We start from the raw sequence: 60948 nt of genomic DNA, 5'->3' as shown, positions 1-60948 counted from the left end.
TGTCTAGGCCGAATGTCTGAATCCATTTGACGTACTAATGTTGGGATTCACAAGCGTGCAAACGTGCTTAGAAGCTGTAGTGTGGTCTGCTGCCTATGCCCTCACACAAGTCGCTAGGGATTATCCTGTTGCATCGCGGACTCTGCCGTCATCGCTGGAAAGGAGTGCTTGTTTCAGAAGTAATTGACCTAACGAGCCTGCTTTAAATTAAGTCCCCTCAGATTAAAGATGACATCACGCCAGTGGGCCCATGTCTTTAAATGACAGGTAAAAGAGCTTCCTGGTGCTGTGTGTAACCTGCAGAATTGCAAAGACAAAATTCCAAATTGTTGTCTGCATGTCAAAGAGAAGACAATTAATCCTGGATACACCGCAGATGTTGGCAGCACAGAATTAACGCAAAGGTTGGCAGTGACCCTGAGGGATTTGTTAGTTCAAAAGAGATCAAGTGCAGCACAGCGGAATTAATCAAGAGGATGCAAGCAGACAAGGTAGAACAGGTAGCGGTGCGGTGACCTCTTTCTAAATGGGCTATGTCCCGAGTCTTATTAAGGCTTAGCGCATGAGTCCTCATTGGTCAGTCTTCAAGTGACAAGCTGGCATAGTTTGAATGAAAAAAAAAAAAAAAGTTCTACAAATACTAGGAAGGGCATGCTACAGCTTCATTACTTGGATCACTTGGGAGAAATCTTGACAACTCCAGGGTGGACGTGTCTTTTGACAAAGCTTGAGGTAGGTTTCTTGAGTAGTTTTTGTCCTGTGTCCTTACTTTATGCAGAACAGTATGAAATACATTTTTGTGACAAAACTTTGATGGCTGAAGAACAGAGAGCACATCAAGTACACCGCTTTTGGTTTTTAAGAGTGTCTATCTATGGAAAAAGCATACCTGATAAAATTAGTTCTGCACAAAATGTTGAGGGCATTAAGAATTCAAACCAGATGTCCAACCAGATCTGCAAGGACTCAAGTAGACGCTTCAGAGAAATACGGACAAAGCTGACCTTGATTTTTTTTAACCCAAAGTAGAAATGTACCTAAGAATCAACCGCATCCTTAAATCTGACCTTTATAGCTGTCTTACTAAATTTGACCCTGATCTATGTCCACTAAGGGCTGACCCAGAAAAATCTTTCTCTCCAGTATGTGTCTTGGTATTGACATTAGTGGTAGACAACAGCAGTACAGGTCACTAGTCTTCATCATATTTCTCAATGTCTTTTTATGTCTCTGCATCATAGTCTGTCCTTCAAAATGGAACTCTTTCTGAGGCTTCTCTGTGCCATGTGCCTGCTTGGGACAGTCCTGAGCCACGACATGCCTTACGAGGAACAAATGGCCCAAATTCAAGCGTGCCCTCGAGAATGCCGCTGCCCTTCCAACTTCCCCCGTGCCGTCTACTGTGACAATAAAGGTCTGACGAGAATCCCCCCAATCCCCCCATTCACCTGGTACCTCTACCTGCAGAATAATCAAATTCAAGAGGTTACGGCCGACGCCCTTCGCAACGCTACCCAGCTGCGTTGGGTGAATCTGAGTCGCAACAAAATAACCAGCGAGGGAGTGGAAAAAGACACCCTGGACGCAATGACACACCTAGAACACCTCTACATGGATGACAATCTCTTATCCTGGGTGCCGTTTCCTCTTCCGGCCAGCCTGGAGCACTTAAGTCTTTCTCGCAATCGGATCTCCAAGATCCCTGACGGGGTCTTCTTTGGCTTGGATAAGCTGACCCTCTTAGACCTGCAGGGGAATAAGCTGATGGATGATGCCGTGACTGAGGTCAGCCTGAAGGGTCTTAACAACCTGGTGCAGATCAACCTTGCCAAGAACCAGTTGAGCAGTATGCCTCTTGGCCTTCCGCCCACCACCACTCAGCTCTTCCTTGATGGCAACAACATCGACAAAATCCCCACAGGCTACTTCAAAGGTTTGCCCAAGGTGGCTTTCCTGAGGCTAAACCACAACAAGCTTGGAAGTAGTGGTGTTCCTAACAACGTGTTCAACATCTCCAGCATCCTGGACCTGCAGCTGTCGCACAACCTGCTCACTGAGGTTCCCCTGATCCCCCCAGGCCTTGAACAGCTCTACCTGGACCACAACAACATTAAAAGTAGGTTTCTCATGAACACACTAGTATTAAGTGATGGAAAAAAATGAGTGATTGTAATTGTTTCCTGTTTCATTTCAGCCGTGAGTGGCTCCAACGTCTGCCCCATTGACATTGATACCGTGGATGCTAATGACAGCGTGCCACGACTGCGCTACCTCCGACTGGATGGCAACAATATCGAACCGCCGATCCCCAGGGATGTCATTCTCTGCTTCCGTCTCCTTAGGTCCATTGTCATCTAAATAAGCAAACATGTCTGAACGTCGGACATGTGTGGCAAGAGATAAGATTCCTTTTCTCATTTACATTTTCAGGGATTTTATTCAACTCAGTTTAATGGACTACTAGTTGTGCCTTCAATGTTCAAATCTGCTGATAATTTAGATGATAACATCAGAAGACCTTGAACTGAAACCCAAATCTTTTGACTTTTGTTTTCTATTGTTTGAAGTTGTTAGTTGTTGAGAAATAGCCATTTATTTTCTATTCATTGTTCCTTTTGGAATTCTGGTCTCTGTGTAAGATTTATTCTTCTGTTTTAATAAAATAATCTAACAACACAGGATGTCCTGTATTTCCCAGTTTCATTCCGACTGTCAGGTCAAGAGTTCTTGTTGCCCCTTGCGTTCTGATTCTAGATCAGATCTTTTTCCTCCAAGTACACTTGCGTTGTTTGCGGCTGAACTCAGATCAGCTTTGAGCACATCTGAGGTCGGCCTGAAAAAGGAGGGCCTTCCTTGAGAAGCGGGGGGACTTCCTCTCAGCTCTGTGCTAACAGGGGCTCTTCACAGAGGTCCCATTGTGTGCACAGGCCTCTGAATCGTACATGCAAGCACACACACACATACACAAAGATGAAACATCAAGTTTCAACTTCAGGATGTGAAATATTTTAGGCTGATTGAAATCCACGGAGCAAAATAAGGCCTACTCTTGTAAAGGATAAAAATCTACGGGGGGGGGGGGGTTCCTCTTGCTCTGCTGTCTTGTTCTTTGTGTTTGATGTCTGGGTGTGTATGTGTGTGTAGTGATGTACTCTTATTTGGGATGGTGTGGGTTGCCGTCCACCTCCCCTACCCCAAACTGAGTGACCAAAAGCAACCTGCTCCGGTCCAATCAGCCTCAGTGCCTACCTTCACACATAAGCGGCAGGGGCACTCAGGTCTGTCAGACCCTACACATGCAAACGCTACATACACACTTGTGACACCCGGACACGTTGGCACACACCCGGCCCCCCTTGCCACCCGTTCCCGCCCTCATCGAGACACCTCTGCACGACCCCTCCGCCATTGGCCGAGTTGCGGAGCCCTCAGCATCTCCATCGTGGCTGAAGGGAGCATTCAGGAGAGCGGGAGACACAGGTAAGCGTCCTTGCAAACGCTATCTTTACGATAAGGAGAGGGAGGGGGGCACAGGGGGTTCCTTATTGACTCATGGATTGAGTTTGGGGGCACTAAAGGTGACAGATTATTTTCCTTGATCATTTGGATGCTTTAGATGGTGGTTTTATGACCGTCGAGATGGATGTATAAGAATGCTTTTTACCCTGGGTACTGATTCCTTTGGAAAAAAAACAAGTTTACCATTGCTCAACTGTCTAAGCCATTTTGCATTTAGGCTGTTGGCTTGACTTTGGGAAAGCTATAGGTGGCATATTGTTACACTTGATAGGAATGCACTAAATGGTGCCTTCATAATAGATGTATAAAGGTTGCTTAAGGTTGCTCATTCCGTGTGGTTTGGGGATTTTGGTTTGGTGGAAAAAAATTACCATTGCTGCTTTTTCTTTCAAGCTAAGATATTTTAATTTTATTCTCATGATATTTACACTTATTATCATTGATGAATGTGATGCATTGTTACATACGTATATTGTTCATGCTTTTGGGCTTACCATTGCTCAGCTGTCTTTAAAGCCAAGCCTTGGTTGTACTTGATAAGAAAACTACAGGTGAACGATTGTTATGATTAATGACTGGGATGCATTGAGTGATGATTTTCTGACCTTTATGATGGCCGTGTAAAGATGTTTAATTATTCTTGTTGATGTTTCTTTGGGATCCTGATTTAATTTACCTTTGCTCAATGGTTTTTAAGGCTATGGCATAGTTCCACTTTAGCGAGTTTGGGTGGCATAATTGCTTTTCTTGATGATCGAATGGTAGTTTTATGGCTTTCACGATGAATCTATCAAGATGTTTTTGTTATTCTGGTTGAACTTTTTTTTTTTTTGCATCATAGGATCTTAGAAGGGCTTACCAGTCATTAAAGGGCTTTGGTTTTTAACACCTCCCTGATGGAAGTGGACTTGATTTGATTGTGGTTGGCTTTTTGGGAACCTGGGATACTGATTTGGGTCAAAAAGAATTTAGCCTAGCTACACCGATAGCTTTTTTGCAATCTGCAAACTTGCGATTAAGGGAAAATGGGAATGTCCAGTGTGGGGTCAAGGACACCTCTGTCTTCATTCTTATCGTGTAAAAAATTGTAGATTCTTACGTTTTTGTTCTGGATGTACAACACTTGAGGTATCTCTCTCTTGCTCTCTCTCTCTCTCTGCTTCTCTCTATTTATCTGAGACAGTGTGTATTTGTGAGTCTTTCCAAGTGTATGTGTGTGTGGTTGTGTGTGTGCGCGTGTTTCCTCACAGCCTTAAAAGCTGACTGCCATTCTGTCCACAAACCTCGGTGGAATTTGGAGTTTGAGTGCTGAGACAGGCAGTGACCAGGCCCTCATAAAGGCCCTCTGTGAAGGGCCAAGGGGTCGAGCAAGTCTTGAACCGGACCCCTCCTCCTTCTCGTCCCTCCTTTTTGCACTTTCTCCAGCTAACCCTGAGGGCCAACATCTTGTCCACGTCTCTCTCTCTCTCTCTCTTTCTTCTTCCTCTTTCTCCCCCGCTCTCCGTTTCTCTACCCCGGCCTGGAGGACTCCTGGATGTTTTTTTTTTTTTTACTCAAACGTGCTGAGACTTGGCTGCACCTGTCACACCAATAAATCCCTGTTCTAGAGTCTATGCAAGATAAATAATATATAGCCTCTTATCATATTCTAATCTTCTAATAATCCCAAATGTGTCACCTCAGATTGAACTGGGATACAAATGAGAATGAATTGAGGAATCCAAAATAAATAGAAGTAAAAAATTGTGCTCTTCGGTAGAATCTAAGCCAAACCTAATATTACCACAAAAGAATATACAGTTTTCCCCCTATGTAAGTGGTATTTGCTCCCTAAAATTTAATAAGCACTGACTTGGCTTACCTGTTTGACTAGTTCATGTAAAAGTTGGCCCTGCACACACACGAAACAGAAGCTCCTCGCACTGGGATAATTGGGTGGACCCTGACCCGTGAATTATAACACAGTAGTGGTGGTGGAACAAAAAATCCAAACAGGGTCTTTCAACGAGGTTATAGATAATCACAATAGATGTATCGAGATTTTGTGAACCACAAACAGGTAGCAATTTGCGGCACTAGTTTTTCCCCGCATGGTCAAAATGACTGAAGACATTTGGTTTCTTTTCTAACTGCATATACGTTTATGCGCTGCGTCCCAAAGGTGAATGATGAAGACGCTCGTACGATTGGTAGTGGGACTGCTCGTCCTCGAAGCGGTGGCGGCCAATCCCCGGTTCTCTCGGCAAGCCGACCTGGACTCATATGACGACGGCAACTACGATGTGGACGACGTTAACTCGGAAAACCAGGAGTATGACTATGAGGACGGGCCGACCATCGAGGATCCCGAGGTGAGTTAAAAAAAGAGGGCCCCGACGGTACCGTAAATTTGTTGGAATTGAGAATTCCTGTTTAACCAGCTGCAAAACGGTTTCTTCCGATGTCAACAAATCACATTAACAGTGCGATTGACTTTTTTTTGGAACAGGCCAGCAGGATAAAACTCATTCCAAAGACTGAATACTTCTCCAACTTGGAAGACTAACAATGACTCTATATGAAATAATTCAAGACCGCGATTGACAGTTGTTATATGAAACAATGACGGCTGCTTCTTCCAAATTTTCTGCAGTTTCTTTCCCCCCAAAACACGGAATTCCACAACTGGTTTAGCTCAACTCCAGACGTCTGATGTGGCGGGCCTGTGAAGCATGTGTTTCCATCTATCATGTGAATGTAGGCCGCAAAGTGACAAGGTTCAAGGCAAATGGGGAGTCGAAGAGGGGGCGACTTTAAACCCGTAGACTGACTACTATGTCAACAAGTTTAAACATGACTTTTAAGCCTAAGAACACCTAACATGTAACACGGTAACCCATGACTATGACACCATTGTAACCAATCAGAAACCCCCAAAAACTCATTGAAGGAAAAGGTGCAATGATGAATCAAGGAAAATTGACTCGTACGTATGCACTGATGGGGAAACGGATTCATCCTTGGTGATTATATTGGGAGAAAATAACCCAAAAAATCAGCTCTTGGTCCAAGCTAATCATATCGAAAAGCTAATTACATTTGGCCATGTATGGAAAAGTATACGAACACATAAAGGGATCTAGATTCGATTTTTTTTCGACAGATTTGGTCCATGTGCATTAATTGTCGAGGGAACAATGAAGCATGAGGATGAGCTCCATGGCTCTGGAATGCTGAGTCTTGACTTTCCACTTCCAAACCTTTGTGTGTGTGTGAGTTGCAATTTATCTTCTCTCGTCTTCTCATGTGGGAGTGAATGGTCATTGGGAATGAAACTAGAGTGAATCTCCAGCTTTTAATAACCAACTTGGAGGTTTCTTTCACTCTTTACCATGACATATTTGGACTCTATGCAGCTTTTGCACAGGGAAGGCCTGGAATATCAGCAAAAGAAGCACAGTGGTGGTCATATTGTGCCATATTGTCTTGAATTGTAATATGCACCAAATGCGTTGTTGTACTTTCTCGGAGAGAAAAATACACATTTTTGCGGGTTTCAAAAATTGCAGAGACAAACCCTGAGTATCAGTCTTGTGTTTGTCTTGTTGATATGCCCATGCAAACTTTATTTTGGAAACCTCAGCAACTTTGTCTGCTGTAGAAGCCACAAACATTCAGACTGAGCAGGACACTGCATATGCATGATATTAAGTATTTTTAAAAACTATTTCAGCTTCTCCCCGGCTGAATGCTTCCAGTGACTGTTAAACTATGAAATGGGGCAGCGACATACTGTTTGGCTTTGACTCCACGCTTACATTGAGCGTCAGTATTCCCATGCTGTTTTTTCTACACGTCTGCATGCCAGCTTTTCGCCTCTTCTTTCCCCACGGGTGAATATGTTTGTTTTGGGGAAAGGGTGGTGGGTGAAGGGTGGGGTGAGTCAGTGCTTTCAAAGGCCTGCCTTGTTGCATCCCGCACTGTCATCAGCCCAAATCTCTAAAACATTAGGACATCGCTTAATTACTCCCATGCATGACTTAGCTTCCGGAAAGATCTCCTCATGGTTCCAACATACAGTAGCTTCTCGCAGTTGAATTGTCATAGACTTACTATGACATAGTTTAAAATGCATTGCAAAATAAAGATTCATCCAGCTACCATGTGTGTCTTGGTTCCACATGGACCATTGAGTGGTCTTTTTAGTGGTGTGTTTAAGTGTCAGGTCTTACCTGTGCTGTGTGGTGTGTGGGAGTTCATTGCCACCAACTGGAGGAGGCTTGAATTGCAGCGTTGTGCTGCCTAATACTGTGAATTATCATGTGTTTACATAAAATTACATATCGATCTTATCTTTATCCTAATTTCATGGTCTTTTGTTCTTTTTGCAGATATTAGGTGCATGAAACCATCATTAGTGCTATGTAGGTTAATGAATATTTTGGTGGATTTTGAATTTAGGCAGCATAGGGAGATGCTGCCGAGACTCTAAACTCTCTGCTGCTATCTGGTGGTGGAGCCTGAGCCCACATGCAATTTTGATGAGCTACTTGGACATTATTTAGTGCTGATTCTGTAAGAGGAGAGGAGAGGAGAGGAGAGGAGAGGAGAGGAGAGGAGAGGAGAGGAGAGGAGAGGAGAGGAGAGGAGAGGAGAGGAGAGGAGAGGAGAGGAGAGGAGAGGAGAGGAGAGGAGAGGAGAGGAGAGGATGGTACCTCATAGCATAGACCGAACAAGCTCAGGATAGGACAGCATAGACCGAATAAGACAGCATAGGATAGGATGGGACATCATAGGATAGGATGGGACATCATAGAACATCATAGGGCAGGATAGGATAGGATAGGATAGGATAGGATAGGATAGGATAGGATAGGATAGGATAGGACAGGATAGGATAGGATAGGATAGGATAGGACAGGACAGGACAGGACAGGACAGGAATGGAATGGATATTGGCTGGCATTCTGGTCTCAGGGCTGTTGTCTTCTCCTCAGATAGAGATTGGCACCCTGGCTCCACCTGACTACAACTACCCAATGCCCGAGGCCTCGTTGGAGGAGCAGGAGGAGGAGGAGGAGGAGTTGCCAATAAAGCCCCAGCTCATCCCTCAGGGCTCAGGGGGGTCCGGTGTTCTCATGGGCCCAGACACACAGAAAGGTCTGAAACAGGTCAATCCTGTCATAAATAGGAAGTTATTTGAAATCGTAGGTTTTTGGAGGGTCTTGGAGTTGTGCAAGCAGCATTGCCCTTGATCAGTAACAACTAATCTGTTGTGGTTTTCTGCATCTTTTCTTTGTGCATGTGTTCCATTTAACTAGCTGTTAATGGTTAAATGTGTCATGTTTGTTGTGTCTCCATTAATAACTAATCTTGTCTCTAACAAGAGGTGGAGCTGCGTCTGACGGCCAATGACATCCTTCATGTCTCCGGGGATTTTGGGGGCTCAGTGGGGTCCGGTGCCTTGGGAGCCTCTGGGGTTTCTGGGTCAGGAGGCTCAGGAGACCCACTGGTCTCCGGTGCCTCCGGGGGTTCCGGCGATATTATCTTCATCTCTGGGGCTTCTGAGGAGATTCTCAGCAGCTCTGGAGGATCAGGGGAGTTCTTAGTGTCCGGGGATGTGGATTTCTTGATATCAGGGGATCTCTATGGATCTGGGGAGGTCTCCGGATCTGGAGACCTCCTGATGTCTGGGGAGATCCTAGGATCAGGGGATTTCCTAATATCCAGTCATCTTTCTGGGTCCGGGGATCTCTTGATATCTGGAGATCTATCAGGATCTGGAGATCTCTTGATATCTGGGGATACCATGGGATCCACAGCTTCTGGAGCCTCTGGGGACTTTGTCTCTGGAGATTCTGGAATTCTAATAGAATTGGGATCAAGCGGGTCTGGGCTTGAACTCCCTCTGGGCTCTGGAGGGTCTGGGGACCAAATTGGTTCTGGGTTCTCGGGAGATCTCCTGACCTCAGGTGCCTCTGGAGGCTCTGGGGTTTCTGGGGACACAGATGAGTCTGGGGAGTCAGGGATAACATTATTGCCTGGAGGTTAGTACTTTTGAAACTCGTCACTCCATTATTCGTAACCTTTGTCACCCTAACCTGCTGTTTAGTCTGAATTGTGAGAACGAATGGTTAACAAGTTGATTGAATGTCCATGCCACATCTCGTCATGTGTCTCCTTATCACTCCACCTTGGCTCAAACAAGAGGTGGAACTCCCTCTCATTCCTACAACTATCCCACAAGAGGCATCGGGTACTTCTGGAGATTTCTCAGGAGTTTCAGGAACCTCAGGGGACCTTGGAGTCTCTGGAGACATAGATGTCTCTGGAACTTCTGGTGTCTCTGCCTCTGGAGAACCCAAGGAGCCTGATATAATTCTGATTCCTGACATTGATAAAGGTCAGTATTTAATCTAGATTCAAGACATGTGCCAAAGGCTATTTTGATTTTTAAACCGTGGTGCCAGTGGAGTATGTCTGCTTACTAACACTCAAAAGTGATTTCCATTTAACTATTGTTAAATGCAATGAACACATTCTTGGTAACACCGCTAACTACTGCGGCAAACAGTTTCCCACTGATTGCCAGACTTGTGGTTCACGTCCATGCTCATCTAACCTGTTTCCTCAACGCCTAATCTTCTCTCTAACAAGAGGAGGGGCTGCTTCCGACACAAGAGACCCCTCAGGAGGGTACTGGTGGTGTAGAAACAACACTGGGCTCTGGGCTACCAGAGCCAAAGGAACCCGAAGAACCTGAGGTTGACACGAAAGGTGAGCAAGTAAAGAAGAATAGAAAAGGAAACCAAGTTCCACATGCATTCAACGTCAAACCATGGTCACAAAGTTAATCCAGAAGACGCAACACAGCTCTTACTATTATGTTCTTTTGCTCTTCCCCTGGTTCCTCTCGCTCCTTGTGTCCTTCAGGTATGCCCACTTGCTTGCTGTGCACATGCCTTGGTGGTTCAGTCTACTGTGATGACTTGAAACTGGATAGCGTACCACCTCTGCCCAAAGACACAACTCATTTCTATGCCCGCTACAACAGGATCACCAAGATCAACAAGTCTGACTTTGCCTCCATGAGTAGGTTTTACACCCACGGCTGGTGCAATCTGCTAATGCAAAGAGCTGACAGTGCGGGTCTCGCTGCATTCCAGACAAGCTGAAGAGGATCGACTTGACAGCCAATGCCATTTCGTCCATTGAAAGCAGGGCGTTTATGGGTCTGCCAGAGCTTGAGGAGCTGGTGATTCGAGAAAATCACATTTCACAGATGCCCGTCCTGCCGGAGACCATGACTCTGATTGATGCCAGCCACAATAACATTGAGTCCAAGGGTATTCCCAAGGAGGCTTTTAAGGTTTGTCGATCAGAATATGAAAATTATTAGTATCAACTTGTCCTCTGTAATTCAATCGTCAAACATGACTTGTGAAATCCAGGACATGACCGGCTTGCTCTACCTGTACCTGACGGATAACGAAATAGACTACATCCCTGTGCCTCTTCCAGATAGTCTGCGATCCCTACATCTACAGGCAAGTTCTGCTCAGGTTTTGAAAGCACCTGCTCTCTGGTTCTGCGGCTCAACCTTTCGATAGCCAACTTGGTAGAATGAAGTACCGTATTTTCCGCCCTAAAAGGCGCACCGGGTTATAAGGCGCACCTTCAATGAACGGCCCATTTTAAAACTTTGTCCATATATAAGGCGCACCGGATTATAAGGCGCATAAAATAGAAGCTATACTGCATCAAACTGAGGTTGACTAGGGTTGCGGTATGCATCCACTAGCCAATAACCAACGAGCCCTCTGTAAACAATCGCGTTTCTCAAACGATCTCCTATAAAATGATCAGAACTGACTAAAGTTCGATCTAACGCATTGGTACTACTTACCTATGTTTCCCTTCCATATCGATCCGTAGATTTACTCGAAACATTAACAGAGCAGCCTATTTTGACATGAAATAGCCTGGTACGTATAGCAGCTATCGCAATAGCATTAGCCATCCGCAAAGTCTCACGAGCCTCAGCTCGCAATCTCCCATGAGCCTCAGCAAAGTGTAAACAATCGCGTTTCTCAAACGATCTCCTATAAAATGATCGGAACTGACTAAAGTTCGATCTAATGCATTGGTACTACTTACCTATGTTTCCCTTCCATATCGATCCGTAGATTTACTCGAAACATCAACAGAGCAGCCTATTTTGACATGAAATAGCCTGGTACGTATAGCAGCTATCGCAATAGCATTAGCCATCCGCAAAGTCTCACGAGCCTCAGCTCGCAATCTCCCATGAGCCTCAGCAAAGTGTAAACAATCGCATTTCTCAAACGATCTCCTATAAAATGATCGGAACTGACTAAAGTTCGATCTAACGCATTGGTACTACTTACCTATGTTTCCCTTCCATATCGATCCGTAGATTTACTCGAAACATTAACAGAGCAGCCTATTTTGACATGAAATAGCCTCGCGGGTACAACAGCTATTCGGTGACGCCCCCTGACTACAGTTGCCGTAATGTTGGGAAGCGATGCGACCTTGTAATTTACTAGTCGTACTAAAACGTACTGAAACATTTTGGCAGAGCACTGTGTACAACCAGTATGGATCAACAAATTCATCAATTGATCCATATATAAGGCGCACTGGCCTATAAGGCGCACTGTCGGCTTTTGAGAAAATTTTAGGTTTTTAGGTGCGCCTTTTAGGGCGGAAAATACGGTACTGTAGTGAGAACAGTGGGAATTGTTGGGTTGAGGGTTCAAATCTGGTTTAAAGGAACATTCATTTTTGCTGAGTAGAAAACATGACCAGTCATACCAGTGAAAGTACTTAACCAATGAGATCTTAATCATATACGTACATAGGCCTAGTTTGCAAGCAGCTGTTAGTAGAACGGCGGACTAACGTAAATTATTTTAGGTCAGTGTTTAAAATCGGGTTTGAAATAAATAAATTGTGGTTTACTCACGTGACTCCCACGAAAGCAGTGTTGATTCAGTTCCCATTCGGTGACATGTAGATGGTTACTGAGTGTCCATCTGGCAGCCAGTCCATAATATAGTCAGTCAGATGAAAGTCAGATGGGGTAGGTTCCAACTCCATGAAACCCTGAACAGGATGAAGAATACAGAAAATGGATGGGATGATAACTTGGAATATTGCAAGGTCAACAAAAAATAATGATCACAATTTTTATGTGATGTGTTTTCACAAAATCAGGTGTATGTTGTGAAAATTAGTTTTGAGTTATTGACAAAAACTTTTGTTTGGTTAAAACTTCACATTTTGAGATTTCTCTACAAATAACCGCCTTACTGTCTCTATTTTCATTTCCCATCAGCCAAAAGGTTAAAATCTTTGTCCAGGTTTATGAAAATAAGTGATTAGTACTCAAGATGCCGCTAACTAAAGCCTCTCGTGCTTGATTACATCTGACAGTGTATGATAGCATCTCGGGAACCTGGCTTTAATAATTTCCACGCCTGTACCGTTATTTCCCAAATGATTTCCCAAGCAACCAATAAAAGTAGAAATCCACCCTAATGTGACGCCAGCACGAAATTGAACATGACACATGACAAAGTGCATTGCGTAACCAAGTGCTTATTTACAGCTGAGAACAGTATGATGGCACCTCTCGGTAACCCACCTTAACCAACTACACGAATGATTTAGAAAGAAATGACCAAAGCAGCCAACAAAAGTCAAAATACACCATAATGTGACCCCAGGACAAAATCAAATAGAAGACAGACCGACAGACAGTCGGTAGTTTTTGACCATGCCACATAGTTGAAGTGAATGCCGCCGTGATCCATTCTAAATGTTTGTAATCCAAATATGATTAATCATCAGTCCAGGGAATTTTTTTCCCTACTTTTAAAAGAACGCTTCACATAATGTTTTCATCGCTTTTCAGCGTCGTCGTCACTTATTTGGCGACCGTGTATAGTCTATTGGACAGTACGTTGGTGACCCCTGCTGTACAGTCTGTAAATTGTTGATGTGTTTGTATTACAATCCATCCATCCATCCATTTTTTTTCCCCCATCCATTTTTTAACCTATCCTCACGAGGGTCGCTGGCGTGCTGGAGCCTAACCCAGCTGACTTCGAGCAGTAGGCGGGGGACACTCGACGAGTGGTGTCAAACAAATTTTTTTCGCGGGCCGCATTGCAGTCATAGCTTCTTTCGGAGGGCCATTATGACTGTCTACCCAAATAAATTTATGAATACCTCATATTATTATACAGTAAAAGCTACAAAACAAACTGACCAATAACTCGTTTTCAAATCAGACGAGTAAAAACTGGTCAAATATTAAAAACCAAAACATTAAAAGTGAAGACAATTTGCAATTCTAGTAATGACACACGAATTTGATGCACAATTTGTCTTCGCGGGCCACGTAAAATGATGTGGCGGGCCGTATCTGGCCCCCGGGCCTTGAGTTTGAGGTTTAGATTTAAACTGGTTGCAGGGCACACAGAGAAAACATTCACATTCACAATCACACCGAAGGACAATTTAGAGTGCACAAATAACCCAATCATGCATGTCTTCGAAATACAGTGGAGCCTCGGTTATCGACCACAATCCGTTCCAGAAGGCTGTACAAGAAATGAATCGTTCGAATTCCGAATCATGTTTTCCCGTTACGAATAATGGGAAAACATTAATCCGTTCCAAGCAAAAAAAAAAAACGCCTTTTTAAAGCATTTTTTCATTTGCGCATTTTTGTCCGATCGCGCAACTGCAGCGCACCGCCGAACGCGCAACTGCAGCGCGTCGCCGACCGTGCAACTGCACCGCGCTGGTCGCATTATTGTGACAGAGCCGTCGCTGAAATTTAGAAAATATTTTTAAAGTCCGAATGGACTTTCCAAAAGTGGACCTCAGTGCGCAAGGAGCTTAATTTTGTCCGATCGCGCAACCGTAGCGCGCCGGGCGCTCACTGTCGCATTGCTTTAGGAGCGTCTTTGTGTTTTAGGATGGCTTTACTGCTCCCACGTGCTTCCTTTGGAGGCATGATTAGACTTGATGCAATCCTCAAAGTAATGAGAAGGTAATAACGAACGGAGTCAGTTGGCATGCGGGTCCTCTCGGCTCATCTCGCGAGGTTCGACAACCAAATTTCGTCCGACATCCGAAGCAAAGAAATCTCAATTTTTTTTACGAATATATTCTGGATGATCAAATAAATTGATGGAGGGTCTTTGTGCTACAATTCTGTCAAAGGTCTACACAGTGATCCCTCGCTACTTCGCGTTTCGTTTTTCGCGGCTTCACTACATCGCAGATTTTATTTCCGAGTTAAAAAAACATTTAAAAGTCAAAATAAAACTTCTAAATTGAGGGAACATGTGTCTAACCTTTAGGACAATGTAGTATTGCTCCAAATATTCGTTTACATTCCTTTAGAAGTCCGTTCTCGCGTGTTAGCACGATCGCGAATTAGCATCTTTCCGCTAACTCGTTAACCTGCCCAGTACTTCTTGTTGGTGACCGTACTTCGCGGATTTCACTTATCGCGGGTGGTTTTTGGAACCAATTATCAGCGATAAACGAGGGATTACTCGTTTGTCGCGCCATCCCAGCATAACACATATTTTTTCTAATCCTTCCACAGCGTAACAACATTCAGTCAATGCACGAGGACACCTTCTGCAACCTGCACGACTTCAATTACATTCGCAATGCGCTGGAGGACATCCGCCTTGACGGCAACCCCGTCAACCTCAGCCGAACTCCGCAGGCATACGTTTGCCTGCCCCGCATCCCGGTCGGCGACCTCATCTAAAATTCAAACACACCCAAACAAAGCGACCGCCGCCACGCGTCCCTGTAAATAACGACCCAACAAGTGCACGGGGGGCGTGCGGATGATACTCGTCTTTGGCGTCTTTCCACACGCCGATGGATACAGTATTTTGCGGAGAGGTACCACTCTGCGTGGATATCCACGATTCCATAAATGCGTGAGATGTGACTGACAATGCACATACACACCGATGTAGCACACCTTCAGAACGGGTGCACACATACACACTTAAATAAATAACATAAGCCAAACTGTTTCACAACTTGATTTAGGAGTTAAAGTCAACCCTCAACTGAATGTTTCTGTCTGATGTCTGCTCACAACTGGTCAAATTTTTTTTTTTTTGTCTAAAAGATGTTTGTTTTGTAAAAATGAAATATAAATGTTAAATAAATCCTTTGGAAATGTAAACTTATTGAAGGCCGGAGCTCAATGAAAGGTGAGATTTTGAGTACCTAATGCAATAAAAGACGCATTTTAAACACAAGCATTTGTTGTAAAGTCTGTATTGTAATATAAAAATATATGCAGCGAAGACTTTCCGGGGAAGGGGGGTGGGGGGGGTAGTGACTATGCACAACAGCTTATTCTAAAGACTTTTGCTCATGATTTGGGAGGAGGGTTGTGGATTAGCTAACAGCTAACTAACTGTTAGCTTCAATGCTAACAGCTCGGTATTATGTGCTCTGTATGGAATAACCACATGAGTGAATAAAGTTGTTTTGATGACCTCTTCCAAAACAAAAAGCTTTTTTTTCAATGTTTTTGATTGTTTCAAAAAAGTTGTTCCCACATCTAATTCAACAAGAAAGTTCAAGGTTTATTCCCTATCAAAAACTATCAATGAGTTTTTCAAACAAGTCCAGGAAACGTTCTGTCCTGTTCTTTGAGTCTGTGGTTGTCTCCTGTTCAGCAGAAGGTTCCAATGCGGCTTTCTGTCTCTCCAAAACCAGCCGCTCTCTGTTGATGGCATCTCGGTCCTTGGCCACAATTTCTTTTTCCCGCTCTAAAAGCAGCCTTTCCCGCTCCATCAGGGCTCTGTCCCGCTCGACGATGGCTATCTCCCGCTCCAGCAATGCCCTGTCCCGTTGCAGGGCCATGCGCTCGAGCTCCATGGATTGTTTTTCCCTCTCTGTGGCTTCGTCTAGCAGCATAAACTCCTGGCTGCCTTCCATCACATCCTCATCACCACCATCCTCCTCCTCTTCTGATTTATTCTCTCCGTTCAAAATCACCTCAATTTCCGGGACTACGTTTGTTACTTTCACCGGATAGATGCTAGGCGGGGTTCTCTTTCTCTTTTTACCTCTGGATGAGATACACAACTTGTCATCGGTGCAGATTCCTACAATGGGAGCGCTTCCTTCTAGTCTGCCTTCCATGGCGTCATCCATCACAGTGAAGAGAGGCCACATATAACAATGACTTTTGTCCTTAAGATCCTACGGAGAAACATTTATCTGTAAGCAAAATTGCATTGGATATTAATATAAATGTAAAGTTAAAAAATCTACCTTGTATCGTTGTTTTAGGTTTTCCCATTTTTTCTTGGCCTGACGGTGGTTCAGTTTGTGTTGCAAGCCCATATGTCTGAGGATGGCCATCCATGCCCTCGCGGCTGTATTTCTCTTTCCGGAGAAGAGATAACTATTTGACATCCTTAGCTTCACAAGCTCTTCTGCTTCCTTTAGGCTCCCTAAAAGAGAAAATAAATAATATAATAACGCAGTAGGTATTAACCCAGGGTACATAATAATGCACTTTTAGCCAGTCAGATTTACGAGAGGCAGTGAACGCAGCACAATACAAAACACGGAACTTGCCGCATAACAGCGGGAATTACGACAGCATTTGCAAAGTTGCAAATTAACCAACCCTTTATTTTATATGACTTATTGAGGTGAGCAGTTTAGAAAGCAAGTAGTAATTGCAAAGTCCACGCGTGCACGCGCAGGGCACTTCGTAGGTCGCCATTTTCACAACAGCACCCAGCCTTTTTTCTTTTCCTTTTTTGCTTTACAAATCGAACTTACAATTATAAACCGGCTCCACGGGGTTTACTGTATCACATGGCGTACTCGTGTACACGTGATCTAAGAACGCCATTTCAAGTCGAGTTAGAAGACTTCTTCAATCTAGTGCACTTCGTAGGGTAGACGTTTTCTTCGGAGCGATGGGGAGGCCACTTGCGTCACTTCCGCTTATGCCGCCAAAGCTGCGTCATTTCCCCCTTCAGTTTATTTAATTTTACAATTCCCCAACATTTCCTCTTTCTTAATATAACAATTGGGAACAAACCAAATAAATATATACAATCAGATATTCCAGTTCACTTACAAAATCATAAACAAAAATTACACGTTGACAAAGCATTTACGTAAATAAGACACATTATTGTTGGTAGAAATCGTTTTTGCCGTTATCTGCAAATTTTAGAAACTCTGCAAAAATTAATATCAATCAAAAATATCTTAAGATAAGGAGTAAAAAAAATGACGTCGTGATTTCCTATTTCTTTTTTGGATTTTAATTTACTGGCCAATTACGTCTCGTTGGTACTTATATATATATATATATATATATATATATATATATATATATATATATATATATGTTCTTGTTTTTATTTTTGTGTGTTGTTTACTTGTATGTATATTGTGTACTATGTCTTGTCACCGTGGGATAGTGGGAACGTTATTTCGATTTCATTGTGTGTCTTGGCATGTGAAGAAATTGACAATAAAGCAGACTTTGACTTTGATATATCAAAGTCAAAGTCTGCTTTATTGTCAATAAATAAATAAATAAATAAATAAATATATATATATATATTACTACACACACACACACATATATATATATATATATATATATATATATGTGTGTGTGTGTGTGTGTAGTAATATTACAATATTGTAATTGTTTAATGACTGGGAAGACGGGAAAAATCAAAAAAGTACTTGAGAAGGGTGTAACGTTATTTTGAGAGTTTAGTGTTTTTACACGATTGCTCAAACGCAGTATAATTGGTACATATGAAATAACCTTCCGACACTTACTTCCGGTTTGGGGACGGAAACGCAAAGCTGCTGTGTAATCGTACAATTTAGCCCGTTCAGCAGCTCTGTCTGATAGTTATAAACAATAAAAATCCTGACGAATAAAAATGCCGGACTATTTAGGAGATGACCAGAGGAAGACAAAGGAGGAGGATAAGGATGACTCCCCAATCAGAGGTATATTGTTAAAAAGCAACGGTCTTCATTTCAGACATTAGCTGCTTTGCTAAAGTTAGCTTCCATCGGTAACAGGGTTGTATTTGTATTGTGCAGAAAAAAATCAAACCAAACGTAGCTAAACGTGTAATTTCTGAAGAAATTGCGTGTAACTGCTAAATAAAAAAAATATAGTGAAATATGTAGCATGATGTGGAAGAGCTAACATTTTTTGGAATGTTGAAAATTGTTCCGAAAGTGAACGAATGAGCTGATAATTTGACTTCTCATTATCTTCAAAATTTCTCTTTTTGTACGTGTCAATACAAACCCAATGGCCATAATCCCAATTCAATGACGTTGTGTTCATGTTGTGTACAGCTTTGGATGAAGGAGACATTGCTCTTCTGAAAACTTACGTGAGTGTTCTCCCAGACGTGATAGAAGTAGTAGTCATTAAATATATTGTGTATTTTAATCCACATCCCCAAACTGTCTTGCATCACCAGGGTCAAAGCACGTACTCCAGACAGATAAAACAAGTGGAAGATGACATCCAACAGCTGCTTAAGAAAATCAATGAACTCACAGGTGAATTAAACATATTCCTTGAAAAGATGGTAAATTTAAAATATAAACTATAAGCTTTTATGTAAACAGATTAGTGATTGAAAAAAGAAAATTCAAATTTGCTTCATGAACCAGTTTTGTTAATTTTTTTTTTACTCCTGTTCAACATTGAGCTAAAAATACAGACTTGCAATTTCTTAAACCCCTTATTTAAACCAACAGTGCTGTCTAGAGGAGTACAAAGTTAAACTGGTTCATGAAGCAAATTTGAAACTTCATTTTCCCATCACAAGTTCATACTGTATCAATTGTTTTGTGGTTGTGACAGGTATTAAAGAATCAGACACGGGGCTGGCATCACCCGCTTTGTGGGATCTGGCTGCTGACAAGCAGACCCTTCAAAGTGAACAACCACTGCAAGTTGCAAGGTAAATGTAGTATCATGACTATTTGGTCTGGCTTTTCTAAATATTGTGAAAACCTTTCAAATCTACAAATCGTTTTCTGTAAAATTGATGTGGATTTAAAGCTCCACATAAGCAAGAACTTTGCTAGCTATGTATTTTGAACCCTTTTAATTTGATTTCAACAGATGCACAAAGATCATTAACGCAGACTCTGAGGACCCTAAATACATCATCAATGTCAAGCAGTTTGCCAAGTTTGTGGTGGACCTGAGTGATCAGGTGGCCCCGACTGACATAGAGGAAGGCATGAGAGTTGGGTAAGAAGAAAAAAGAAATCAATTCACCTTACTGATCAATTCAGATTTTAAACACTGACAACTTCATGTTTGTTGTCGCAGTGTTGACAGAAACAAGTATCAGATCCATATCCCTCTGCCACCTAAAATTGATCCGACTGTCACCATGATGCAGGTACAAACACGCCAGCCAAAATCTAATTAATTGGTTACCAATTTACACAAGTAACGTTACGTTGTCATGTAGGTGGAGGAAAAACCTGACGTTACCTACAGTGATGTCGGTGGCTGTAAGGAGCAGATTGAAAAGCTGAGGGAAGTCGTTGAGACCCCCTTGCTCCATGTGAGTTGTTTACTTAATGCTGATTTTAGCACAGCCACAAGAGGTCGCCATAAGTATCAGAACTTGCCCCATCATTATAAGTAAAATAATAACTATGGTAGCTAATAATTTGACATTAAAACTATTTGTGTTTTCGCTCACCAGCCCGAACGGTTCGTCAACTTGGGCATCGAGCCTCCGAAAGGTGTGCTTCTGTTCGGACCACCCGGCACCGGTAAGACCCTGTGCGCCCGTGCCGTGGCCAATCGGACAGACGCCTGCTTCATCAGAGTCATTGGTTCGGAACTGGTGCAGAAGTATGTGGGAGAGGTAAAAACATTCAGACTGAATCAAATAATGTGAAATGTTTTTTTTTTTTTCTTCAATAAAAACAGTAAATCTATTTTCTTTAGGGAGCCCGGATGGTGAGAGAACTTTTCGAGATGGCCAGGACCAAGAAAGCATGTCTTATCTTTTTTGATGAAATAGATGCTATTGGAGGTATGGTGTCATGGTCAAGTTCTAATGTTGGCCGTATTTATTTATTTTTCTTCATGAAATGTCATTTTTGAACCAAATAGGCGCACGTTTCGACGACGGTGCCGGCGGAGACAACGAGGTGCAGAGGACCATGCTGGAGCTCATCAACCAGCTGGACGGTTTCGACCCGCGCGGAAACATCAAAGTGCTGATGGCCACCAACAGGCCTGACACTTTGGATCCGGCCCTGATGAGACCGGGACGTCTGGATAGGAAGATTGAGTTCAGCTTGCCTGATCTAGAGGTGCAGCAAACACCCACATAAAAAATATAGTGGTGGGATCAGGATCAGTCAGGGCATAAAAATAAAAAAAGAAACTTTTTTTGGGGGTTTCAGGGTCGGACGCATATCTTCAAGATTCATGCTCGTTCCATGAGTGTGGAGAGAGACATTCGCTTTGAGCTGTTGGCTCGCCTCTGTCCCAACAGCACAGGTAAAACTACTCAAATGTAATTGAAACTAAAGAAAACGCACTGACGTTTGGATCTTCTCGCCAGGTGCCGAGATTCGCAGCGTGTGCACTGAAGCCGGTATGTTTGCAATCAGAGCTCGCAGGAAGATCGCCACTGAGAAGGACTTCCTGGAGGCCGTTAACAAGGTCATCAAGTCCTACGCCAAGTTCAGCGCCACGCCCAGATACATGACTTACAATTAGGTGTGTGTGTGTGTATATTTTGTTTTCGATGTCCTCTAGAAGGCAGAGTGGAAAAAAATCCTTTTTGTTGTCAGATGTTAAAAATAAAAGTTTATTCCACATGAGTCTCAAGATTTATTTTAAAAAACAATTCAACAGTAAGCATCTGTCATTTGGTAATGTCTCTGAAAATATTAAATTACTTTGTGTTTTTCAAAACAACTAATCTCCCTATCTAATGTGCAACTGAAGCTGTTTAACACTACACAGCACACACACACACACGCATATCCAGCACAAAGCAACATTGCTATAACTAGTAACAAAGTCTTTGAACAAATCCTGGGCATTTTAACAAGCCCTTGAGTGCTTCATGAACAAATCCTGGGCATTTTAACAAGCCCTTAAGTGCTTCAAAAGGATGCAAAAGATATTCTTCACATTCGTATCAGCATGTAGAATTCGGTTTCGGATTTTGACAGTGCAACACAGCATCATGAACGGTGGGGAACACCATGTTGGGGCTTATGATTCCAGAGAAGAACTGTAGCTGGTCCAGGTCAGTCAGCAGACTTCCTAGTTGAGTCACACAGAAAAATGTGTTGGATCAGAATTTAAGGACTTGGTGGAAGAGTAGCACACAGGTAAGCTTTTTACACATTCACTGCCATCGACAACTAAACTTGTCTATTACGTTTATTTTTGTTTTTTACGGGAATGGTCAGGCGAGCGTCTCAATTGCTTCTCCACTGTAGAGTTCAAATTTGGAAATTTTATAATCAATGCTTGACATCACATTTCAGATATTGCAATTGGCACACTGGGAATCCACAGGGAGAAAAATGGGCATTTTGCACAACCTACATTTTTCTACTAATTTCCAGAATTAACTCAGGATTAATCGCAAATTAATCAAATTTTATTTCTAACCTACATGTACAATATTTTTCCAAAATGTTTCATACTCTTAAGAAAACAGTGGAGAGATGTTTCATGCTTGTATCTTTTAGTTCACTGGGTGTAATTCCATGGTCATAGCTAGTCATTTGAAATTAAAGATACTAGTTAGAAGGGGTGTGAAACATCAAGTTGAGGTAACTTTTCTGCCACTAGGGGGCAATGTTTTATGTTGGATGTTGGTAAGAGCAGGGGTCCCCAACCCCCGGTCCCGGTCCGTGGGTCACTTGGTACCGGGCCACACAGAAAAAAAAAAAATATTTTTTTTTATCGACGATCAATTAATTCAGGTCAAGACGCTCGTCCCGGTCACGTGACATGTTTCCCCAGTCGAGCCCGCAAAGCTAGCAAAAATTTGTAAGAATTTATTCTGAAAAATGTGGCGATTCTCTCCCAATTCCATCCGTTGGTGCAGCTGTGTCTCGTGACACAGGTTAATTCAAGTCAAGACGCTCGTCTCGGTCACGTGACATGTCACCTCAGTCGACCCGCGAAGCAAGCAAATATGAGCAAGAAACAGATGTTTGGGAAAAAAAAAACAATGAGGACACGGAAGAAGAAGAGGCTACGACTTCTAAGAAAAGGAAAGCTGCATTTAAAAGAACATTTCTGGAGTCCTACTTAAAATATGCATTTATCGCCACAGGTGACTGATGCGCCAAGCAAGCCGACTCTGGCTAATATGTGGCGGTGACAGGCCAGCTAACGAGGCAATTCACATGGAGACCAAGCATCCTGTATTAAAAGACAAACCTTAACCACTTCGGGTGTCATTGTCTCCGATTACGCGGGCTCGTTTCTGAGAAACAAGCTCAGTGCTCCCACTAATTCAACGTAATGGTGAGTTTTATTTTGATGTTGTTTATACTTGTTTTAATGCCAGTCGTATCATTTTATTCATTTCATTCGTATTTATATATTTATATAAATGTATTATTTATTTATATCACGGTTGGTCCGCGAAAATATTTCTGACACGTAACCGGTCCGTGGCGCAAAAAAGGTTGGGGACCACTGGGTAAGAGGACCAGTTCGATTTTCAAATTGAGAACTAATGAATTGCAACATGCCTCAATTTGTGTATTCTACCCATTTTCACCATAATTTACAAGTCCAGGTAGAGTGATTCTTTTGCACGTTTTTATGTCTTTAAATAGTTACGTTTGATACTGATGAGCATGTCATGATTATACTTACTATTGCAGCCCGCTATGATGACTTGAACATCTACTGCTGCATACTCCTTAATGACCTGCAGAGATACAGAGGGTTATACATAATCAATAAATTTGATTAAACGGTTATTATTGAGCAATACTTTCTTCACTACATGTTGCACATTTCACTCTTGTTGCCTCAAGTGACTAAAATAAATAACCTGTTTGATGGCTTTGGCTCCCACAGAGTCAATAAAGCCCACGTGAGTCCAGTCCAGGATGATGGAGTGGACGGAGCCGAGCGATTGAAGGAAGGCAAGCTCCTCGATATCCGTCGAGCTATGATTCTCTCCTAGGCGGCCGTTTGTCTGATCTCCAGCCATTTTATTGAACGACAAATCCTTCTGAGTCATAGCTCCTTCCTTCTCCTGATATAGAAAAAAAAAAAGCCGAGTGAATCGTTTCAGACTTTCAGTTTTATACAAACTCACTAAACTAAATTGGTTTTAAGTCATTTCAAGGCTACTGTACTACATTTAGATTTCAACAGGTTATATTTATTAGTAGTGTTAATTATTAGTAAGTAACTGTTGTGTATTTATATATAGTAACTTTTGAAAAGTTGATATTAGTACACAGTACCCTTATCATATTAAATTGTCCTGTACAGTATATAGCACAGTAACTATTGCATAAGCAAATAGACAGCAAAATACATATTTAACCATTGCAAACATGTTGGAGGACACAAAAAGTAGGAGGAGGAAAAAAATAAGGTCAGTGAAGCTACCTCGGCATTTGTCTTTGGAGAACATGTCAGAGAGCTGTTGGCCTTTTGTTTTTTCTGAGCTTTTCTGGCAGTGTGGATGTGTTCCGGGTTTACACCTGTCTGTAAAATGAAAAGAATGCCAAAGATCAGAGCTGAATATAGCACAGAAGCACGTGATTAGATAATAATGTTTTGGGCAAGTGGCTTTTTATTTAAACAAAAAGTGAGGTTGTACAATCTTTTAAGGTTTAAGGATTTTAGCTTTCAATATGGTGGTTTACTTTTTGGACCAACCTAACCAAGAGAGGAGTTGAAAAAGTGTTCACATGCCAGTGTTACAATTCCAAGGTAACAAGGATTACCTTCTCTTTGAGGGCGCTCACATAAAGGTCATTGTTGGCAAAGTAGATTGACGAGTTGTAATGAAAAATCTTAATCCCCTCGCATTCCACCGCCTTGGAAGAAGATGAATCAAAAATGGTCACTGTTGAGGGTGTTGGTGGCAACTTGGTCAATATGCTCTCTCCTCACAACTAACCTCTTCATATTCGTCCACTTCATAGTATAGTCCCGTGTTGGAAACCTGCCCGAGGACCGCCGTTTTCGGGCTGCAAGACAAAACAGAGTTTAGCCTTGAACCCGAATTTTGTGAAATGGGGAATACAGAAAGTAATGATAGTATAATGGCAAATTAAATATACTGACCTCTGTGTTCTATAGATGACTGTCAGTAAAGCAAATGCAATGGCGGAGAGAAGGCCATAATCCAAGCCCAATAGCACGGATGCAACAAAAGTCACCAGCCAGATGGCCTGATAAAGGAAAGCATTTGATTCATCCATTCATCAAGCTGCTCAGCTTTTATTTCATTTTGAGTTTTTTTTTATTGATTCGTATTGATTATTTTCTGAGTACGTTTGTTTGTTTTTACAGATTTTTTATTCTACTTTTAGTATTACATTTTTTTTTATCCGAGTCATAGTCTGTAAACTAGCTTGCTAGCCAGCTAGTTAGCAAGGCAAGGCAACTCGATAGATAAACTTAAAATAACTTAAACCCAGTAGTATTGTGTACTATTTGGTTTTATTGTACATGTTCTTCATATATGAACCGAAAAAGAAGAGCACTTGATAACTCGTGTTATGGTTTGGTTTTGCTAGTTTTGTAAACATAAACTGAAGTTTACAGTATAAGTCAGAGTTGTTTTTAAAGCATTTTTGTTTTCATTTTATTTCATAAAAATGTTCATAAATTTTAGTTTTAGTTCTATCATTGTTTTTTAACTACAACAATCTTAGCCCCATCTCTCTACAAAGGTGATTTTGTATTTTCTTGTGCAGCAGAGACCACCTATTCTATCTGTCAACACAACTGCTGTGACAAATGTAGACTTTTGCACTGTACATCTATCCATCCATTTTCAATGTCGCTTGTTCTCAATGTTAAGATGGAGCCAATCTAAATTACTTTGGAAAGCATTCAATTGGCTCATGCAAAACAATGTTAGCATGCTACTTTTTGTTAGCTTTCATTGACTGACCAGTTCAATCTTGCTGGTTCTCCATAGAGTTGGGATGTCTCTGAATTGTTTGAACATCCCCAGCAGGTTGACCATGATGATGGCTGCCAACGCAGTCTGGGATACAGAAAAGACAAAAGATGCTGTGAAAATGGTCATTCACCTCTGTGTGTAATTTCTTTTGAGCTTTTTTTAAGCTTTGTGGGTGCGGCTAACATTGAGACACACTTAATCACTACAGGCAGCAACTGGTTTGCAGGAGACACCAAGAGCTTGGCAGTTCCGGAGTGTTTAATCAATGCTAAAAGAGAATGTGTCATGACATCACCTCCATGGCCTCAGCTCACCTGTGGGAGCGGCTCAAAGACAAAACCAATGGCGACGATCACCAGTAACACGAAGAGAGAGCCGAGCAAGCCCGCAATCTGAACCAAGTGCACAAGAATCACAATCAATAAACGTAATATTATCATTATCGTTTCATAACATCTTTTTCATCTTTTACCTGGGTTTCCCCCCCTGAACTCTCCTGCACCAGGCTCCTTGACATGGAGCAAGTGATGGTGAATGTTTGGAAGAAAGAGCTGATGAAGTTACACAGGCCAAGGGCTATCAGCTCCTGTAAAGCAAGCTAGGTTTAGTATTTGAGGATGTTCTTGATTCAATACATTTCTTGAGATGGGGGAATTTTGATAGTCTTTACAAATGAAAACACACTGCATACACTGCATTTTTGACTAGCAGTGAGAAAAATGGTGGGATATTTGTCAAGAACTGGAAAAAAAATAAATCAACACCCCAGATATTAAGTTTTTGTATTGCATGGGATAATAATTTTATAATTTCTTGGAGTAAATATATTCACTACTTTGATGATCACAATAGGAGAATCAAGGTGATTGTAATTCACAAAAACTAACAGAATCAGCAAACTAAAATTGTACAAACATTTTTGTTAACAAATTAAAATTTGTATAAAAATTACAACTAAAACTAATAAAAGCTCAATTAAAATGGCACGGTTTTGATTAAAGTAATTAAAACTACCAGAATAAAAAAAAAAAAAACACATGTCAAAACAAAATAGAAACTAAGTATAATGAAAAATACAAAACTTTAAAAATCTGGCAGCAATTCAACCCTCCAAATTCTTTTTGTTATGAAAGAATGCATGAACTCCCAATGGCCAAAATACGTAGCAGAGACCTGTCTGACAAGTCTTTGTTTCTAGAACCAATCCACTGAATTTCTTTGTTGACCACTTTTCTTGGGCACCTACACTCAAGACAAGACTTTCTAAATCCAGCCAACACTTCACTTCGCATCAAATTCTTACACAGAGTGTTTTGAAATCTGGTATTTCCGCATGTACCGCACAATGCGTTTTCCGCACCTGATTACCATCCACACTGTAGTTGTGCTTCAAAGCAAAGATTTTGGCCAGTGAGATTCCCATGGAGAAGCCTACAATCGCAATAGCGAAGGCGTCGGTGACCAAAGTGCGTAACAGAGAGAAGTCCGGAACCACAGGTGGGAGAAGCCTGAGAACACACAGAAGGACGATTGAAGCACATTCACACGGGTTATACGTGATATCCTGTATCTTTCAGACTACAATGCACATTTTGAATTTTTTTTCAAAAATGGACAATGGGCCTTATAATCAGGCCATATGATAACATCTTGATATCAAATCTTATCTTTGGTCAGCTCTCATAAAACTGCTGTCAATCGTTTTTGGAACGACATGTAATCTATCAAGAAGATAGCTGATAACTAGATAACATTCAACATTGAAGCACGATTACACACACAAGAAGCGTGAACTCTTACCCAGTTGGTATCTCCCCAACTACATCGACATTATAGTTTCCGGCCAATGCCATGCCATAGGAGACGCCGGTTGATATAATGACGATGATTATCTCCCCAGGTATAGGGATGGGCAGTTTTTTTTTGAAGCGCTCATTTAGGTCTTTGATCACATAGAGAGAGACCAGACACACAAGGCCCAGGATGAGAGTGGTGACATTTGTACTTGTAATGTGACTAAGTACTGCCTTGACACTCTGCAAAGATAAAGGACAAAAACTTTAGATTTATTTTGAGGGGAAAAAAACCAAACCCATTCTATGTCAAAAATGTACGTTGTTTTGAACTCACATATATAACAGAGAGGGCTCCGCTGAAGCGCTTCGTTTTCACTCCCAGCAGGTATTTTAATTGAGAAACCACAACATGCACAGCAGCTGCTGTAGTGAAGCCTCGCACCAGCGGCTCCGTGAGGTAAATCGCCACAAAGCCAAACCTGAGAAGACCGAAAACAATCTAAAGAGAAAGGGGCAACAAAATTATTTTTTATTTCTGATGAAACCAAAATGGAGCTTTGAGTTGGAAATACTGGACTGCACTGACCTGAATGATTCCCACGAGGGTTGTCAGCACCACAGCCACCTGGACCCTCTTGGCGTCACGTTCCGCCACATCAAAGATGGCGGACACGTTGGTCCCATTGGTAGCTTGCATGTATGAGTCTGGAACCTCCCTGACTGCAACGCTTCCAATCATCAGGCTTATTACTGCAAAGGTGCCTGTAAATCACACCCCAGACAGACTTAATGAAGAAATATTTTTCAAATTCACCATATCTTTAGTCGTACCATCTTTTTTGGACTACCCATTCATTGCCATTGGCAGAGTATATGTCAATTTTTACTGGGCTGGCAGTGAATGAGATAATCTGGTAATATAGTCCAAAAAATAGCTCATAACAATTTTGTCCAAATGATTAGCATGGGAATCAAAACCTGAATCTCCTTTCGCCCTACTGCCTCTGCCCAAAAGTGAAAAGATTATTTTCTCTGAGAATTGCATTCTCAGGCAATAATTAAAAGTCAAGGAAACACAGTAAAAGCTTCAGTTCTTTGTTTAAAAGTTAAACAGGTTTGGTTTATTATCCTGATTGCATTAAGTGATAGGAACTAGTTTATTGTGTGTGTGACATTTCTCTCCGTCCAAGTAGCATAAGGTTAGAAAATCTCAACATTCCCACGAAGCAAGTTTGGTCTGGAACCAGTACAAAACTTAATTTCTGTAAACTCCTCCACGGGAATTTTTCAAACAAAAATGATTTTTGCTCACCTATGGATATGTGCCTGGATGTGCCAAAGAAAACATACAGCAGAACAGGATAGAACGACGAGTACAGACCATAAACTGGAGGCACAGCAGCTAGCATAGCATAGGCAAGACCTACGGTACAAAAGAGAGAGAGCTGTTTAAATAAACTGTCAAACTCATAAACAAAACTTGTCCTCCCAACCTCAGAGCTACAGAGATACCAAAACCAAAGCAGCGGGTTGTAACAAGAAGCACCTCAGGAGTTGGCTACGCGCCTCCAAACAACATTCATTGTTTTTCCAGATGATTCCCATGTCTACTGAATCCTGCTAAATGAGCTGAGAAGCTGCTCACCTTGGGGGAGTTGCACAACTCCGGTGCTAAGACCTGAGACCACGTCGTGAAACAAGTATTTCCTGACTGGGTACTTTGGCAGCCATGTGAGAATAGGCAAGAAGCTTAGAACCACTGCCTTTGCCCGCTGCGTCGAGCACCTACGTAAAGCGAAAACATCATTTATCAGGCATTTGTTTCAGATATGAACATCATATAGTCCTACTTTTTAACAATAAGGTACTTGGTGTGTGACTTAACTTCATAAAACATTTCACTTTGCATCATAGTTATCATACCATAATAGGATGTTCTTTGAGAGCACTTCTTATTGAACAACTTCATAAAACAGTCAGTAGTTTCATTTTGCATCAGTTACCATATCATAAAAAGATGTTCTTTCAGAGCACTCAGTAAACAGTGAACAGAGGATGAAGAACAAATGCCCGTGAGTATTGTTTTATGTTTTTAATTCTTGCTTTTAAATTTTGTACTTTTAATTAAGTGAAGCACATTGAGTTACCTAGTGTGTGAAAGGCGCTTGATAACAAAAATTGCCTCGTCTACGTGTGTTGCGCCACCAATTGTGTTAAAAAATCAGTTGCTTTCAAGCCCGCGATTAGCGATGCTAAGCGTTAGCATGTATATGGCATTTAGCATTTTTTATGTTTACTTTGAAATTAAACTTTAACTGGAAGTGGTATTAAACAGCCAATAATTTTATTTCAATATTTGTCAAACTGCTGGGAATGCAATGGGCTTATTGTGTGTGTTTTCTTTTAATTAGGATGAAAAATAAGATTGGCTAGGTACAAATTGTTGTCAAAATTGGACTTCCACTGCACATACTTGCCATAATAACACAAACATTTTCTTCTTTCAACATACCGACAGTACAGTGCAAGCTTCTGACGGAGGGTGGTGGTTTTCTCTTTGCGGTGGAGAAGCTCTGATCGAAGATGTGCCTCGTCGTAGACGGGACGCTCAATCTTGTACATCAGCAACTTTTCTGCATCCTCCACCTCTATTGTTGCCACCGCTGCTGCTTCTTCTTCTTCATTTGGCTCCATCAATATTATTTCCTGTCTGTCGTTATTCCTTTACATGTAAGCCACACTTGCTCTCTGATAGTAACAAAACAAAATCATCTCAGGTTGTTTTGCTTTCTAGTTGTGTAACGATTTTAAGTTTCTTCTGATAAGGAAGATTGCTTGAAGAGATAACATGTCAATAATTTGCACAAAAGATGACACCATACATGTGTCCGCCTCTGAATGGTTGTAAATGTGAGTGAGTGACTCAATGAGTCACACTCAAGACCTCTCATTTTGAATGATGGCAGAAACCACGAGCAATCAGCCTCTGAAGATAGTAGAATGATTACTGCCCCCAATATTGTGGATTTTATGGAAGTTTAAAGTATTCTTCAATAAGGGACACTCGCTTCTGTAGTGAGCACCAATGAAGAGGAAGATGTTAAATGTCCCCCCAAAAAATCTAAAATATTGGCGCAATTGTTCTATTTGCAGTGGTTGAAGCGGGCATAAGTAGAGATGTCTACATAAATTTTGGCGATCAAGTGAAGCTTTCTCTATGGAAAAGAAAACACAAAATGTCAATAAAATTCAAAATATTGGGGAGATGGTTTCAATTAGGTCTGGAAAGATATGGATAGTTTGCGGCTGATGTTGACGACAATATTTGGCAGAATAAAATTCTGATAACCGATTGATTCATTCCAATATTTGGCATAATACAATTCAATAAAAAAAAAATCATGATTCTAGTCAGTGGCGAGGTTATCATGTTGGCTCGGCCAACTGTTTTTTTACCTGTTTTTTTTTTTTGCAATAGAAATTACCCACATCTGATGCAAATCCATAAATGTTACATTTGACGGACATGCCAACATTGTGTGAGAGTTGTTGTTTCTCAGAGCCTCTTACAGTACAAATGTGACGTGGTACGTGGATTTTGTAAGGTTAAAGATAGTTTGAAGCATTTCTGTCACTTCGTTAGCTAGCTAACATTGTATTAACGGAATTAGTAGTATTACAACGAATGTTTATTTGTTTTTTGTTTTTGTTTTTTTTTGTTTAGTAGGCAAGCCGTCTTTCATATCAATTAAACAATCTCTGTCACTTGACCGGAATACTTTTCTCTTCCTTTCGTAATGTCAGCTAATACAAGGGTGTTATTTAAAAGCCAGGGTTCTTACCTCCTTCTCCAGCTCCGGCTCTCGTTAGGATGCTGTGGGTTGTACGTGAACTTTAAGAGAATGACCTTCTGGGCTAAAGTTTAACAGAAGCACAGTGATCCGGTGACAGTGGTGAACGCTGTGACGACCGTTTGCAAAATGACAAAGAAAGATCGCATCCGTGCAAGCTGATGAGCTGCTCGGGTGATATTTATCGCTTAGTTCCGGTCTACGCGACGAGCGTTGCTCATCGTGGTTTGAATCTCGTGGGGTTTGAATCGGATTCACCAAAACAAAGCTATTACATAAACACTCTGTTTTCATGGCTGAAATGATTGGACCATAAAACGTGTTCAGAAGAAGGCTATCTGTCCCTTACGTTTCGGTGCTGCAAATTCGAGTTCATGTATGAGGTCTTCACGTTGACGTCTTTGTTACTTGGCGATCGGATGACGAAAAGAAATGTTAATAATAATAATAATAATAATAATAATAATAACAACAATAATAATCATCATCATTTTGAAAATTTAACTCAATTTTCTACAACTCCTGTCAGTCAAGGGTCATTTGAATTGTCATGTGTAAGCCCGCTGGCTGCATGTGACGCACTTTCTTTGCCTCAAGATTAATTTTAAGGATTTTTTTTTTTGGTGGAGTTCACCTATTTGCAAATTTATTTCGAATATTTTTGGGAGGGGGGGGTGAAGAAATGTGAAGCATGCAAGTTAGCGTTCCTTGGTCCACTCCATTCACCATTCATTTTTATTTCACACTGTTTTTATAATTAAAGCCAGGACTATAAATACATACAGAATATGCATCAAGGATGATACATGCATTCAAACAGGTGGCCTTCTCATAGTATTTAAAATGTGTTGATGCTGAAGAGGAAAATATATATCTGTAACTTTATGAAAAGAAAGTATCATGTAAATTGAATATAGTTAACATTTCAATGTAGCCAAGCGTTGCATCAATAAGGAATATTTTTTTTATTTAAAAGAAACATTTACAATTAAAATGTATTGCAAACATATTGCTGATTTATTCCATTATATTCCTTACATATGTATTTTTTTGTCAAAATACAATGACAGCCGCGGCAATATATTGTATAACAGCCTGCATGGTTACTTAAGGTATAAAATATTACAAAGAAGATCAACTGGTGATTGTCCAAACCCTGTGAGCATTTTGTCGTCTAATAGACGTCTAGTGCTACCTAGATGTCTAGGCTAAAACTCGGCTAAAAAAGGTCTAAAAGTGAACGTTTTTTTAGACGTCGCTTTTAGACGTCTATTAGACATCTATGCTATAGACGCGTCTATAGCATAGACGTTGTCTATTAGACGTCTACGCAATAAACGTCTAAAAACTTTCACATATAGATGTCTAATAGACGTCTAAAAGCGGTCTATCCCGTAGACATCTATAGAGGCCTTGCAGTCACGTGGTTTTATCACGTGATTTTGTGTTATGCCGCCATCTTGGCGGTCAACTCGTCAGCTCGTTCCTACGTGTTTGTATAGATTGTTTGATTTCTGCGCTACATTTTCACCGATTTCATCCGAATTATGGCTGATTTGCTATCCAACGAAGTTGGGCATTTGGATGAAGAATCCAAGAAACGTTACAGAGAGAAGTTGAACCTTGTTGGCACAACGGATCCGTAGCTTTTACCGAGAAGCATGCTAAAATCGCCCGAGCATTTTGCAACAGCTGACCTGCCTGAACTCTCATATCCAGATATTTATAATTACCTCGTCGATTCACCATCTCCGTACACTGAAAAGGACCTTAAGGCAGTGGTCCCCAACCTTTTTTGCACCACGGACCGGTTACGTGTCAGAAATATTTTCGCGGACCGGCCTTTATATAAATAAATATATTTATATTCAAGATTCAGATTCAAGAGTTTTTATTCGCCATGTTTGAGCGTGCCAAACAAGGAATTTGACTTCGGTAAAACACACCCTCTGTTCAACATATAGGTGACTAACAACACTCAGGACATGTGAATAATGGCAAAAACAGTGTAGACAAATTCAAAAGGTGTGAAGAGCAGGATGTTATTGCACAGTAATGCCTCTGAGACTCTATGAGTGGTGTGAGTTCATCAGAGCAACAGCCTGGGGGAAGAAGCTGTCTCGGTGTCTGCTGGTTTTGGCGTACCGAGCTCTATAACGCCGTCCGGAGGGGAGTATGTTAGGAAAATGTATATATATATGTTATCATGCGTTCTCTAATCAATGCTTTACCGCAATATTACTGCAATATATGCTTGCTGTTTTGCCTTGCTGTTTTTATGATGTACCACAGAAGAGAAAAGGTACGGCTGGGCCAGGAGAGAGGTTACAGCTGGGTCAGACAGGACGCAGCTGATAACTCAGCAAAAAGAAGACATCTACCGAGACAGTTCCTTCTTAACAAAGACCGCTTTGTTAGACAACATGCCTCATTGCTGTCTTGCACTTCAGATGAACCTACAAGTGACCATCAAAGTCTGGGTTTTCCAAGCTATCTTGATCGTTAGATTATGTTTGTGCGTATCCAGTAATTAATAACCTAGCTTGTCTCATCCTACACAAGGTCGTAAAACCTCCCTTGCTAGAGCTCAAGGACTCTCTCTTCTCAACTCAAACTCCTTTTTCTCACGTTCTTATTATTTTGCTTACGAGGCAAAGCCCACATGCTCCCCCCCTTCCTTTAGGGGCTTTCGTCTCATAATTGTGGGCAGGGCAAATCCAAATAAAAAGAGCGGGAGTGTACACAGATATTTAGTGTTGTGAGATTGTTGTAAACTATCTGTACTGCACTCCTCGCGAGAAAAGACTTGATATTCTGTCTCACTTGTGGTTTGTTTGCTGATGCTCTTCTCTTAATAGTTGTTCAGTCAGCGATTTAAACCTGACAGAAATTGGGGGCTCGTTCCGGGACCTCGACACACCTTGAACGGTTCCAGCGGACTCTTCGACACAGGCGAAAATCCTCGGCCGAGGTAAACAAAAGCCCTTTGACGGGACTGTCTCGATCAGTCCGGCTGGACACCGGGAGGGTTGACGAGGCTATCCGAGGAGGAGAATCAGCAGACCGTGAGTAGGAATATTAATTCTACTAAAAAGAAATGGATGAGCGGTGACAAGAGGTCACCTAATGAATGAGCGGTGACGAGGTCACTTAAAACGAGCAGTGACAAGAAGTCACTTAAAGACCTTGAGAATTCTAGACCCTATCAAGTGCAATAGGAGCAGTTAAATTCCGCAGGGGCGTTGTGGCGCCCCCTAACTTGTACGTTAGTTAAATTCCACAGTGGGAGGGGCGGACTCCTCTGTTATTCCTAAAAAAAAAACGCGCGTGGTGTGTTTGTGTTTGTGTACGGTTTGACTGAGAGTGATCTCATTTGAGCGCTCCTCTATATAAACACACAGGATTGTAAACAGTGGCTTTGTGTGGGGGCAGAGGCAAGAACTCTCCGCTCCCTTCGGGGAGGTGAAAGGAGACTTACCACACATCGAACTTTTAACCACTGTCCTGTGAATAAAGTTGGTTTTAGGACACTGTAGGTGCCATTCAAACTACCAACTCCAAAATTTTGAAAAATAAACCATGGGAAACTTAAATAGTAAGCGAAAGTCCCTACCCCGACATGAACTAAAATGCAAAGATTGGAAAATAATTGAAAGGCAGGATCCCGACCGACTTAAAAAAAAGATTTCGATAAATGGGTTAAAAAATATAAATTTGAGGGAGAACTAGAAGAAGTACAAGAGCGGGAAGAGAAAACACATGCTACAAATTCAAAACTAAAGATCATAGCGAAGTTGTATCCGCAAATACATGGCACACACAAAATTGAGAAATCACCTCCTCCTTATGGGTTGATGGACAGAGCCACTAGGCAGAAAAGCCCGCTAGAAATGGATTGGTCAAAGGAAATCAGAGCAAATTATACAGAAATAGGGAGAACAAAGCAAAATGATAATGAAACCTTTGATGAGTATCGAGTGCGAATGACAAAAGTGTTTAAAACACACAGTGGACTGGTGGAAGATAATGCGCCTCAAGGTGCTTATCAACAGCAATTAAAAAATGCCATCCACGCAGGGTCCAGACCAGCAATACAAGGCTGGGTGATCAAACATTATATAGGCATGAACACCGGAACTTTGGAGGAATACATAAATCATGCCCTCCATGCGGAAAAAGTAGTAATAGACAAACAAAAACGAAAACGAATGAAAGCTACAAAAGACACTTTTCTGGTAGACCAGGATAGTGACACTTTTTACCAAAATGCAGGCAGAGGACAGAAAGGCCAGAGAGGGCGAGCAATGTCTAACAGAGGAGGCTTTAGAGGCCGAGGAAGAGGAGTTGTGCAACCTCCAATAGAATGCTGGAATTGCGGAGAAAACGGTCACATGGCACGTGACTGCACAAATTAACAGAGACAGTTATGGCTAGGCCAAAACCAAATCAAATCAGGTTTCCATGTAATGAAGTGGGAACCTGGCTGCCAAAATTAAAGAGAAATTAGCTTAAATATACAGGAGATATTTGTGTTAAAAGGATAAAGTAAGATAAAGAAACACTGAAGTTAAAATTGGCTAAATAAATGGAAAAGAATTACAAATAGCTTCTAAAAGTAAAATAAAGAATAAATCTGACAAGTAAGACGAGCAAAAAGTTGTTCTTAGTGGGATCTATGTGGTCTTATACGTATGTTGTGCATCATCCTTTTGTGTTGGTGTGTGTGCGTGTGCGCGCAGAGGATCCTCATGAATGTTGTGTGTATGAGTGTGAGTGCGATGTGGGTCCTATGGAAGAAATCAGTAATGGAGAATGTTCAGGAGGCTGTTGAGCGATAATAGGGAAATTGAGAAGTAGACGATGATGTGTTTAAGTTGGTTGGAGAAACTAAGATGAGCAGTGTGTGGAAGTAGAGAAAATAAGACGTGTGTGGCAGAAAGTGACTAGAACGGTGGTTTGATAGGATGAGAATAAGAGACAGCAAATGTTGTGTAGAAGACAGTGAAAGATGTCGAATGTGAACATGATGAAGGGGGCAACAGCAAAGTTGGCCTGCCCTTTGAGAAGGTGAGACTGATAAGCGTGCCTGCGTTCGCGCGTAGTCGCGGGGCGGGGCTGTGCACGTGGGCCTTTGCTATGCTCGTGTGGGCGGTGGGCCGGCATCATGGTTGTTGCAGGAAATGGCCAGCCTGTGACCAATCAACATTGATGCTGCGCCCCCCTCGCACGAGGGTTGCTATGGCTGCGGGCGAAGCAGGGAAAGTGTGAGTTTCTCAGAGAATGTTTGAATATTTGAAACAGGGTGATGCTTAAGGAAGATGTGACAATATTTGCATGAAGGATAACAGGCGCTGATGAGAAAAAAAAGTGTAATCAAAACGTCAAAATAGAGGATGACGTTTGCGCAGCGTTGTTTGTTGATATTGTTTGTGAGCTGTGTCTCTGCTGTAAGTTTTTGTGTTGTCTGTGTGCTGTCAGTGTTGTGTTAAAATTGGCTAATGTAGGTGCACAAAAGAATTTGCTAGACTGTAGTCTATCTGATTTGCACCGCAAAACAAAAGCAATTTTGTGAAAATAAGAAGAAAAGAAAGGCAAGCAATTTTTTGGTGGGCAGAAACTGGTCCACACTGCATTAATGCCTAGCCCTGATGAAACAAAATTTGAGAGATGGAAAGAACTTGCTTTCTGGAATTGGATGAAGCAAAATTATTAAATAACAACATTTCAAAGCTAAATTTAGAAGAAATAGTCGATTGGTTGTGTCAAGACTACACAAGTTTTTACATTTGAGAATAAGAGAGTGATTGAGTTAGTTAAAGTTAAGAAACAACAACAATTGACTATTATATTAATTTACTGGCGGTTATTTTGTTGGTTTTTATCTTTTTATCTTGATTGGTTTGACACCTTGAGGGTGAAAAGATTAGGATGTGGAACACGGGTTGAGACAACCAGTTACACACGCAAAGCATGTGTGCACTGGGACACTGAGAAGCATTTTGAAAGGTGTGTCAAATTAAATGAAGATGAAATCATATGTAGTAATACAACACTTTACTACATATGGATGCTCTAAATCGTACAATTGAGTAAAATAAAACATACATTTTGATTTTCATTCAAATTGCTAAGATTCTTGTGATAAACGATGAGAGAATGATTGAAAAGAAACTACAAGAAACTACAAGAAACTACAACTAAGCTAGTTGTGGAAGCAGTCCAATTGCCACGAAAAATAGCTATATGCACGTGTGCAGGGCACACATGAGACTGATAAGGTGCCAAGAGGTAACAAGCTTGCGGACGGAACCGCATAGCTGTAGTGCAAAAGACGCTTCAAATTTTGTACACACAAGAAGCAGATTAAATTACTGAAACGTTTTTAAAAATGTGCAGCGACAAAGTCCATAGACTGAAATTCGATTATGGACGAAAAGAGGGGCAAGAGTGGAGAATGGTATCTATAAATGACCGGAAGACTGACCTATCCTACAAAAAACCTATACAAGTGGGCAGCAATATTGAGCCATGGTTGTGTGTCGCATGGCTCAAGAGGGGGGATAATGGGGCAGTTCAGTCAGCTTTATACAACATATGAATTGATTCATATTCAAAACATTTATAAAACAAAATTTTTGTAGAGTTTAACATGTGCTAAACACAATCCACAGGGTTATAATGCCTGGTCATAATAGATGCATTCTCAAAATGGTTTGAATTGGCTTCAACAAAAACACTGAATGCCTTAACAGTGGAAAAAAAAAAAACGTTATGTAAAGAAATAATGCCGAGATGTGAGATTTCAGAAATTAATTCTCATGACAGGATATAAAGTGTGAAAATGTGCATGGAAAAAACTGGAAGATCATGGACAAAATGTTTAGACCTGGTCAAACTGTTCATAAATATTACAATTACTGTGGGTTTAACCCCGTATAAAATTGTTTGGGCGACAATATAGATTACCATGTTTTGGAACCAAGTGGGAAACTAAGGATGATTAAAATTTGGTAGAAATAAAAAAGAAAAAAGGAAACAATGCTGTTTAAAAGATCAATTTGACCTTTGCAGGATGATCTGCTGTGTCGGATCTGGACTGCAATGAAAATATGATGTTTATATGTGTACTTTGTCAACAACCACTGTAGATGTTAAAGAATGGGATGATTATATCTAAAAATTAATGTGGATATTTTGTTTCAGGTAACTATAAGAGTTACTGAAAAACGAAACAATTGATTGCTAATGGCAAAACAAGCTGTAAAGACAAGAAGCAAAAATTGAATATGTCATATGTATGGATTTGCGACCGATTCTTTATGTTGTATCGTTGCCATTGACCAAAGATTGTGTGAAATCTGTCACATCTACTGATTGTGAAATGTGTGACAGAGCATTCTATACAGTAATATCCATTGAAAAAAGAAAAAAGAAAGCCATTGCTTTCAGAGAATGTAGTCAAGCTAAATTGTATATGTATCAACATGCCAAGATCTGGGAAAAAGCTGGAAAAACAAACAAACAAAATGTCTTTAAATTTGAGAGGCGACGATGATCTGACTGAAATTGATGCAATCAGAGTCCCCAGAGGAGTTCCTGATTAATAAGAATTAATTGACCAAATTGTAGCAGGATGGGAGTCTTCCATTTGCTGGTGGTGTACGATGAACAAGAACGTCGACATGATACATTACAACCATTGCAACATGCAGAAATTGGGCAAAGGACACAAGCGGGACTTGAGGCAGTGCACGAACAGCTAGCCACGCCTTCCCTAATGTCAATCCAGAACCGCAATGCTCTTGTTATGTTGTTGTCTGAGAAAGGAAGGGTCTGCGCAATGTTCAGGGAACAATGCTGCACCTTCATCCAGAATGACACCGCCCCTGATGGGAGCCTGACGAAGGCGATTGCAAGCTTGCAATCCCTCAAGACGAGGATGAAAGAGCACAACAAGTGGATGACTGCTTTTGGGAAGTATAAAGCCCTTGTGTCCTCAATTACTGCTATACTCACCTTGTGTGGTTGTTGTTGTATTCCATGTCTCCGTGCTCTGTTTAATCGTCTCATCACTACAGCAATATCGCCCATGGAAGACAAGATGGCCGGGGTATGCCTCTAATGTCTGAACGCCAGCATGTTGATGATAACAATGATGATGATGGAATTTTTGCACTTGGGTCTACAGACTTCTTCCCAGATCTGGGTGTTTCCGAATGATAATATCGCAACGTTTATCCTTTCTTGGTGTAAACTTATTTGTGCTCATACTTGTGATCCTACGGCTGAAAATCTTTTTGAAGTGGCCGGTTTTAGGTGATAAGATGGTCTCTGAGAACTTATGATAATCAGGAGGGAATTGTTAGGAAAATGTATATATATATGTTATCATGCGTTCTCTAATCAATGCTTTACCGCAATATTACTGCAATATATGCTTGCTGTTTTGCCTTGCTGTTTTTATGATGTACCACAGAAGAGAAAAGGTACGGCTGGGCCAGGAGAGAGGTTACAGCTGGGTCAGACAGGACGCAGCTGATAACTCAGCAAAAAGAAGACATCTACCGAGACAGTTCCTTCTTAACAAAGACCGCTTTGTTAGACAACATGCCTCATTGCTGTCTTGCACTTCAGATGAACCTACAAGTGACCATCAAAGTCTGGGTTTTCCAAGCTATCTTGATCGTTAGATTATGTTTGTGCGTATCCAGTAATTAATAACCTAGCTTGTCTCATCCTACACAAGGTCGTAAAACCTCCCTTGCTAGAGCTCAAGGACTCTCTCTTCTCAACTCAAACTCCTTTTTCTCACGTTCTTATTATTTTGCTTACGAGGCAAAGCCCACGTGCTCCCCCCCTTCCTTTAGGGGCTTTCGTCTCATAATTGTGGGCAGGGCAAATCCAAATAAAAAGAGCGGGAGTGTACACAGATATTTAGTGTTGTGAGATTGTTGTAAACTATCTGTACTGCACTCCTCGCGAGAAAAGACTTGATATTCTGTCTCACTTGTGGTTTGTTTGCTGATGCTCTTCTCTTAATAGTTGTTCAGTCAGCGATTTAAACCTGACAGAGTAGTTCAAACAGACTGCAACCTGGGTGAGAAGGGTCTGTAGAGATGTTCCTTGCACGTTTCCTGGTCCTGGACAGGTACAAGTCTTGGATAGAAGGGAGGTTGATTCCAATGATCTTTTCTGCAGTCCTGATTGTCCGTTGCAGTCTGTGCTTGTCTTGTTTGGAGGCTGATCCAAACCAGACAGTGATGGAGGCGCAGAGGACAGACTGGATGATGGCAGTGTAGAAGGTCTTCAGAAGCTCTCGCGGCAGGTTGAACTTCTTGAGCTGTCTCAGGAAGTACAGCCTCTGCTGGGCCTTCTTCCGGACAGAGTCTATGTGGCCGGTCCATTTCAGGTCCCGAGAGATTGTGGTTCCCAGGAACTTGAAGATGTCTGTGGAGAGAATAGTATTACTGCGGATAGTGAGGGGTAAAAGTGGTGAAGGGTCTCGCCTGAAATCCACTGTCATCTCCACGGTCTTGAGCGGGTTCAGCTCCAGATGGTTTTGGTTGCACCAGTGGACCAGCCGCTCCACCTCCTGTCTGTACGCAGTCTCATCACCGTCCTGGATCAGTCCGATGAGAGTGGTGTCGTCTGCATACTTCAGGAGCTTCACAGGAGAGTCATCTGAGGAGAAATCATTGGTGTAGAGAGAGAAGAGCAGTGGGGAGAGGACGCACCCCTGAGGGGCTCCAGTATTGGTGGTCCGGGTGTCAGATGTGATGCCCCCCAGCCTCACACGCTGTCTCCTGTTGGTCAGGAAGCTGGTGATCCACTGACAGGTGGGGGCAGGCACCGCAAGCTGGATGAGCTTCTGTTGGAGGATGTCAGGAGCGATGGTGTTGAACGCCGAGCTGAAGTCCACGAACAGGATCCTGGCGTACGTTCCTGGAGTGTCCAGGTGGTGCAGGATGTAGTGCAGTCCCATGTTGACCGCATCATCCACTGACCTGTTTGCCCGGTAGGCAAACTGGAGGGGGTCAAGCAGGGGGCCTGTGACCTCCTTCAGGTGGTTCAGCACTAACCTCTCGAAAGATTTCATGACCACAGATGTCAGTGCGACGGGTCTATAGTCATTCAAACCTGTGATGGCGGGCTTCTTGGCCACTGGAACGATGGTGGAGCTCTTGAAGCACGAGGGCACCTCACACAGCTCCAGAGAACGGTTGAAGATCCGTGCAAAGGTGGGCGCCAGCTGTTCAGCGCAGACTTTCAAGCAGGAAGGTGACACGCCGTCTGGGCCCGGTGCCTTCCTGGTCTTTTGTCTCCGGAACATCTGGCGCACTTCCTCCTCGCGGACCTGGAGTGCGGGCGCGGCCTCTGCAAGAGAGAGAGTGGGTGACAACGATGATAGAGGTGTGGACAGAGCAGTTGTGGGGAGAGGTGAGTATGTAGATTGTGCTGCAGGAAGTCCCGTTGTGTGGGAGGACCGATCAAACCTGCAGTAGAACTTATTCAGCTGGTTAGCAAGCCTTGGGCTCTCCACAGGACGGGGGGTTCGTTTCTTGTAGCCCGTGATGCTCTGCAGACCTTTCCACACTGTTGAGGGATCAGGATTGGCAGAGAGGTGTCTCTTCAGGTTCTCCCCGTAACACCTCTTGGCTTTCCTGACCTCTCGGTTCAGTGTGTTTCTGGTCTGCCTGAACAGGTCGCGGTCGCCGCTCCTGAAGGCCTCCTCCTTGACTTTGCGCAACCTCCTGAGGTTCGGTGTAAACCAAGGTTTGTCGTTGTTGTACGTGCAGAAGGTCTTAGTCTGCACACACAGATCCTCACAAAAACTGATGTATGATGTGACAGTGTCAGTGAGTTCATGCAAGTCTGAAGTTGCAGCTTCGAAAGCTCCCCAATCGGTGCAGTCAAAGCAGGCTTGGAGGTCCTGCCTTGACTCCACTGTCCACTTCCTCACAGTCCTCACCACAGGCTTAGAAGTTTTTAGTTTCTGCCTGTAGGCCGGGATCAGATGAACTAGACAGTGGTCCGAGAGTCCTAAAGCTGCACGAGCCGCAGAGTGGTATGCATCCTTGATCACGGTGTAGCAGTGGTCCAGAGTCTGTGCCCCTCTGGTGGGACACGTTACGTGCTGTTTGTATCTGGGGAGTTCGTGTGCGAGGTTCGCCCTGTTAAGATCACCCAGAACAATGATTAGTGAGTTTGGTAGAAGTTTCTCCATGTCTGTTACCTGGTCAGCCAGCATCTGCGTGGCTTCACTCGCACGTGCGTGTGGTGGGATGTAAACAGCCGCCATGACGATCGAGGAGAACTCCCGTGGTGAATAGAACGGCCGGCAGTTTATGAAAAGTGTTTCTAGGAGAGGGCTGCAAAACTCTTTCAACACCGTGACATCAGTACACCAACGTTCATTAATGTAGAAACAGAGACCACCTCCCTTTGATTTTCCGGAGAGCTCCGCGCTGCGATCTGCTCGCGTTAGCCTGAAGCCCGCTAGCTCCACGGCGTGGTGGGGCGTTCGTTCGCTGAGCCACGTTTCCACAAAGCACAGCGCGGCGGATCTGCTGAAGTCCGTGTTCCTTGAAGTGAGGAGCAGCAGTTCGTCCATCTTGTTCGCCAGGGAGCGGACATTCGCCAGATGAATTGACGGTAGGGCAGAACGGAACCCTCTCTGCCTCAGCCTTACGAGTGCTCCCGCTCGATTTCCGCGCCGCCGTCGTCGTGCTAGCTTGTACAGCACCGCCGCTCCGGCTAGAATCTCCGACAAACAGTCTGAATCGAAGAGAACAGGAGAGAAAATACCAGAAGAAGACTGTCCGATGTTTAACAGCGCTTCTCTAGTAAAAGTGATCCGGGATGGACAGCAGAGGACACAGAAAACACACAAAATAAGACAAATAAACAGAGAGCGACTCACCGTGGCTGCCATCCGCGGCGCCATCATGACGTCATTATATATTTATTATTTAAATATTTATATATATAAATAGGATGAAATAAAATGATACGACTGGCATAAAAACAAATATAAACCACATAAAAATAAAACGTTGAATTAGTGGGAGCACCGAGCTCTTTTCTCAGAAATGAGCCGTTCCCATCTAGGCGTAATCGGAGACAATGACACCCGAAGTGGTTAAGGTTTGTCTTTAAATGCAGGATGCTTGGTCTCCATGTGCCGAAGCAGGTTTGAAGGCTTCATTGCCTCGCTAGCTAGCCTTTCGCCACATATGCGGAGTGCACTTGGCGCGTCAGAGTCACCTGTGGCGATAAATCCATATTTTAAGTAGGGCTCCAGAAATGTTCTTTTAAATGCAGCTTTCCTTTTCTTAGAAGTCGTAGCCTCTTCTTCTTCAGTGTACTCATTGGACGTTTTTCCCTTTCCGAAGAAGCTTTCCAAACTTCTCTGTTTCTTGCTCATTTTTGCTTGCCTCGCGGGCTTGACTGTGGTGACATGTCACGTGACCGAGACGAGCGCCGTGTGTCAAGAGTTCTTATTTTTCAGATGCACCGACAGATGTAATTGGGAGAGATTCGCCAAATTTTTTATATTTTTCAAAATAAATTCTTACTCATTTTTGCTAGCTTTGCGGGCTCGACTGGGGAAACATGTCACGTGACCGGGACGAGCGTCTTAACCTGAATGAATTGATCGTCAATGAGAAAAAGAAAAAAAAAAAAAATTTTTTTTTTTTTTTCCCCCTGTGCGGCTCCGCGGCCCGGTACCAAGTGACCCACGGACCGGTACCGGTCCGCGGCCCGGTGGTTGGGGACCACTGGCTTAGATGACGCGAGTAACGCTAACGTCTCTCAACTCATCAGTTGTCAAGTCGCTTCAACAAAAACATACGCAGCTTCCGGTGCATTTCAAAATACATTTCCGGTTTGCTTCCGAACGACAAATAACCATTGTGTTTGCTTCTTTACATAGAAAACATTTCTTACATCATGAAAACAATTCTGAGGGCAGAACACTCCCCGTCGGGCATGTAATGCCACTAACCTTTGAAACTACTTTCCTTTTTCCCAGTCCACTTTTAATCCGCCTTTACCATGAGAAGGACCACTTCAGAAATGGGCCGCAGGTAAGTCTTCGAGGTGCCTTCCGACCCGCAGCAGGCCCTCACACATGTAGGGGTCCAGGGTCAAGATCTGACTTGCGTTAGAGACTTCTCTGTGTGCTTTAAGAGCAGCGTATTCATCTGGATATGCATCTCTTTGGACAGTCTCTAGTATGAGTCTCTTGGCTGCTGCAACCTCCTCAGGAGTGCGAGGTCCGCTGCACTGATGCCAGCCTTTGCATGTATGCTGCGGTGTGTCTGTTGAGTCTGAGGTGGAGATTGACTTGTGAGAACGCATCTGATGTATCAGAAAGGAAACGGCTCTCAGCAAGGAGCTCCATTTTGAAAAACGCTGGAATCTTGAAGAGGTAAGTGGCTTGGTTTCGATGTGCGTAAGTAAAGCTGTCACTTGCGGTCTGACCTCCACATCTTTCCCAGGCTCTATCAGATCGAACTGAATGTGCGTGTCCAGCTTAGGAGTCTTGTGAAGAAAGTCGGGTCCTACGAACCACATTGTGTCCATCAGCTGTGATGCAGGTACTGACCTGGTGGCTAAGTCAGCAGGGTTATGTTCCGATGGCACATAATGCCACTGCTCAGGAGAGGTTGTTTGGCGAATACGATGCACACGATTGTGCACGTACACAAAGAAGCGCCTTGAGTCGTTATAGATGTATCCGAGGACCACCTTGCTGTCGGAGTAGAATTTCACAGCGTCTGGTTTGTAGTCCAGTTCACTCAAGATCAACTCTGCCAGCTCAACAGCCAGGACGGCACCACAGCGCTCGAGTCATGGGATCGTAGCCTCCGGCTGTGGTGACAGTCTATTTGTGATGGACAAATCCCACTTTGCAATGGCCCTCCTTACTGACTGCTCTTAAGTATGCAACCACCCCTATGGCCCAGTTAGATGCATCACAAAAAACACACAGTTCGGTGTACCTTGGCTCAGAGAGTGACATTGAAACATAGCAGCGGGGCACATGGAGGCTGCTCAGCTCTTTGAGTTTGCATGTTTCCCACATGCTCGCCTTTTCGTCAGGGAGTGGAGTGTCCCAATCCTGGACCCCACTGGACAGCTCTCGCAGCAGCAGCCTGCCTTTGATGGTCACTGGGGCGGCCAGACACAGCGGGTCGAAGACGCTGTTGACAACTGACAGCACCCCACGGCGAGTGTAAGGCTTATCAGCAATGGCGACTTTAAAGGTGAGCATGTCTGTGTTAATGTCCCAGCATAAGCCTAGGCTCCTCTGCGCAGGGAGAGAATCATCATCCTGCCGCAGCTCTCTAATGCCAGAGGCCAGTTTTTCAGGTTCGAAAGCTTTCATCACAGTGACACTGTTTGATGCTATTTTGTGCAGCTTCAAATTAGACTCGGCGAGTGAGGCACAGGTACGTTTTAGCAGGTCTATGGCAGCAGACTCGGTGGGCAGTGACACGAGTCCATCATCAACGTAGAAATGTCTATGCACAAACTGTGTTGTGTCAGTGCCATACCTTGCTTCACCTTTCTTAGCAGCACGTCGTAGTCCATAGATGGCTACTGCAGGCGATGGGCTGTTGCCGAAGACGTGTACCCGCATGCGGTACTCTTGAACCTCTTTAGACAGGTCATTGTCTTTGTGCCACAGAAATCTGAGGTACTCTCTGTGCTCATGCCTCACCAGGAATCCATAAAACATCTGCTGGATGTCCGCAGTGACAGCAATGAGATCTTTTCTGAAACGCAGCAGCACGCCAAGCAGAGTGTTATTCAGGTCGGGCCCTGTGAGAAGCACTGAGTTGAGGGAGAGGCCGTTCAGTCGGGCGCTTGAGTCAAACACGACCCGTATTTGCCCAGGCTTCTGGGGGTGGTACGCACCAAAAAAGGGCAGGTACCAACATTCTTTTGTGTCGTCAATGGATGAGGGAATCTCTGCATGGTTGTTTTCAAAAAGCTTTTCCATGAAGGAGGAAAACTGCTCTTTCGTCTCAGCGTTTTTTCTCAAAGTGCGCCGTAGAGAGCTGAGACGAGACAGGGCTTGCGCTCTGTTATTTGGGAGCCGAGGGCGAGGCGACTTAAATGGTAGGGGAGCTACCCAGTTATTCCTTTCATCCTGGGCGACTTCTTTTTCCATTATTTTCAAGAAGAATTCGTCCTCAAAGGACATGGCACACTTGTTGTCGCTGTCTGTTTGTTGGAAAACAGTCTGCCCGAGCTGATCCTCGACTGGCAATGGTTTCAACGTATGTGTAGTGTGGCCATGCTTGTCCTCCCCGCCGTAGCATGGTTTCTCTTTCACACAGATGCTGTTTTGGCAAGGAATGAGAAGTGACGGACGTCCATTTTGAAGCACATGAGTTTTGAAGATGCTCAGGGTTGGCTTGTGGGCGTTGTCCAGGCAGACTTCGCCTATAATGACCCAGCCTAAGTCCAGGCGCTGGGCAAAAGGTGCGTTATGAGGACCATTGACTTGATCTCTCACTTTGTGTGCACGTATCATTCTCTCCCCAACAGGATCATCATCTCTGCATCAGGATCCAGCTTGGGAATGAGAGGAGCGAGATGTTTCAGGTGCGCATGTGTGAGGGTTACCTCTGGAGTTGGAATCTCAGATTTGTTATTCATTATTTCATTGCACTCAATGAGAGGTGGAAGGTCTAGGCACACACCTCCGTTCACTGCTTCGATCTGAAAGCCCGCCGCCTTCCTGCCGACCATCTCTGTGGTGCCAGCGCAGGTCCTCATCAGGTAAGGGGAGAGGCTGCTCTTGACTTTGAAAAGGTGGAAAAATTCAGAGCGGGCCAGTGGGCGGTTGCTCTGATCGTCAAGTATGACATACATTTTGACAGAGCGATCTGGCTGTCCCCGAGGGAAGACGCGCACCAGGCACACCTTTGAGCATGAACGTGGGAGGTTGCCCTTGCCACAAACTTTCGTGCATCGTGACGTCACTTCGAGTGGGGAATTTCCTTGTGCCACTGTGTCTATTTGTGGAAGGGCCGATTGATCGGGAGGCAGAGAGGTGTCTGGGTGCATCGCAGAGCTGTGTCTTTGGCTGTCACACTCACCACATTTCAATGATGCCTGACAATCCTTGGATAGTCAAATGAGTGTTTGACCGGCAGTTTTGTGCGTTCGTCTCGTCGTACTGAGTCGTGCTACAAGTACGGCAGGAAGGTTCTGCTCGACATCGGCGAAAGCGAGTTTTGTCGAGTTCTGGACTTTGATGCGGGGACATTAAAGGAGCTCGGACTGCTACGTCCTGAAGCGTCGCCGGAATCGTCTGCTATTCCTCCCCCGGTTGGGAAGCGTCGAAAGCGGTGTGCGAGGAGGCTGAAGAGGGGCAAGCGTGGGGGCGTCCGGGCCAGGCTGGCGGCCAACCCGGCTCGCCCGGCCGTGCCTTCCATTCTTCTGGCGAATGTTCGATCGCTGGACAACAAAATGGATTACATTCGCTTGCTGAGATCTACAAACCGGACGGTGCGTGACTGCTGTGTGCTCGTGTTCACTGAGACTTGGTTGACCGTCAACATTCCGGACTCGGCTGTACGTCTGGAGCGGCTAGCGTGCTATCGGGCGGACCGGACCATTGTACGAGGGGGGAAATCTCGTGGAGGTGGAATATGCGTCTACATCCGTGACGAGTGGTGCCGGGACTCTGTGGTGGTATGCAGGCACTGCTCGCCACTGGCGGAGTTTGTGATCATTAAGTGCCGTCCTTTTTACCTGCCGAGGGAATTTACCGCGATTCTGCTGGTCGCGGTTTACATCCCGCCTTCCAACATCGGAGGCGACAGGGTCGCGGCTCTTAGTGAACTGTACCAGGCTGTCAGTGACCAACAGACAGCGCACCCTGACGGTTTCACCATCTTCGCTGGGGATTTTAATCATGCTAATCTGAAGTCTGTTTTTCCGAGGCTTCACCAGCATGTTGATTTTCCTACGGGTGGCGACAGCTTCCTGGACCTGGTCTACTCTTCGCATAAAGGAGCTTTCAAAGCCGCACCCCTCCCCCATCTTGGACTTTCTGACCATATCACTGTTATGCTTTTGCCTGCATACAGACAAAAGGTGAGAACATCCAGACCAGTTCGCAAGCGGGTGCGGGTGTGGCCTGAGGGTGCCTCTGATGCGCTTCGTGACTGCTTTAGCTCTACTGACTGGGACGTGTTTAGGAGGGCTGCCACTTGCGACGGTCGGGCGGACATTGAGGAGTATACTGACTCTGTTTCCTCCTACATCAGGAAGTGCATTGATGATGTGACACACTCAATATCCGTCGTCACTCGGGCTAACCGGAAGCCATGGCTGACAGGGGCTGTCTTCAGGCTGCTGAGGGCCAGGGACAAAGCCTTCAGGGCGGGGGATGAGGCTGGCTTGAGGACTGCGAGGGCCGACCTGTCCCGGGGCATCAAAGAAGCGAAGAGGGCGTTCTCGGGCAAAATTACCGCCCACTTCAAGGACAGCAGGGACGCACGGAGCCTTTGGCAGGGCATTCAGACCATCACGGACTACAAGCCCGCGCCGCAGAGCTGTGAAGGCGACGTCCGTCTGCTCAATGACCTCAACCGCTTCTTTGCTCACTTCGACGCTCAGAGCAGCACTTGCCCGCTGAAGGCCACTCCCCCTTCCCACGAGCTGCCCCTGTGCCTCTCCGCCGACAGCGTGAGGAGGACGCTTGCCGCTATCGACATCCGTAAGGCGGCGGGCCCGGACAACATCCCGGGTCGAGCGCTGAAGGACTGCGCTGGTGAGCTGACGGGTGTCTTCACGGACATCTTTAACACTTCCCTGCAGCAGGCCATCGTCCCGTCGTGTTTCAAAGCTGCCACCATCGTGCCTGTGCCGAAGAAGCCTGCTCCGTCCTGCTTCAATGACTACCGCCCCGTGGCACTTACGCCCATCATCATGAAGTGCTTTGAGCGGCTTGTCATGGAGCACATCCGGTCAGTTCTCCCCCCCACCATTGACCCCTTCCAGTTTGCGTACCGAGCCAAACGGTCCTCTGAGGATGCCATCTGCTCTGCCCTCCACTCGGCCCTCACCCACCTGGAGGGGAGGGACTCGTATGTGAGGTTGCTGTTTGTGGACTTCAGTTCTGCCTTCAACACCATTGTGCCGCAGCGTCTCATCAGCAAACTGGACAAGCTGGGCCTCAGTACCTGCCTCTGCAACTGGCTACTGGACTTCCTCTGTCAGAGGCCGCAGGTGGTACGTGTTGGCGACAAGATCTCCGCCAGCATCACGCTGAGCACAGGGGCCCCCCAAGGCTGCGTGCTCAGTCCGCTGCTCTTCACCCTCCTGACGCATGACTGCGCTGCCACCTGCAGCGGCAACCGCATAGTGAAGTTTGCTGACGACACGACTCTGGTGGGTCTCATCACCAAGGGAGACGAGACTCAATACAGGCTGGAGGTTGACCTTCTGACCGCGTGGTGCAGGGACAACAACCTCCTGCTGAACGTCGACAAGACCAAGGAGATTGTTGTTGACTTCCGGAAGGGTCACGCCCAACACCTGCCGCTGACCATCGACGGTGCTGTGGTGGAGAGAGTGAGCAGCGCCAGGTTCCTGGGGGTGCACATCTGTGAGGATCTCTCCTGGTCCACCAACACCGCATCGCTGGCGAAGAAGGCCCAGCGCCGCCTGTACTTCCTTCGGAAACTCAGGCGAGCGGGGGCTCCTCCGGCCGTCATGACTACTTTTTACCGCGGCACCATTGAGAGCGTCCTCTCCAGCTGTATTGCTGTCTGGGGTGGCAGCTGCACTGACTACGACTTGAAGGCCCTGCAGCGCGTAGTGAAAACGGCTAGTAAGACTATTGGTGCTTCTCTCCCCTCCTTGAAGGACATTTACACCTCCCATCTCACCCGCAAGGCGACCAAGATTGTGGGTGATGTGAGTCACCCCGCTCACTCTTTGTTTGAACTTCTGCCCTCTGGGAGGCGGTACAGGAGCCTGCGCTCCCGCACCACCAGACTCTCCAACAGCTTCGTACTCCAGGCTGTTAGGATCCTGAACTCGCTCCCCCTTTCAGCGTAGCGTCCTGTTCTTGCTGTCTGCTGTATGCACACTGGCTCGGTTTTGCCCCTCTTATTTATTGGTCTATTATTTATTCATCGCTCATTTTATTTTATTTATTATTTATTATTTATTATTTATGGTTTGTGCCTTCTTGTTTTTGTTTTGTGTCGCCTACTTGTATGTCTCGTCACCGTGGGATGGAGGAAACGGAATTTCGGTTTCTTTGTGTGTCTTGACATATGAAGGGATTGACAATAAAGCTGACTTTGACTTTGACTTTGATAGGTGGTTTGGGGCGCAGCATTTAAAGCAACGTTTATGTTCTTTAAGAATGTCTTTTCTTTCCTGTAATGTTTTTGCTCTAAATGATCTGCATTTTCCCAATGGCTGTGTTTTCTTGTGCACAGGGCAATAACGAGCCGGATCATTGTTTTCCTTTCCGTCGTCCGTAGAGTTTAAGGTGTTTGCATCAGTGGTACCAGACACGTCTGTTTTGCGCGCAGATACAGCAGTCTTAAATTCACTTGGCTTGAATGGAGCTTTCTCACCTTTGCCGTACGGCTGGCTACTGATGGACAGGCTGAAGTTTGGGTCATTTCGAGCCTTGGCTTGGCCATACACAACGTCCACAAAAAACGAAAAGGGAGGGAAAGATGTCCTGTAGCGCTCCTTGTACTTTGAGCCTACACCGAGCCATTTCTCCTGCAGGCCTGAAGGTAACTTCTCCACGATAGGCTTTATCCCACGAGGCGTGTCGAGGTATGCAAGGCCAGGAAGATATCCATCGTTTTTGGCTGCTAATAGCTCCATGAGGAGATCACTGAGCAATCTTAGCTTCGTGTTGTCTCTAGCAGACAGACGGGGAAAATCGTCCACTCTTTTGAACAGGGCATTTTCAATTATTTCTGGTGCGCCATAGCATTCATGCAGTCTATCCCAGGACAGTTGTAGAGCAGCTTTGGGCTTGGTGACATAAACAGCACGGATCCTCTTTACAAGTTCAGACGAGTCTTTACCGAGCCACTTCACCAAGAGGTCCAGCTCCTCACTGTATGATAAACCTAAGCCTTGTGTTGCATTTAGGAATGAGGACTGCCATGCCCTAAAATTCTCTGGCATATCATCAAAGTTTGTGAGGCCAGTAGTCACTAATTCTCTGCGAGCAAGAAACTTGGCAAAGTCTATCATGTGTGGAGGGCTGGCATGAGGAGGAGAATACTGACCTTGTCGCATATCTGGACTGTCAGGTGGCTTTGGGGCAGATGTGTGCCTTGCTGCATGTGAAGGCTGAGTCGGGCTTCCGATGTCACTCTGAAGAGGCCTGAAGTTATCACGCAAAGGCCTGAAGTCATCCATGCGTGGTGGTGTCGTAGGTGTGGGTGATGACTGTCGTAGGAGGCTGGACTCACAAGGTCTGACCGCACCATGAAATGGGGGGCCATAATACGGAGCGTTGATTGCCTCTTGGAACTGCTCCTTTTAGTCACGTTCCTCATTCACTGATGGTCTGCAGACGTTGTGTGAGGACCTCTCCTCAGCTGCCGCAGGTGGTGGACTATGTGTGGGTTCGCGGCGCAGGACTCCACTGGAGGCTACAAGGGACTGCGCGTTGAGCTGTGTTTGGCTTTGCACATAATCTTCAGTGCGTTTTTGAGCCACATGCGCTGGCAAATGACTTTTTATGCTTAGCACATCTTCATTTTCTATAGCTGCAGCTGCTTCCAATACTTCTGCTCTCACCCGTGCCACTTCTGCTCCCTTTCCAATTTCTAATTCTTCTAAATCTATGTCTAGCCGAGCTCGTTGCCTTTTCATTTCCAACTGCTTCCTTGAATAGGCTACCTCGGTTGCCGCTGCTTCAGCCTGTTAGGCTACGGATTTTAGTTATTGATCTGACTCCAAATTGCGATCAACACTTAACACATGAGTCGTTACGTCCTCATCCACACACTGGCGCACCTAACAATTTTGCGAGTTCGTTCTGTCAAAGAGAAGACCAGTTGATCAATCAGACCGAATTTACCAATTGTTTATTCCTGACAAAGCAAGCGAATACAGGCGCCTGGGTCCCGGGTCCCTCACACCAAAACCCGTGTGTTCTTGTGACCATCAAGAGACAACGCATTCTTCCGGGTTGCCCAGTTATAAAGAAACACAATATGAATATTCCAACGTGCAAAACTTTGTGTGATGATTGGTCGATGGCCAGTCCTCCCCGTCTGGGTGTTATTGCTGAGTGCAGCTGTCCGGCCTCAGCTGTCTGGCGGTTGGGTCCGACCACCAGGACGGGGTGTTATTCTCGTTCCTCACCGGCCTCGAGATGTTCTTGTCAGGTGTCCTCCCTGTCTGGGCCGATGATACATCCTTGAGGTGTTCTTGTCAGGTGTCCTCCCTGTCTGGACCGATGGTACATCCTGTTCCACAACACTTTGGAGAAAACAACTTCGTGCAGTTCCCTTACCACCCACCATGCGATCACACAAGCACAGCCACTACTGGAAATTATATTGACGCTCGCAATCTCCGCCGTGTAATATCCAATCAACAATAACGGCAAATTAGGGGGGAAAATAAACCAAACAAATTGTTTTTTTCCAGCAAAATTATGCAATCATTTACATCGTGCGCTTTTGAAACACTTTGGGTGACACTTGTTCGATGGCTGAGGCACGCATCATCATCATCGGCGGTCACTCGGGACGAGTATGACTGTCTTCTTCTCAGGGCCGTCTACTTGTGGGTCCGCAGGTGGGCGTAGAGGCCGATCCGGGATCCACATATTTTTGTGCAGTGTGGGCAGGGGAAAGTGGTGGTGGGTTGTGGTCGTGCTGGAGCCTGTTTTTGTCTTTCCTTTCGGAGTTGTCGTTTGGTTTCTGCGACACGGCGGAGTTCCTTTTCGTGATGTGCTGCACCTTCTTGCACCGCTGCCCTCCAGCAGTTCCTGTTCAAGGCGATGCGCTCCCAGTCCCGAGATGTTATTTGGAATTTCTTGAGATTGGTCTTGAGCTTGTCCTTAAAACGTTTCTTTTGCCCGCCCGGGGCTCGCGGACCTCTCTCCAGCTGGGAGTATAACATCTGTTTGGGGAGGCGGATGTCAGCCATGCGGAGGAGATGTCCTGTCCATCGGAGTTGGTGCTGCATTATTAAGGTGGTGATGCTCGGTATCCTGGCTTCCTCCGGAACGCTGATGTTTGTGCGTCTGTCCACCCATTTGATCCTGAGTATTTTCCTCAAGGTTCTCTGGTGGTGTTGTTCAAGAGCTCTTAGGTGCCTGCTGTAGGTTGTCCATGATTCTGCCCCGTAAAGTAAGGTGGGGAGAACCGCAGCTTTGTAAACCAGGAGCTTGGTGTCAACCCGGAGGTCTCTGTCTTCAAAGACTCTTTTCCGGAGTCTGGCATACGCTCCACTGGCCCAGCTCAGGCGATGGTTGACCTCAGAGTCAATGTCCGCTTTGGAGGAGAGAAAGCAGCCGAGGTAGGGGAAATGGTGAACATATTCAAGTGCAGTGTTGTCCACATTTATGATGGGCGGAGTAGATGGCTGGTTGGGTGGGGGTTGATGTAGCACCTGGGTCTTCTTGATGTTCACGGTCAGACCCAGGGCTCTGTATGCCTTAGCGAAGGAGTTCAGGATGCCCTGGAGGTCTTCTGCAGAGTGTGCTGCAATGGCATTATCGTCTGCATACTGGAGCTCCACGACCGTGGTGGTTCTGATCTTGGTTTTGGCTTTGAACCTGTTAAGGTTGAAGAGCCTGCCATCAGTCCTGTACCATATTGGGATTCCGTGTGGTAGTTCTTTGTTGATGAGGTGGAGTATGGCGGCAATGAAGACAGACAACAGGGTGGGTGCAATAATGCATCCCTGTTTGACCCCTGTCTCTACAGTGAAAGGCTCAGTCAAGGAGCTGTTGTTGAGCACTGTGGCTGTCATTCCGTCATGTAATAAACGCAGTATTCTGACGTGTTTGTCCGGGCAACCATACCTCAGAAGGATGCTCCATAGGGCCTGGCGATCCACCGTGTCAAAGGCTTTTGTAAGGTCTATGAAAGCCATGAACAAAGGCTGTTTATGCTCACGGCATTTCTCCTGGAGTTGGCGTGCTGTAAAAATCATGTCTGCAGTGCCTCTAGACGGGCGGAAACCGCACTGCGATTATGGGAGAATTTCCTCAGACAGTGGCAGTAGGCGATTGGCAAGAACACGAGCAAGTACTTTGCCAACTGTTGAAAGGAGCGAGATGCCCCTATAGTTTCCGCAATCCGCTTTGTCCCCTTTCTTAAAAATGGTCACTATCAGAGCATCCCTGTGCTCCGAGGGGAGTACTTCTTTTTCCCAGACCTTCAGAAAGAGGGAATGGAGGTGGCGCTGGAGCTCTAGTCCACCTTCCTTTAGGACCTCAGCTGGGATCCCATCTGGCCCAGAGGCCTTGTTGTTCTTCAGGCTCCTGATGGCATCTTGGACCTCTACTAAAGTGGGAGGTTCACCCATGTCTTCCCTGATGGGACTCTGAGAGATGTGACTGAGGAAATCTGACTGAGTTGTGCTGTCACGGTTGAGGAGTTCCTGAAAGGGCTCTCTCCACCGGTTGTTTATGGACTCATTGTCCTTCAACAGCCCCTGCCCGTCTTTAGAGCGTAGGGGTCTTTGGCCGCGATGGCTTGGGCCGTAGACAGCCTTAGTAGCGCTGAAAAAGCCTCTGGTGTCACCAGAGTCTGCCAAACTCTGGATTTCCAGTGCCCTTTCTGTCCACCAGGAGTTTTTAATCTGTCTCACCCGGCTCTGGACGTCAGCCTTGGCTCTGGAGTGAGCCTGTCTCTTTGCTGTGCAGGTGATGTCATTTTGCCAGACACGAAAGGTTTCCCTTTTCTTGGAGATGAGCTGTTCTATCTCTGTGTCGTTCTCATCAAACCAGTCCTGATGCTTTCTGGCCTTGTACCCGAGAGTGGCACGGCAGGTGTCGAGGATGGAAGACTTGAGCAGGCTCCAGTGTTCTTCAATGTCCTCAGGGTATTCCTGATTGAGGCTTTCTCCAAGAGAGGCCTGAAACAGCTGCAGGGCGGCAGTGTTGTTCAGGGTCTCGAGGTTTAGTCTCTGCCGGCTCAGCTTCTTTTGCAATCTCCTCTTCCTCTTGAGTCTGATGGACATCGTGGATCGTATCAGGCGGTGATCTGTCCAGCAGGCCTCTGAATCCATCATGGCTTTTGTGATGCTCACGTCGCGCTGATCCCTGGCTCTGACAATGACATAATCAATAGGATGCCATTGTTTAGAGCGAGGGTGTCTCCATGAACCCTTGAGTTTGTTCTTCTGGCGAAAGATGGTATTGGTGATGGTAAGGTCGTATTGAGCACATTTGCTAAGAAGCAAAACCCCGTTGGAGTTGATGTTTCCAATGCCTTCCTTTCCAATGGTGCCCTTCCAGAGGTGGTGGTCCCGGCCCACTCTGGCATTGAAATCTCCCAATATAATAATCTTGTCCTCCTTGGGTCATCAGGCGCTCACTGATTCCCACAGGGAGTTCAGAGAGCTGACTGATCAGTTGGTTCTTGATGGCAAAACCAACCCCGTGGATCCTAGGCTCATCTGTGGCCTTTCCTTTCCAGAAGAAAGTGTATCCACCCTTTTCCTCCTTCAGATGACCTTCCTCTGCCCGTCGGGTTTCTGAAAGAGCAGCTGTGTCACTCCGGCATCTTCTCAGTTCCCTGGCAATGATGGCGGTTCTCCTCTCCGGCCTATCACTGGTTACACTGTCCATTAGTGTGCGCACATTCCATGCTCCAAAATTCATGTTTCTGTGTTTTCGACCGCATATTGGTGATTGTTGGGGAGGGTAATACGCTAGATCTTGGGTGTATATAGTGTACAAGATGGTGTATCGGTCAGAATACAGGAGGCCGCAAAGGACGTTTTTGGTCATGAACTCGGCTTTACTTCGCTTCGACTATGACTAGCGAACTTCTACACCACCATACCGTGAACTGCTCTCTTCCGGACTGCCCTGCTCATGCGCGGAGAATGCCGCGTCACCCCATGGAGTCACGTGACATGCGGAGCGGGAACACAAGGCAGAGCCGCTGCCAACACAAACATGCACATAGAACAGCACAGCATGCAAACAATGTTACAGCCTTCTGTACAGCCGCCCCCAAATGTGCAGGGCACATTTGTTACAAATGAAGGCTCATCAGTCTTTATGAGAGTCTCGAGTCACTTCCGATGGGAGGGCTGGTAGCACCACCAGTCGAGCTACTGGTCTGGTGTACACATGCCCTTTAATGTCGACATCAGCTGACCTTATGTGGCCATCGTCACTGCGATGGATCTTCGTCACATGACCAATAGGCCACATGGCACGGGGTAACTGTGGCTCGGTGATCATGACCACTGACTTCTCCAGGAGGTCGGGGGGGGAGGCTTGCCATTTCTGTCTTGTTTGCAATCCCGGTAGGTAATCCCTGATAAATCTTGACCAAAACTGGTCGGCAAGGACTTGGGAGTGCCGCCAGCGCCTTTGGCTCAGGATTTCGCTCTTCGGGTAGACAATTTGGGGGAGTGATCCATCAGGCCGCCCCAGTAGGAGGCTATTGGGGGTCACGGGGTCGACGTCAGACAGGTCAGCGGACACATAGCCCAAAGGTTTTGAGTTGAGAATGGCCTCCACTTCCAACAGGACGGTGGAGAGGACGTCCTCATGGATAGGCTCAGTACCTAGACAGGTGCGGAGTGCAGACTTGACTGCTCGTACTTCTCTCTCCCATACTCCACCAAAGTGAGGGGCTGCTGGGGGGTTGAAGTTGAATTTGATTTTACGTTGAGCGCGTTGACTTTGTAGGGTTGGACACATACTTGTGAAGGCTTCCCGAAGCTCTTTCTCTCCTCCTTTGAAATTGGTCCCGTGGTCTGACCACAGTTCCGAGGGGGTTCCTCTTCTGGCAATGAATCGCCTCAAAGCCATCAGGAAAGCATCAGTGTCCATATTTCGTATGAGGTCCAGATGTACCGCTCTGGTGGTCAAGCACTTGAAGATGAGACCCCAGCGTTTCTCATGGCGTCGTCCAACCTTTACTAACATGGGACCGAAACAGTCCATGCCAGTGGCGTGGAAGGCAGGTTTATGCAACTGGAGGCGTGCGGTTGGGAGGTCAGCCATTTTAGGTATGGAAGGCTTGGCCCGCCAGCGCTGACAATCTGCACAGGAACGTTGATAGCGACGAACTGCTTCACGGCCGTGAATGATCCAATAGGTCCTCCGCAGCTCTGCAAAGACTCGCTCTGGCCCCGGGTGTTTAAGGTCCTGGTCATATTTCTTTATGAGCAGGCGGGTCACAGGGTGTGAGGCGTCGAGGACGATAGGGTGTGGGGTGACCTCGTTCTGGCCCTCTAGACGGCGTAACCGGCCTCCTACTCTGATTGGGTCGATGGACGCCTCCATCGACCTAATCAGAGTAGGAGGCCGACTGGCGCTAAAGTAAGGAGTCGACTCGAAGTTTTGACGGGCTTCCCTGCTGACAGCTGAGCACAATCGTCTGGAAAGGATTGCTTCTGGGCTCGTTGAAGGATGAGTACCTCAGCTTGTCGGTATTCTTCAGCGGTAGGTGAGTAAACCGAAGGGGCCTGGCCATGAAGCTCCCTTGCAGTAGCGTCCATGAGTTCCTGCCAGGTGTTGCATGTCTTGTTTTGTAGAATGGCAATGTCAGGTGAGGTGACGGTGGACCCACAGAAAGTACCTTTCCTTAATTCAGCGGCATCATCAGGTGGAATACAGTGTGGCATTTCTGGCCAGGTGGTTGGACCCTGTAGAAGGAAGGCGGGTCCTTGTGACCATCGATTGGGCTCCAACAGGGATATCAATGTGGGTTGTTGTCTGAGTCTACATAGCGCCAAACAAAGCCTTCCGTAAGCTCCTGGATCTCAGCTACTCTTGACCCTACAAACACCTTGTATCGACAGGATTGTGAATGTAGCCAGGTGAGTACAGTGGTAGAGTCAGACCACAATACTGTGCTGTGTACTGGGAGAGCAAGCTCTTTCTTAAGGGTGGAAGCCAACTGCGCTGCTACAAGAGCCGCACACAGCTCAAGGCGAGGTACAGAATGCACACGCTTAGGGGCTATGCGGGAGCGAGCCAGAACAAAGGATAAATGTACCTTACCCTGGTTGTCTTCGGTTCGGAGGAAGGCTACAGCCCCGTAGGCCTTTTCTGAGGCGTCAGCAAAGATGTGCACTTGCCGAGTGGTCCCTTCGCGGGGGCTATCAGCAGGCGCATACGGACGTGGCATGGTAATGTCCGGCAGATGCTTGAGCTCCGCCTCCCAACAGGACCAAGCCTGTAGCAGGTCAGGAGGGAGGTTAGGATCGTCCCAACCTCGCTGCTTGTCCCACAGCTGTCTTAGGATGAGCTTGGCGCGAGTGGAGAATGGCAGCAGGTATCCCAATGGATCGTACTGTGAGGCTAGGATTCTATAAATGTTCCTCAAGGTTGGTACATCGTAAGGGACTAACCGCTGCTTGTAGCCTAGGGAGTCTGCCTGCCAGTTCCAGCTGAGGCCCAGGGTCGACTCAAACGGGTTGGACTTATCTTGGGCTAACCACAGGTCTAGACTGGTGGATCTGAGCTCTGAAGGTAGGTGGCTGAGAACATTTGGGTCGTTGCAAGCCCACTGTCGCAATTCAAAGCCGCCCGAGGCGAGGAGCTCCCTGAGCCGGTCCACCCGACCCTTTGCTTCGCTGGGTGTAGCCACACTCTGCAGGTAGTTGTCGACATAGAAACAGTGCTCCACGGAGAACCTCATGTCATCGTTTGACTTACTGGGATCCTTGACATGGCTTTGCAGGGCGTATGTCGCACAACATGGGCTACAGGTGGTCCCAAAGGGGAGGACCTGCCATTCAAAGATCGTGGGTGGTTGTTCTACCTCTAGGTCTCTCCATAAGAATCTCAGAAGGGGGCGATCCTCAGGGAGGAGACGGACCTGGTGGAACATCCCTTTAATGTCCCCACTGACTGCAATGGGACATTCTCGGAACCTCAATAGGACCGCTAGCAGGGAGGCACCTAGAGTTGGGCCTGGTAGGAGGAACTGATTAAGGGACTGGCCCAAAAATTGATGAGAACAGTTAAAGACGAGGCGGTTCTTCCCGTTATGGGTCACGAGGTGATGGGGGATAAACCAGCTCTCCGTTGATGAGGTGTCCTCGCTAACTTCCTGCACTGCGCCTGACTCGATGAGTTTCCGCATCTCTGCTTGGTATGCTTGTCCCTGCTCAGGGTTCTTAAGGAGGCGTCTCTCAGTGCTGCGCAGCAGGGCCATAACTGATTCTTTAGGTCAGGGGTCACCAAACTACGGCCCGCGGGCCGGATACGGCCCACGGGACCGTTTAATCCGGCCCGCCAACCCTGAACAAATTGTATTATTAAACTTTTTTTTTTGGTCATTTTGCCTGCAATGACTGCGTTTCCCCAGTAGATGGGGAAGCGCTCGCCTGCGCATTTACTACCGGAAGCCGTGTCAGAAAGCTCGGTGCACACTCACAAGTGCGTGTACGTACTCAGTAGTACGGACATGGCGCACTCGCGCTCTATTTGTATCAGTCCCGAATTTAGAGCGTGGGCTGTGACGACAGCATTCTTGTAATTCGCGCGCTGAGCTTTCAGATGCAGTTTTGCGCTAAAGCCACCCACAAACCTTCCCCTGGAATCCTTCCATTAAAATGAGTCGCCCAAGGAAAAGCAAGGTGGACACAGTGCCGAGCGTTTAAAAGAGAGTGGCCAATTTGGCTCGACGTACGCGACGTGACGTTCAGCCACATGAACGTCAACATCAAACCGTCACAGATCGAGGTAAACGGACCAACACCTCGGATCTCACCTAAGAATTGCCACAACAAATTTTACTCCAGACTATGACGCACTAGCAAACTTTAACAAAAAAGACAGCGGTGTCTACAAGCCTACTGGAACCTACAAAAGGATTATAAGGAAGGAACACAAGAACTTTAAGAGACTGCTCATATGTGTCAGAGAGATTCTGCTCTGACAACTGAGCTGAACTTTTATCTGTTAAGATTGTGCATGGCACAACAGAAAGTTAATGTTCCATGGCTTTTTTTTCTATGAGGAACCCAGAGAGAGTTATTTAGTTATTATTTATTTCCTGTTTTTTCTGTGAAGAACTCAGAGAGGGTTATTTAGTTATTATTTATTTCATTAATAGTGTTATTATTTGTTTCCTGACTTTTTTTCTGTAAAGAACCTGGAAAGGGTTATTAAATAACCGTTATTTGGTTATATGCGGCTTTCTGGAAAACAATAAATGTTTTAAGCTCCCCTACGATCGTCACACTTTTTCTGTTACAAACTGACACCGGCCCCCCCATCAGAGAAGGGAAAAGTTATGTGGCCCTCACAGGAAAAAGTTTGGGGACCCCTGCTTTAGGTGCTTGCAATAGGGGCATAGCCGCATGGCGTAA

The 60948-nt window shown here is 44.9% G+C and overlaps 8 protein-coding genes across 15 annotated transcripts in view; 3 read left to right on the top strand and 5 right to left on the bottom strand.

Annotated features, from left to right (window-relative positions):
- Nucleotides 1-648: 648 nt before the first annotated feature.
- On the top strand, nt 649-2737 carry kera (keratocan). The gene is made up of 3 exons (XM_037243782.1): nt 649-732; nt 1242-2116; nt 2195-2737. The coding sequence occupies exons 2-3, from the start codon at nt 1255-1257 to the stop codon at nt 2356-2358; spliced, it is 1026 nt and encodes a 341-aa protein (XP_037099677.1). The 5' UTR covers nt 649-732; nt 1242-1254; the 3' UTR covers nt 2359-2737.
- Nucleotides 2738-3185: 448 nt separating this feature from the next.
- Nucleotides 3186-15824, top strand: epyc (epiphycan). 5 transcript variants are annotated; one of them, XM_037243773.1, is made up of 10 exons: nt 3215-3480; nt 5681-5870; nt 8496-8658; nt 8886-9545; nt 9707-9901; nt 10156-10275; nt 10432-10590; nt 10665-10867; nt 10950-11045; nt 15149-15824. In XM_037243773.1, the coding sequence occupies exons 2-10, from the start codon at nt 5685-5687 to the stop codon at nt 15317-15319; spliced, it is 1953 nt and encodes a 650-aa protein (XP_037099668.1). In that variant the 5' UTR covers nt 3215-3480; nt 5681-5684; the 3' UTR covers nt 15320-15824. The 5 variants fall into 5 exon arrangements, with proteins under 5 accessions (XP_037099671.1, XP_037099668.1, XP_037099673.1 ...); XM_037243775.1 differs by lacking the exon at nt 3215-3480 and adding an exon at nt 3518-3578; XM_037243778.1 differs by lacking the exons at nt 8886-9545; nt 9707-9901; nt 10156-10275 and having other exon boundaries at nt 3255-3480.
- A 6-nt stretch (nt 15825-15830) lies between these two features.
- si:dkeyp-38g8.5 (uncharacterized protein LOC568385 homolog) lies at nt 15831-17535 on the bottom strand. Its single transcript, XM_037243783.1, has 3 exons — nt 17374-17535; nt 16855-17036; nt 15831-16782 (listed from the first exon to the last, which is right to left on the bottom strand). Exons 1-3 carry the CDS (start codon nt 17444-17446, stop codon nt 16171-16173), a joined length of 867 nt encoding a protein of 288 aa, XP_037099678.1. The 5' UTR covers nt 17447-17535; the 3' UTR covers nt 15831-16170.
- An 842-nt stretch (nt 17536-18377) lies between these two features.
- Nucleotides 18378-21447, top strand: psmc2 (proteasome 26S subunit, ATPase 2). Its single transcript, XM_037243125.1, has 12 exons — nt 18378-18576; nt 18937-18974; nt 19065-19146; nt 19454-19553; nt 19718-19849; nt 19931-20003; nt 20076-20171; nt 20316-20480; nt 20564-20651; nt 20732-20934; nt 21028-21124; nt 21189-21447. Exons 1-12 carry the CDS (start codon nt 18507-18509, stop codon nt 21344-21346), a joined length of 1302 nt encoding a protein of 433 aa, XP_037099020.1. The 5' UTR covers nt 18378-18506; the 3' UTR covers nt 21347-21447.
- Nucleotides 21448-31730, bottom strand: slc26a5 (solute carrier family 26 member 5). 4 transcript variants are annotated; one of them, XM_037243121.1, is made up of 19 exons: nt 31399-31730; nt 30069-30304; nt 29202-29341; nt 28869-28979; nt 28143-28318; nt 27891-28055; nt 27561-27796; nt 27121-27268; nt 26233-26346; nt 26075-26152; nt 25749-25844; nt 24914-25020; nt 24747-24816; nt 24571-24663; nt 24230-24328; nt 23661-23867; nt 23480-23534; nt 21742-21901; nt 21448-21699 (listed from the first exon to the last, which is right to left on the bottom strand). In XM_037243121.1, the coding sequence occupies exons 2-18, from the start codon at nt 30248-30250 to the stop codon at nt 21774-21776; spliced, it is 2205 nt and encodes a 734-aa protein (XP_037099016.1). In that variant the 5' UTR covers nt 30251-30304; nt 31399-31730; the 3' UTR covers nt 21448-21699; nt 21742-21773. The 4 variants fall into 4 exon arrangements, with proteins under 4 accessions (XP_037099016.1, XP_037099017.1, XP_037099018.1 ...); XM_037243122.1 differs by lacking the exon at nt 21448-21699 and adding an exon at nt 30746-30771 and having other exon boundaries at nt 21700-21901; XM_037243123.1 differs by lacking the exons at nt 21448-21699; nt 30069-30304; nt 31399-31730 and having other exon boundaries at nt 21700-21901; nt 29103-29218.
- A 13273-nt stretch (nt 31731-45003) lies between these two features.
- Nucleotides 45004-47546, bottom strand: LOC119117451. Its single transcript, XM_037243728.1, has 2 exons — nt 45969-47546; nt 45004-45624 (listed from the first exon to the last, which is right to left on the bottom strand). The coding sequence occupies exons 1-2, from the start codon at nt 46952-46954 to the stop codon at nt 45510-45512; spliced, it is 1101 nt and encodes a 366-aa protein (XP_037099623.1). The 5' UTR covers nt 46955-47546; the 3' UTR covers nt 45004-45509.
- Nucleotides 47547-53153: 5607 nt separating this feature from the next.
- LOC119117460 lies at nt 53154-54462 on the bottom strand. The gene has a single exon (XM_037243736.1). The coding sequence runs from the start codon at nt 54406-54408 to the stop codon at nt 53209-53211; it is 1200 nt and encodes a 399-aa protein (XP_037099631.1). The 5' UTR covers nt 54409-54462; the 3' UTR covers nt 53154-53208.
- A 3863-nt stretch (nt 54463-58325) lies between these two features.
- The window catches only part of LOC119117533, a 5305-nt gene continuing 2682 nt past the window's right edge, over nt 58326-60948 (bottom strand). The window contains exon 2 of the mRNA XM_037243871.1: nt 58326-58805. Within this exon, the coding sequence (XP_037099766.1) occupies nt 58326-58805 (480 nt within the window). The remainder of the gene's footprint in view (nt 58806-60948) is intronic.

The sequence above is a fragment of the Syngnathus acus genome, chromosome 23 (assembly GCF_901709675.1).
Source record: "Syngnathus acus chromosome 23, fSynAcu1.2, whole genome shotgun sequence".
Classification (NCBI taxonomy): domain Eukaryota; kingdom Metazoa; phylum Chordata; class Actinopteri; order Syngnathiformes; family Syngnathidae; genus Syngnathus; species Syngnathus acus.
This window is presented reverse-complemented; position numbering and strand designations above follow the sequence as displayed.

What these genes read in the sequence shown, in the direction of transcription:
- kera (XM_037243782.1), top strand. Translation starts at nt 1,255, where the DNA reads ATGGAACTCTTTCTGAGGCTTCTCTGTGCCATGTGCCTGCTTGGGACA. An exon ending in GGACCACAACAACATTAAAA is followed by an intron (nt 2,117 to 2,194) that starts GTAGGTTTCTCA and finishes GTTTCATTTCAG; the next exon opens with CCGTGAGTGGCTCCAACGTC.
- epyc (XM_037243773.1), top strand. Translation starts at nt 5,685, where the DNA reads ATGATGAAGACGCTCGTACGATTGGTAGTGGGACTGCTCGTCCTCGAA. An exon ending in CGACCATCGAGGATCCCGAG is followed by an intron (nt 5,871 to 8,495) that starts GTGAGTTAAAAA and finishes TCTTCTCCTCAG; the next exon opens with ATAGAGATTGGCACCCTGGC. An exon ending in GTCTGACTTTGCCTCCATGA is followed by an intron (nt 10,591 to 10,664) that starts GTAGGTTTTACA and finishes GCTGCATTCCAG; the next exon opens with ACAAGCTGAAGAGGATCGAC.
- si:dkeyp-38g8.5 (XM_037243783.1), bottom strand. Translation starts at nt 17,446, where the DNA reads ATGGCGTTCTTAGATCACGTGTACACGAGTACGCCATGTGATACAGTA. An exon ending in CGTGGAGCCGGTTTATAATT is followed by an intron (nt 17,037 to 17,373) that starts GTAAGTTCGATT and finishes TTTCTCTTTTAG; the next exon opens with GGAGCCTAAAGGAAGCAGAA. An exon ending in ACCTAAAACAACGATACAAG is followed by an intron (nt 16,783 to 16,854) that starts GTAGATTTTTTA and finishes GTTTCTCCGTAG; the next exon opens with GATCTTAAGGACAAAAGTCA.
- psmc2 (XM_037243125.1), top strand. Translation starts at nt 18,507, where the DNA reads ATGCCGGACTATTTAGGAGATGACCAGAGGAAGACAAAGGAGGAGGAT. An exon ending in GAAAATCAATGAACTCACAG is followed by an intron (nt 19,147 to 19,453) that starts GTGAATTAAACA and finishes TGGTTGTGACAG; the next exon opens with GTATTAAAGAATCAGACACG. An exon ending in TGAAATAGATGCTATTGGAG is followed by an intron (nt 20,652 to 20,731) that starts GTATGGTGTCAT and finishes TGAACCAAATAG; the next exon opens with GCGCACGTTTCGACGACGGT.
- slc26a5 (XM_037243121.1), bottom strand. Translation starts at nt 30,250, where the DNA reads ATGGAGCCAAATGAAGAAGAAGAAGCAGCAGCGGTGGCAACAATAGAG. An exon ending in GAGCCCTCTCTGTTATATAT is followed by an intron (nt 27,797 to 27,890) that starts GTGAGTTCAAAA and finishes TTATCTTTGCAG; the next exon opens with AGTGTCAAGGCAGTACTTAG. An exon ending in CATCATAGCGGGCTGCAATA is followed by an intron (nt 21,902 to 23,479) that starts GTAAGTATAATC and finishes TGACTCAACTAG; the next exon opens with GAAGTCTGCTGACTGACCTG.
- LOC119117451 (XM_037243728.1), bottom strand. Translation starts at nt 46,954, where the DNA reads ATGATACGTGCACACAAAGTGAGAGATCAAGTCAATGGTCCTCATAAC. An exon ending in GCTAAGAAAGGTGAAGCAAG is followed by an intron (nt 45,625 to 45,968) that starts GTATGGCACTGA and finishes GGGTGCTGTCAG; the next exon opens with TTGTCAACAGCGTCTTCGAC.
- LOC119117460 (XM_037243736.1), bottom strand. Translation starts at nt 54,408, where the DNA reads ATGACAGCCACAGTGCTCAACAACAGCTCCTTGACTGAGCCTTTCACT.